At 45.1% G+C, this 52,134-nt stretch overlaps 2 protein-coding genes across 2 annotated transcripts; both read right to left on the bottom strand.

The window, feature by feature from the left end:
- Positions 1-14,139: 14,139 nt before the first annotated feature.
- On the bottom strand, positions 14,140-17,486 carry LOC100463576 (ferritin light chain-like). Its single transcript, XM_034657272.1, is given in 3 exon segments — positions 14,140-14,875; positions 14,878-15,120; positions 17,429-17,486. Coding segments are annotated over 3 exon segments (723 nt in total). The 3' UTR covers positions 14,140-14,453.
- A 1,784-nt stretch (positions 17,487-19,270) lies between these two features.
- On the bottom strand, positions 19,271-47,357 carry B3GNT2 (UDP-GlcNAc:betaGal beta-1,3-N-acetylglucosaminyltransferase 2). Its single transcript, XM_034659202.1, is given in 3 exon segments — positions 19,271-20,853; positions 20,856-21,776; positions 47,296-47,357. Coding segments are annotated over 2 exon segments (1,194 nt in total). The 5' UTR covers positions 21,768-21,776; positions 47,296-47,357; the 3' UTR covers positions 19,271-20,571.
- Positions 47,358-52,134: the final 4,777 nt, after the last annotated feature.

Here is a 52,134-nt window from a genome sequence, read left to right as displayed (position 1 = left end):
GAGTGAGGAGAAAGCAAGGGTGGATAGGAGGGATAGGAGGAGCCTGGTAAGGGCCAGCAGGCTGCAAGAGGAGGCTAGAGAGAAAAAAGAGATACATGCCGTAGTCACTACAGAGAGGAGAAGAATTTGGGGAAAGAGTGGGATATTTGGAGAGGATTTTTCAAAGTTCAGGCACACAAAGTATAACTTACTCCTTCATAGGTCCAAGAAAGCCCCAATATAGACTCTGCCATATTTCATCTAATCTAAGACACCACTGCCTAGAAGACACAATCAACGGTGGGTACATCATTATTTTATGTGCCAGCAAAAAGGCAAGAAAGGAAGGAAGGAAGGAAGGAAGGAAGGAAGGAAGGAAGGAAGGAAGGAAGGAAGGAAAGAAAGAAAGAAAGGAAGAAAGAAAGAAAGAAAAAAGAAAGGGAGGAAGGGAGGGAGGGAGAAACTATAAGTCTGCATCATTTGAAAACATGTCAAAAACACTAATTCAAAAAGATATATGCACCCCTATGTGTATTGAAGCATTACTTATAATAGTCAAGATATGGAACCAGCCCGAGTGTCCATCTATAGATGAATGGATAAAGAAGAGGTATATACATACAGTGGAATATTACTCACCTGTAAAAAAGAATGAAATCTTGCCATGTACAACAATAGGGATGGATCTAGATGGTATAATGCTGTGAAATAAGTCAATCAGAGACAGACAAACACCATATGATTTCACTCATGGGATTTAAGAAACAAAACAAACAAAAACAGACTCTTAAATACAGAGAACAAACCAGTGGTTGCCAGAGGGGGACAGGTGGGAGGATGAGTCAAATAGGTGAAAGGAATTAAAAACACACTTGTGATGACCACTGAGTAATCTATAGAAGTGTTCAATCATTATATTGTACACCTAAAACTAACATAACACTGTATGTTAATTATACTTGAATAAAAAAAGAAATGTGTCTTGCTCTTGTTGGGTGGAATGTTTTAAGTCAAGTTCATTGATAATGTTCAAATCTTCCAAATCCTTAAGGATGTTCTATCTTCATGTCCTATCACTTGTGGAAGGAAGGGTAATGAGATCTTCAACCACACTTGTGAATTTGTTTTTCCTCCTTGCTTTAGTCTTTGCTTTATGTGTTTTGAAGATCTGTTAGGCACATACACACTTATGATCTTTATATCTTCTTGATGAATTGACCCCGTTGTCATTATAAAATGACTTCATCTCTATGAAATCAATTTTGTCTGATATTAATATAGCTGCCCCAGCTTTCTTCTGACTAGAATTTACATGTATATCTTTTTCCATTCTTTTACTTTTACCCTAAGTAAATTTATTTATTAATTTAGTTTTTAAAAGCCTTGGGTATTTTTTTTTAAGATTTTATTTATTTATTTGAGAGAGAGAGAGAGAGCACAAGCAGGGGGAACGGCAGAGAGGAGGGAGAAGCCGGGAGCCCAAGGTGGGCTTGATCCCAGGATCCTGAGATCATGACCCCAGCCGAGGCAGATTCTTAACCAACTGAGCCACCAGGCACTTCCCCAAGTAACTTTATATTTAAGTGTGTTTCATGTAGAGAGCATATTGTTTGGTTTGGTTTTGAAAACTAATCTGACATTCTTTATCTTTTTCTTTCTTTCTTTTTTTTTTTTTTTTGAGAAAGAGAGCGTGCATGTGGTGGGGAGGGGTGGGGGAGGGAGAGGGAGAGAATCCTCAGCAGGCTCCAAGCACAGCGGGACTTAATTTCATGACCCTAAGATCATGACCTGAGCCAAAATCAAGAGTCAGACGCTTTACCAACTGAGCCACCCAGGCGTCCCAACATAATTAGGTTTTAAGTCTATCATCCGGCTATTTGTTTTCTATTGGTCCTATTTGTCCTTTGTTTTCTTTTTCTGCCTACTTGTAGATTAATTGAGCATACTTTTTGATTCTATTTTATCTCCTTTACTGGCTTATTAGCTATAATTCTCTGTTCCTTTATTTTAATGCTTGCTTAAGGTTTATTGCGTATGTCTTTCACTTATCACAATCTACCTTCAAGTGATGCTACACGATTTCACATATCATATAAGAACCTTCCATTAGTATACTTTCATTTCTCCCCTCCCAGCCTTTATGCTATGTTTTCATGCATTTTACTTTTACATGTGTTATAAACTCCGGAATACATTGTTATTATTTTTGTTTAAACAGTCGATTATCTTCTGAGATGTTAAGGAATACAGCCCTGCTGTGAGAGAGGCTTTCTCAGCCTGTGATCAGCAATCTACTTGGGACTGAAAGTCAGAAAATGCCTGGGGCCCCAAGTCCTTCTCAAGAGATTCCTATTAGTATTTCTCAGCCAGCATTAAGAAGCATGAGAGCCAGCATATTGACAAAAATCAGATTAAGGACACTGCCTTCCTCTTAAACCTACTGTTCTTTTCTAAGATTTTATTTATTTATTTGACAGAGAGAGAGAGAGAGCCCGTGAGTGCACAAGCAGGGGGAGTCGGAGAGGGAGAAGCAGGCTCCCCGCTGAGCAGGGAGCCCACCACAGGGCTCGATCCCAGAACCCTGATAATGACCTAAGCTGAAGGCAGACAACTGACTGAGCCACCCAGGCGCCCCTTAAACCTACTGTTCTGATGGCCTCAAGTAGCTGTCCTGCTGTCAGGGAAGAAAGAACTGCCACATAGGGCAACCAGTAAATAACTGAAATTTCAGAATACTGAACTGTTTAAATGAGATTTTATGAAATATTTGGCTGTGGTTACCTGGTCATATAGCTGGCAGGAAGCCAATAGCTGGAAAGCCTCCTAAGTGCCAGCAGGACTTGTAATGTCAACAAGACCTCAATTCAGGCCTGTAAGCTGGTCTTGAACCTCAGGATTCCCCATCTGGTTGCCCCAGAGTCTGACATTTGACTTTGCTCCTTTCAGCACAATCCCCTCCTCCAGGCCGGCCTTCTGTTTTACCTGGAACCTCCTATCTGTCATGGTGACCAAGTTGGACCAGTAGCCTTCTCCACATTTCCCACACCAGATACCCCTCTGCGACTCCTTACAAGGTCTCCCTGACACTATTCAAGGGCCAGTGGTCTGCCTGCTGGACCAGACTTATGCTAGGGTCTGCCCCCAACTCTCCGCCCTGCCCCACTGGCAAGTCCAATCTCCAGGTACCATATCCTCTAGTTGGGCCTGAACCACTGCCATCACCACTCAGGTGTTGAAAGAGGAGACTTCAAATGAAACCCACCTGCCTGCCCAGGCAGGGTCTTCGATATATGGTCAACTATTAGTGTTTCTCTAAATTAATTGAAGTGTCTCTGAATATAACTTCCACCCGAGCTTCTAATACTGAGATCTTCTCAATTTACACATTTTTCCCTATTTTCCCCTCCAACCAAGCACCCTTCAGACATCTTTGATCATGTGTCCCTTTTGCCTTCTCTCCTCAAAACCAAACGTTTTCAGTTGAATGAAACTTAGAAAAAAGTTATTGAGCCCTACTAAGGATACGTAAGATACAGGGGACTCAGAGGTGGAAACATAGGAAGACGGAATTCTGATCTCGGCATCACAGAATTTTTTTCTACTTGATGGGAAGCTGAGTAGATCCAGGCTCAGTGGACCCTGAAGCTTAATGCAATTTTGTGGTCTTCTAAGAGAAAAAATACAAAACTCCAAATACACACACATTTTTTTTCTTAAAATAAGGAAGAAAATCACAACAAATTAAAAACTACATCAACTTTAGAAATACAAGGGTCATGAAACCCAGAAAAATTACATATTATCGTAAACTGTCTCACATATCCCTTTAACACTTTTTCCCTACATTTTTTGGTCCATGCACTCCTGGTTGTTCATCATATAACAATAAATTTGTGAAATAGCTCTTCATAGAAAAAACAGAAGGATTTAGTCTTTCCTCTACCATGTTTGATCAAAACTTGCTTTTCATTGACGGTTTAGAAAAGTCTCTTTCAACTTCTCAAGCTCAGCTTCACAATTCATTATTTGTAATATCATGTATATTGTTGAATTTTTTCCCAAACTTGGGGAAAACTCAAGTTCATTTCATATAGGAGCTATATATAATTTCAGGGACTTTCAAGTTTTTCTGTTCAGTGACTCATCTTATTCTTTGAATTGACTACACTCACTATCCAGTTTGCCACCAATATTTTCAGAGTGGCTTATGATGAGTTATATATCCTTTTATGTTATGTCAAATTTTTTTTAAGATTTTATTTATTTATTTGACAGAGATAGAGACAGCCAGCGAGAGAGGGAACACAAGCAGGGGGAGTGGGAGAGGAAGAAGCAGGCTCCCAGCAGAGGAGCCTGATGTGGGGCTCGATCCCATAACGCCGGGATCACGCCCTGAGCCGAAGGCAGACGCTTAACCGCTGTGCCACCCAGGTGCCCCTATGTTATGTCAATGTTTTATATCAGGACAGCAAAAACTTAGTAAGAATCTATAGAGATGGGCTTGGGAGATGCCATTTCAGGCTGGAGAGCAGTCTGAGCACAAGCAGGCCTAGAAAAGATGAGTTCCATGGATGAAGCAAAGGGTACATGGATAGTGGCTACGGGTGATTACACTAGGGCGTTAGACTAGGCCGAAAAGTGGAAAATAGTGTCAAACAAAGCAAATATCTGAGGACAGACTCTCATGCCTTTAAGTATAGGAATCAAAGCCTCTGATGGATCACTGAGAATAAGAAAGCCAACCTACTCTAGTGTTAAGTCCATGAGATGAACCTTGGGAGGAATCCTAACTGGCCAAGTACCAGCCTGTGAAACTTTGCTAGCAACGACGTGACTTTACACAGAAATGACTTAAGTCAGGTGAATGTATGCCCCTAAATCCCACTAACGGTACCTCCAATCAACCTTCTCTTAGCCATCTCCTCAAAATATCCCAGCCATTCCCACATCACCAGACTCAAGAGGAAGTATGACTTAACTGACTGCAGTTAAAATGTTTTCTATAAATTTTAGAAAAACACGTGGCCACATGAACACATTGCTAGGGACTCTCCCAGGGCCATTCAAGGGGCTTATACAAGTGAGGAGCCCAGAAATTTAAGTTTCTCTAGTTCTCTAGTTTCATAGTACCTTCACCTCTTAGGGGAGAGCATAAAACAAAAACAAAAACCACATATACACTATGTTAATTATGTTAATTATCTCCTGTTGAGTAACAAATTATAGCAAAACTTAGTGCTTTCAAACCACATACATTTATTATCTCAGTTTCTGAGGGTCAAGAATCCAGGCACAGCTTCCTGGGTCCTCTGCTTCATGGTCTCTCACAAGCCTGCAGTCAAGGTGCTGACCTAGGCTCTGCAGTCTCATCTGAAGACTCGACTGGGGAAAGAGTGGCTTCTAAGCTCATTCATGTGGTTGTTGGCAGGATTCACTTCCTTGAGGACTCTTAGACTAATGGCCTCATTTCCTAGTTGGCAGATGGCCAGAGACTACCCTCAGTTCCTTGCCACATAGGCCTTTGCAAGTGGCAGCTTGCTTCAAGAGAGAGTTTGCCAACAAGACAGGAGTCACAATCATTTAATGACATGGAAGTGACATCTCATTATCTTTGCTGCAGTCTATGGGTTACAAGCAAGTCCCGAAATTTAGACACTTGGAGGCTCCATGAAGTAAGCTACTCTTTAGAATAATTTTTGGTCTCCCTCCACTGGCAGTGATACTAGACACAAGCTGGCTGGTTGGCCTACAGGGTGTGGAGGAAGTGGGAGTGTCTCTTACACACTGTGGACACAGAAAGTGGTGGAGATAGAGTGCCAGGCTCCAGTCCAAATGGCCCATGCTGAGATTCAGATCTCAAAATGAGTCATTAAATGCAAGACTGGGGCAGATATCAAAGCCAAGAACTGAGGCACATGGGAGTTGGGTGAGAAGTAATTCAGGTAGTCCTTTAGGTACGTGGCCAGCACCTGTGGCAGGGTGTTTACCTATTTTCAGGTTATCTCTGCATAGGCAGTTGGTCCATTAAGAGGCTGGGATATGGCAGAGAGAAAGAACATAATAAACAGCTGGGAACTATGTGGAACAAACCCTTCCCTGCTTTTTCTTCCTCCCCTCTCTGGAGACCTGTTTAATGCCACTCTTTTTTTTTAAATTTATTTATTTGAGAGAGAGAGCATGAGCACAAGCGGGGGCAGAGGAGCAAAGAAGGAGAAGTAGACTCCCCACTGAGCAGGGAGCCCGACATGGGGCCCAATCCCAGGACTCCAGGATCACGACCCAAGCTGAAGGCAGACGCCCAACTGAGCCATCCAGGCGCCCCTTGAGTGCCACTCTAACTTTCCCTCTTTCAATGAATATTACCTTGTTCATCTATTCATTCAGCCAATAACTCTCTACTGAGCTCCTATTATGGAAAGATATAGAGGTGAACACAACAGATACCTGCCCTGAAAGAACTTTTAATCTACTTTCCCATGAAAACTGAGTGGAAAAAAATCAAAGATTTAATTCAAATTAAATCAGCCAATCTGGTTAGTACAACACCTGAGGAAAAACACTTTGGAAATCTGAAACTGTTGCCTATTCACTCGCATACTTCTCCCTTAAATATTCTATGCATTTATTCATTCATTCAACAACTACTTCTTGAGCTCCTATCATGGGTAAGATACAGAGGCGAACAGGACACTCTTCTGCCCTATTAGAACTTTTACTTCAGTTGGTGGGAGACAATATGCAAGCAAAGAAGCCAGTGCTTGGAAGAAAAAGGGAGTAACAGGACAGCAGGCACTAGGAGTTCCAGACGGACAAGACAGAATTGGCCTCTACCCTGTGTGACCACCTAGTCTAACGGGTGACAGATGGCAGGGCAGCAAAGTGACTGTGCCCAGTGAACTACAACCCTTTGCCCAGTATGCATCCCTGATTCCACATAACTAGCCGACAGACAGGCAGGGGTCTCACGGCATCATGGGATCAGAATTATGGAATTTCAGCGCTAGGAGAGGCCTTAAGCCTTTATTTTTTCACCAGCACCGGGAAGGAGTAAACGGACAATCCGGGGACAGCCCCCAGCCTGCAGGGGAAAGCACTAAAAGGACACTTCTAGTGGGCAGGATATCCAGTGTAGCCTAATGTGAAGGTCTTGTCGTTTACTGGTATTGGGGAGCTCAGAATTGATTGATTTGGTCTGGTTTTTTTGCAAGAATTGGAAGTGAGTCCCTGCCTTACCTTTTTTCCCCCTTAAATTCAATGGAATTTTATTTTTAAATGTTTCTTGAGATATAACTTACACACCATATAATTCACCTATATAAAGTATACAAAGTCAATGGTTTTTAGTATATCCACAGAGTTGTGCAACAATTATCACAATGAATTTTAGATCATTTTCATCATTCCCAAAAGAAATCCCACACTCCTCAGTAGTCATGCCCCATTTCCCTCCACCAGCACCTCCAAGCCCTAGGCATTCACTATCCTGCTTTACCTTTCACTGCCTATCTGAAATTAAAAGGCCCATGCTCTATGGGTCTCAGTTGTCTCACCAAGTAACACGTCTTCTGCTGGCCACAAACCTTCGACAAACAGGTAAGTCAGTGAGTGGAACAGTAAGTGCAGAGTGAGTCACCAGGGCGGGGCGGGGATCAGACTTAGGGATGACAAAGCCTCAGTCAAGCAGCTGACGGAGGCAAAAATCCCTGGACAGCAGGATCAAAGGCCAAAGAGCAAGTACAAGCTCGTGGCTGGGGACTGGCAGAAATGCCATAGCACCAGTGGCACTTTACTGGATCATGATAGCCTCCCAAATCATCTTCTGGAAGGCCCAGGGGGACAGTCCCACAGTGAAATAAAGCTCTTGGGCTTTAGAGTCAGAGACCCCCCCATATAATTGCTGGCTCTCCACTTGCTAGCTGTGTGAACTTGGGCTGACATAAATTCTCAAGCCTCACCTTCCTCATTGGTAAACTGGTGGAAGAAACTGGGACTGGGATCGGTGGACTGCAGTATTCAGGCAACCAGAACAATCCCCTCTGCGGCTGAGGGCTGAACAGCTGGACTCCCCCCATCACTTCCCCCAGTGAGCCACGGAGGTTCCTCTCCATGTCTGCCAACACCAAGCACATTTTTAAAAGAATGATCACATGATTATGAAAGCTGGGAATTGTCCTTTGGCTGTTCCAACCTTTGCAGCTGTGCTGCTGGGCCCCAGCTTGCTCAGGCCCAGGAGAATCCCGGGCAGCTTGGAGCACAGAACTTTCTAATGAGCCTCCATCCACAGCTGGGCCAGGCTCTTCACTACCCCACTATGGAGGAGCCAGGGTCTGGACTCAGGCTCTCCTTCCCTTGACCATAGGACCCCACAGAGGGGACCCACACCCCACACTCAGGATGCGTGGGTAGCTAAGCCCCTCCCCTCCCCAATCTTTTCCCACACCACCAGTATCTTCTCCCAAGGAATGGGATTCTGCCCACGCAAACACACACAGACACACCTCTCTACCTTTTGTTGTTGTTGGCTCTTCATATGTCACCAGAGCAAATGCACACAGAGCCTATTAACCTGAACCTGAAAGAGAAGCTGTAAACTGTCTTGTCTGGGGATCTCAGACCGACACTGAATACCCCCTGGGAGAAAGGGAGGACTACCCTGCTTCCTGAGTCTGTCTTTCTTTTCTTTCTTTTCTTTCTTTCTTTTTCTTTCTTTCTTTCTTTCTTTCTTTCTTTCAAGATTGTATTTATTTGACAGAGAGACAAATCGAGAGAGGGAACACAAGCAGGGGGAGTGGGAGAGGGAGAAGCACGCTCCCACTGAGCAGGGAGCCCGATGTGGGGCCCGATCCCAGGACCCTGGGATCATGACCTGAGCCAAAGGCAGATGCCTAATGACTGAGCCACCTAGGCGCCCCTTCCTGAGTTTTTCTACACAAATTCTTTATCCTAAGACAATTATCGACTCCCATCCCCAGCTGCCTACCCTGTGTTTCAGGGTAGGAATCTGGAGACACTCGTGGCTGTCCTCAACCTAAAACTCAGGGAAGGAGCGAGGCTTTGTGGTATCAGCCAAAAAAGACCAAGAAACACAACTCCAGCAAACCTAAGCAAAAAAGGGGATGTGCTGGCTCATGTGGCCAGTGAGGCAGGGGTAGCTTTAGATCCAGGGGTCCATGGCCCCCCGTGTCACCTCTGCTCTTTACTCCCCCCTTTCTGCTTCCGCACACGTTCCCTTATTTTTTTGCCAAAGGGAAACTTTGTGCAGATAGTCAGGGAGCTGGCAGGGTAACTCCATCAGCCCCATTTAGCAACCCCAAGAAAGAGCAGCTCCCCTCTCCTACCCCAGAGGACTCCAGCAGGCCCTGCTTGGTCACATGCCCAGCCCTCCAGTCCTGGGGCTCAGTCCATCTCCAGGAGGAGGAAGACAGAGGAAAGTATTCTGGGCAGGCAAAAATAGTAGCTACAACAGTCCTCTACATGGCAGCTGTTTTCAAACATGGGAAACTTCTAAGTAAAAATAGAGCATAAATGCTCTAAAGAAGAGGAAGAGTCTGGATGGCCAAGAGAGCTGCCGAGAACAGCCATTCTGTAAATAAAGCACTGTGTGCTAGAGTGAGACAAGGACCCTCCTGCAAAGCACCTGGTAACAGGCTGTCCTTGAGCACCCTGGCATCTCCTGACCATGCTCACATACAGGGAACAAGGTGACTTTAACTTGGGCATCCTTGCCCAGCATGAGAAGAAAGGACAGGGCTCTCCCACATCAGACTTTGGTGCTGTCTCCACCCCTGACGTGACTCTCCTCGTCTGGTGTGACCCCTAAAGGTTGCCCAGTGCTGCACCCCACCCCCTCATTGGAGAAAACTCCCCCGCCTTCTACAGGAGGAGGTCCACCTCTGGCCCATTCCAGGTCCACGAGGAGAGTGACTGTGGTCCTCAGGTTCTGGTCCAGACTCCCACCACAAGGGATATGGGACAGCTTCCCCCTGTAACCATGGTTACCTCAGAAGTAAACACATTTTTGGGCACCTGGGTGTCACAGTCGGTTAAGCGTCTGACTCTGGGTTTTGGCTCAGGTTGTGATCTCAGGGTTGTGAGATCGAGCCCCGTGGCGGGCTCTGCTGCTTGAAATACTCTCTTCCTCTTCCTCCGCCCCTCCTGCTCCTGCTCCCTCTCTCTCTCAAATAAATAAATCTTAAAAACAAAAAACAAAAAAAAAACACCAAAGTAAACACATTCTTCAAAGACAGACGAACCCTTCCTCCTGTCAGCACACCCTACCCTGAAGTAATGGTAGGCTCTCACCCCACCTGGTCCCCACGTGCTCAGGAGCATTCAGCCCGCTGTACCCTTCTTAAAGCTTCAGATACTTTTTAAAAATATTTCTTTCTTTCTTTTAGAGAGACAGAGCACGAGTGGAAGGGGCAGAGGAGAGAGAGAATCAGACTCCGCGCTGAGCACAGAGCCCGAAGCCGGGCTCGATCTCACAACCCTGAGATCCCAATCTGAGCCAAAACCAAGAGTCAGACACTTAACTGACTGAGCCCCCCCCCCAAGCACCCCAAAGCTTCAGATATTTTGAATGAGAGTACCAAGCACACCGTGAGGAAGTGACCAACGAGGGTGCATCAGCATGGGATGAAGAGGATAATGAAGGAACAGTAAAAGTAGCCACACCAGAGGAGGAAAACCAGAGAAAGAACAGGGACAGAGGGAGCAACACTGATGAGGAAAAAAGCAACAGCCACCATTCACTGAGCACTGGCTACATGCCAGGCTCTAGCACTTCACATGTGTGAACTCAGTTCATTATTTCTACATTTTAAATGTACAAACTTTTCAATGTACAAATGTTCCCCAAGATATTTTTTAACTACAAAGAGAAAGATAGTACCTTACGGAGGAGAAACCCAGTGACCACATGAAAAATTACCAAGAACAGAACATTACTGGCACCATAGACCCCAACACGATGCACTGAGGACAAAACATCACTTCGGTGGTATTCTTGCCCAGAACACACAACTTCGTTCTAATCATGAAAAAACGAACACAAACTGAAGGACATTCAACTCTTTAAAAGTACTCTTCAAAAGTACTAAAGTCATAAAAGGCTAGGAAATGTGAAGAAACTGCAACAGATTGGAGGTGTCCAAGTCAAAATAACTCCTTGCATGTGGGACCTTGAACAGGATCCTGGAACAGAAAATAGCGTAGGCAATAGAATGTTGACTTCCTGTTGTTCGTCCGTCCAGGGCCGACTGTGACCATTGCAACACCGTCAGGGAAAGCTGGCTGGGGTCGAGCAGTACTCTCTGTACTACAACTTGGCTGTGAGTCAAAAATTAATTCAAAATTAAAAAAATTTGTTTTAAAGATTGTATTTATTTATTTGACAGAAAGACACTGCCAGCGAGAGAGGGAACACAGGCAGGGGGAGTGGGAGAGGAAAAAGCAGGCTCCCAGCAGAGGAGCCTGATGTGGGGCTCGATCCCAGAACTCCGGGATCACGCCCTGAGCTGAAGGAAGACGCTTAATGACTGCGCCACCCAGGTGCCCCACGAAATTTAAAATTTTTAATTATTTTTGAACTTAAAGTTTTCTAAGTGCAAGATTTTTCCAAACAAATCAATCCACCTCCAAAGGGTAACTGAGTGGATTGGTCTACCAGCAGTGAAAAATGCCCCGACCCTGGATAAGGCAAGGAGTATTTCTGTCCCCCGTATTGTTATAAATTCACCACAGCTGAGTCTCTACTGCTCTAATGGCCCTTATTTGTTAAGCGGGTTCTCAGCAGGGACTGGACCAGCACCCATTTCAATAAGTGCTTCTGCATTTTCTGGAGGCGTGACTGCAAGACGTGACTGCAAGACGGGCTGCCCGGAAATGCTCCTCCCCAGCCTCGTGCCCCAGTGGGCTCACAATGAGGTTGTTCTGCGTCTTGTCTCATGCTCCAACCCAGCAGGACTCAGGCAGTGAGAAAGTTCTCAGCTTTCTTGACAGCGCATCACAGCCCCACCCCCCCCTTCTTCATTCCTTCCATGGTGACTCACTTTTGGAGGCTTTCACAATCAAATAAATAAAGGCACTTCCCACCAACTTTAAGCCCAACAACTTCATCCCTCAATGTCCACCACTCCTTTCTCACATCCCGCAGAGCAAAAACCAGTGTGACATGATTGCTGTCTAAGCGGCTGGGGTTTGCCTACTTTCGATTATCTTCTTTATCTTTCTTTGTGCGTCTCTGGGTTTCTCCCATCTCACCAACCGGGAGGGCAACAGCAGATCGGAGGCTGCTGCCGAGAATCCAGAGCCCTGGCCTCCGGGCTGACTGCAGCTCCAGGAGCAGGCACATTGGTCCTCATGCTTCCAATGAGCCAAGCAGGCTGGACTTGTACCTTGTCACTGTGAAGCACCTTGGCACCTGTCATCTGGCTCCTGGGTCTCTGCCCAGTTAGGTCTCCTACTAGGCTCCTGCAAGCCTGCCCCTTGGCTGTTTTGGTGTTGAGCCAGCAAAGTTCTGTTTTCATTCCCTTCTGTCCACCTCACACAGACTGGAAACAAATTATCCAATGATTAGTAAACACCTCATCGTTATGTCACATTTTGCAAGGAGGTGGGACAAGTAGAAAAAGGAATTCTGACCCCAGTGCCTTGAATCCTAGAAGGGGAGGCAGAGCCCAGGGGGCTACTGATTCAAAGGAGGCAAGGGCTGAGCCTTCCTCTAGTGTCCGAGGCCATTTCGGGTGGGGCCAAGGGAGGCTGGGAGGGCTGGATCACTTCCCACTCACCCAGGAATTTCTGGCAGCTGAAGGGGTGCGGCCCGGGCAGGGTCGGCTGTCTGTGAATGAAACCCAGAGCCCCCTTCCAAGGTCACGTCCCTGGCTACTGAGCTTTGCACAGAGGGCTACATGGAGACTAAGGCAGAGGCCCTTCCAGGCCCGTTCCACTTGTCACCACAAGCAGATTAACAAACAGGGAGGACAAGGGGCGCCATGTCTCCCAGCACAGAGCGGAGAGTGTCGAGGGGAGCAGGTCAATGTGGTGAAATGCTACAGAGGTCAGGAATGATGAGAAACCAGGCTGGGGCCTCCTGCCCCAGTTCAGGAGAGTGGGCAGTCAGAAGTGCTGGCCTCCGCCCCTCCTAAAATCACCTTGAAATGACAATAAAGGGTAAAAATGAAGAAACCCAAGGCAGCACTGGCAACAAGGATGCTACCATCAACAGAAAGATGGGAAATATACGCAATTGTATTACTGGACAAACCAGATAAGGGGAGGACAGCCCGGAACATCGACAAGAGAACACTGCAGGGATATGGGGTTGGCCTTCCCAGGGGAGCCCCACAAAGGCTCCCAGCTTGGAGGCAGTGGGGGTGACTTACTAGGGGTCTGGCTGCATAACAGCTGGACCAACCCCTCCAAACATATGTACACACACACACACACAGAGTTGGGTGATTATGAGCTCAGATGCCTACATGCCAAGAAATGTTCCTTAAACTGAGCAGAGATACAGTGTTCAGGTTGGGAGGAGAAGCTGAGTAGAACACCCTGAAACAGACCAAAAGCTAAAGGAGAAATGGCAGCTCCAGCACCTGGGGCCGTCTCCCTGCTCAACCCCTGAAAGGATATGGGCCTGTACCAGGACGGGACTCACACAGACCCTCACTCAGCCTTCCAATGCGGGGAAGTAGCCTCTGGGGCCAACAGCCTTGAAAAGAAGCTCTTCCCAGGAACTTAAACGTCAGTTCAGTACATTCATTCACATAAATGGCCAAGGATCACTTAGTTTTCTCTTCCATGAAAATTAAGGTGAAAAACAGGCTTGCCTGGTGGCTCAGCAAGTTAAGCATCTGCCCTGGGCTCAGGTCATGATGGGATTGAGCCCAAGGTCAGGCTCCCTGCTCCTCGGGGCGGGGGGGGGGGGGGCTGCCCCTTCCCCCNATTAAGGTGAAAAACAACATAACTAAGGCCTGATATACTTCATTAAGATTTATCAAAACAGGGGCGCCTGGGTGGCACAGCGGTTAAGCGTCTGCCTTCGGCTCAGGGCGTGATCCCGGCGTTATGGGATCGAGCCCCACGTCAGGCTCCTCTGCTGTGAGCCTGCTTCTTCCTCTCCCACTCCCCCTGCTTGTGTTCCCTCTCTCGCTGGCTGTCTCTGTCTCTGTCAAATAAATAAATAAAATCTTTAAAAAAAAAAAAAAAAAAGATTTATCAAAACAGAACAGCACTAACTCATCTAAGTCACTATAGCCACAAAGGACAGGCTGCTATGGAAAGAAGAGTAATAAAAGAACAAGATATTGTTTGGGAAATTAAAAAAGAAAAAAGATGGCCAAAATTTAAAAATTTCTATAGAGGGCTAAGCAAAAGAATCGTTTTAAGACTAGAAACAAATTTTTCTTTCTGTCTGCTGCAAAAAGCTTTATTATTTCCATTTGGTCCAGGCTTGGGAGAGGGCTCCAGGGTGGTTAAAAAGCTGCCTCGTGGCTGCAGGGAGAGGCTCGGGCATAAGCGGTGGCACCTGGGTGGGAGGGACCCCAAAGGGCCCCCTCAAACGCTGCTGGGCTCCTCGTGTTCGTGTGAGCCTCTCGCTCAGCCCAGCCTGGGGGCCAGCCGGCCGGCCTGTGGAGGCAAGTTAGGTGGCGGCCCATCTTCTCGATCACCTTCTCATCATGGTTCTCCAGCAAGTCACAGAGATGGGGTCCTGTGTGCGCAGAGCCCAGGGCGTGCAGATCCAGACAGGCCTGGTCCTGGTTCCTCTCCAGAACCCGGGCGGGGACAGAACCCTTTTGAGACCGCTTCCGCCCATCCTGGGAGAGGGCACGGCCTCTTCGCTGACTTCGCATCTTCAAGAGACACTCAGCACCCTCGTGCTTCTCCTCGGCCAAAGGCGGAAGAAGCGGCCCACGCGCTCCAGAGCCACATCATCAAGGTCAACATAGGAACCCGGAGAGAAGCAGGTGTAGGAGGCCTGCAGATGCATGCTGACCATGCGGTTGACGGCGGCCTCCACCTCAGTGAAATAATTCTGAGGAATCTGGGAGCTCACCGTTGATGGGTAATAAGGAACTAAGCTCAAAATAGCATGTTGGCTGGTCCCAGAGGATGGCCGAGAAGATGGCTCCAAAGTTGTCACTGGAAAAAAGGTTGGAAAGTGGTGGGAGGCTGATAGAAAGGGAGTTTCTGGGTCTGTTCCGTCCAAACACTGTTGAAGCAAGAGATTCGCAGGACCTGGGGGCACACTGCCAGAAACCAAATTATTTTTCTATTGGATTGCAGTACAAGTTACAGCACATCCTTATCTAATTGACTAAAAATCATCGTGTATACTCAGAATGGGTCACTATCTTGGTAGGAAAATTATACCTCAATAAAGCAGTTATAAACAATAGCCCAGCCCCCTCAGCCTTAAGAGGCATCATTCTGGGGCATTGTTTTCCACACTATTCTCCAGAGATGTCCCATGGGCTGAGCTCCAGTTCCGTGGTAGCAGCTGGTTTAATACACACTCCTTGTTGGTTGCCTTCCTCCCCAACATCACCTCTTCACCAAACCGTGTACCTGAAAAACTACTTGGGGTAGAATCTTTCTCTTAAGGTGTATTTCTGGAAGCCCCAAACCAAGGGCAGAATATTTTTTTTCATTTTGCTGCAAGTTAAAGAAGAGGTGGTCAAGTTGGTGCCAGGATCAGGGTTACTGATGACATTTCAGTAGAACGGTCACGGAAGCCAACCTGGGAAGGGCTTGGTGATGAACAGGAAGGGAACGTGAGCTGAAGACAGGCCAGGAAAAGGTATGCCACCAATGGTAGGTTACCAGAGCAATGAGAGGCCCTCGCTAATACTCAGGATGCGAATTCTTCACGTGGCCTACTGCTTGAGTAGAACAAGGACGACAGCATTCCCCTGCTGCGGGGCAGCTGTCGGGAAGCCATAAGCACTTTGCTCAACAGCCAGACCTCTGACTGAGAAATAAGCCCTTGGGTGACAATCAAATTAAAAACTCTTATTTTTGGGGCGCCTGGGTGGCACGGCGGTTAAGCGTCTGCCTTCGGCTCAGGGCGTGATCCCGGCGTTATGGGATCGAGTCCCACATCAGGCTCCTCTGCTGTGAGCCTGCTTCTTCCTCTCCCACTCCCCCTGCTTGTGTTCCCTCTCTCGCTGGCTGTCTCTATCTCTGTCGAATAAATAAATAAAATCTTTAAAAAAAAAAAAATTAAAAAAAAAAAAAACAACTCTTATTTTTGCTGCTTCGGTGCAATCAAATCCCCCCTTTCACAACGCACACTAGGCAGGAAGAGAGCAACCACCAAAGCTCAAAAGCCACCATGGTTTCTTGGGTGGAAATTGCTAAACCAGGAAAAGTCACACAAAAACGTGAGAGAAGCAGGAAATATTCCTCAACAGGACTCCATTTCTTCAATTTAAGAGTTTTTAAATTTTATATATATGTATGTAACACACACACTAATGTTGTATTTCAATTATTCTAAGATGTAATATTTCACATTTTAATATCTCTGCAATTCAGGCATATCATACAATAGAAATCATATTGAACTGACTTTTAATGGTAAATAAAATAGTACATCTTAAAATTAATAATTCATATTCAATGTGACAATATTTTTTTGGCTCCTTAAATATAAAAAATGCCTCATTCTTGGCCTCTACCTTTCCAAAGCATTACTTTAAGACCTGAATAAATCAGGACAAATACTTCAATTTTTCAGATTTACTGTTAACTCTAACAAGGTGAAGTTCAGCTTCAAGATTACCTGGCAGATGTTCCTAGCATTTAAAAAATATAACCAATATACAATCAACATTAAGGAAAAGCAGAATTTATCCAATAATCACAGCCCAGAGGATGAAAAATGTTTTCAACTGTTCTAAACAAGAATTTTTACTTCATCTGACATTTTTCATAAAAAGGCAAATCACATTGAATTAACATTTGGCCCAAGTAAAGGCTTCATTCATTTCAGTTTTCCTGGAAGCAAGAATAAGTCATCCTTTGCCTTAATAAATGCATTTTCCCCTTTCTGCATCTGAGGGGACTAAGATAACCCAGAACACCAAATATTCTAGACCACTTTCAATCAGGGGTAGTAGGAGATGGTCACGCTTAGGGAGGCCTTTAAATTTGGATTCAACTTCCAAGGAATGCAAAGTATTCCCTCAAAGTCTTGTCCTTCTTTTCCATTCTCCCTTGACAAAATCCAGAAAGGAAACCGAGGTCAAGGATGTCTCCTTCATCCTTTTCCTCTTAACACCTGCCTGGGTTTACAAAAACTTAAAACCAGGCAATGCTCATTCGGCTGTGACCTTCAAATTTAAAATCAACATGATTTGGGAGTAGCCAAGAAAAAAGGTCCAAACGTGTTTCTGCTGAAGCCTCAATTGAGCAGTTCTCAAAGAATGAATTAGACTGTGATGCTTACATCCATGAGATGGAGGCTCAGGGGAGAATCCATCTTGTAAGCACCAAGAGGGCTTCATGGCCTTAAAGATCAGTTGGTAACAATAATGGAGCCCAATGCACATATGTAAAGCTCTAAAACCCAGCATATGCCATTGCTGAAAAGGACATAAACCCCCAAATGGACATGGATTAGGATAATACGGTCTTTAAGATGCTCCTTTAGAGGCAAGAATATACAATGGGGAAAAGCCTCTTCAACAAACGGTGTTGGGAAAACTGGACAGCTACATGCAACAGAATGAAATTGGACCACTTCCTTACACTATACACACAAATAAACTCAAAATGGATTAAAGACCTAAATTTGAGACCTGAAGTCATAAAAATCCTGGAAGAAAACACTGGCAGTAATTTCTCTGACATGTACTGTAGCAACATTTTTCTAATAGGTCTCCTGAGGCAAGGAGAAAAAAAGCAAAAACAAACTATAGGGACTACACCAAAATAAGAAGCTTCTGCACAGCAAAGGAAACCATCAACAGAACAAAAAAAGGCAACCTAATGAAGAGGGGAAAATATTTGCATGATATATCCAATAAGGGGTTGGTACCCAAAATCTATAAAGAACTGCTACAACACCAAAAAACAAAAAACCCCAAAAAAATCCAATTGAAAAATGGGGAGAAGACATGAACTGACATTTTTCCAAAGACGACCTACTGATGGCCAACAGACATATGAAAAGAGGCTCAACATCACTAATCATCAGGGAAATGCAAATCAAAACTACAAGAGATCACCTCACACCCACCAGAATGGCTAGGATCAAAATGACAAGAAATTACAAGTGTTGGCAAGGATGCAGAGAAAAGGAAACTTCATGCACCACTGATGGGAATGCAAACTGGTACAGCCACTGTGAAAAACAGTATGGAGTTTCCTTGAAAAATTACAAATACAAAATACCATATGATCCAGTAAACCCAATTTACCCACAGAAAACAAAAACATTAATTTGAAAAGATCTATGTACCTCTGTGTTTACTGCAGTATTATTTACAATAGCCAAGATATGGAAGTAACTCAAGAGTCAGTGCATAGATGAATGGGTAAAGATGTGGTCTACACACCCAATGGAGTATTGCCCAACTGTAAAACAGAATGAGATCTTGCCATTTGTGACAACATGGATGGACCTAGAGAGTATTATGGAAAGCGAAATAAGTCAAAGACAAATACCATATGATTTCACTTATATGTACAATCTAAAAAACAAATGAATACACAAAATGCAGAAACAGACCCATTAACACAGAGAACAAACGGATGGTTGTTGGAGGGAAGAAGATGGGAGGATGGGCAAGATGCGGGAAGGGGAGGAGATACAGGTTTCCAATTATGGAATGAATAAAATTCACAGAAATAAAAGGTATAGCACAGGGAATATAGTCAATGACATAATAATAGCGTTGTACGGTTGACAGAAACTATACTTGTGATGAGCACAGCATAATGTATGGAGTTTAATCACTATCTTGTACACCTGAAACTTACGTAACATTGTATGTCAACTATACTCAAAAAAATTTAAAAAGGTGCTGCATTATTTCCAATTACATTTTTTACTCACCACAAATGGAAGCATAAATAAATATTTATATTCCTCTTTCAAGACTCTAGATGGGAAAGTACTTCTAAGAATTTTAAATGCAAAGACAGAAAACGCATTGAGACAGAGAAAAAGTTATAGGTCAATACTAGTATAATTGTTTCTGGGGGGAAAATGGTCTCTTTTGGGGCAATGTAATCAAATACAGGAAACAAAAAGAGATCACAGATTATTACACATTACACACAACAATTAAAAATACAGTGACTTTATTTCCATCTTCTTACAGTCCCCAGTATCACATGTGGTAAAAAGCATCATCTCTATAAACACAAAAATATTTCAAGAAAGCATGTTACCAGAGAGTATATGTAAGCACAGTTTGGCAGAATTTTATCAACTCTAGTAGTTCTTAGCCCCCCTCCCCCACAAAAAAGCCAAGTTTTAAAATTCAAAAATAACAGTTAGCTTTATTTAACATATGTTACACCTTAACACTTAAAATACCATGCTCTAGTTAAATATTTCATCAACAACACTGTATACAAATAAAATATTACACAAAATATATTTAAGAAAATGTTTTGGTCTTTGATCTGAACAATAAATAAAAACACAGGCACTTCTACACTGAGACAGGGAAGCAGTCACTACTCAGAATAATTTTATATAAGCGGCATGTGAAAATATGGCAAGAACAGAATCCTGGAGTTTTAAACTGACAATGCACTCGTGAGAAGGTCTGCAGTTTCAGTCTTTTCACTTAAAGTTCAGAAATGACATATGCTTTCCTGGGTCAATTCAATTTTCAGTTGACCATTACAGAATCATACTAATTACTGTCAAATACTAAAACTTGAGAACGATCATGATACCACCCAGCAAACCAAATACAAGAACAGTTAAGCTTTCTCCTTATTACAGCCCTGAGACCATAACAAGGTAAACAGGATAAATATCACACAGTGATTCTCATTTCGCAAAATTAGCTGACCTGATTAACACAAGAAAATACTGTTGGGGTGGTGGGAAACTTTGACAGAATTTTTCCAGACAATTTAAAAAAATTCATCCGAATTTCATGACAATAAACGGAATTCCATTCAACAAAAACCACTGGATCACATAGAACAAAGTCTTTGTAGCCAATGAGTTCATAAACACCTAAATTGCAGATAATTCACTCATTATAATGGAAAGTCTGAATATGATCAAGAGGGCAAAACACAAATAACCTAAAACGGTCAAATTCCAGAAACTTATGATTTCAGGTGAGAAGGGAGGCAAATTAGAAAATAATGGCCATTAGCCATAGGAAGGATCAGAATGAATCGTCCCACTACATCCTCCATAAAAAAAAAAAAATTATAATCGTCTGCTTTCCCTCTTCAGAAAGTACCACATTGGAGAGTTTAGGGGCCCTCAAATGGATACTACTACTAATAAAGGCAATTTTGATGGTTTAACATAGAAGTTACCCCTAATGTGAAAGAACACAACATGGGAACTATTCAAGGTAGGTCTTTCTATGCAAAACTTAGTTTGTATATATTTCAGCAATTTAAATGAGCATTTTGCAACCGAGACCAAATAGCAATCATCTCTTGAGGTTTTCTACTATGTACTAACATCAAATCTACATAGGAACAAATGTTATTCTTGTTTTTCTCTTCTATATCAAATGTCTTGAAGCCTTTATGCTTCTCTGGAACGAGGCCGAGCTTCTGAAGGCACATTCCAGTATAAACATCATCAATGGGGTAGAGAAGGACCTGGTCAGTTATGTTGTACAGCCTCAGGGCCAGGTGGCCAGAGTAGAGGAATCCACCTCCCCCCCCGCATAAGGCGGATAGACGCCAGTGTAAACAACTTCTGGGATGTAGTACTTCAGTTTCTTATCCCGATGAGGTCCAGCATTGTGGATCACATCGCCTATAAACAAATCTTTGGCTTTGTTCTTGGGTAAGCTATTCAAGTAATTCAGGATGTGATGGGTGTTCACAAAAACATCGTCATCGCCCTTGAAAACGAACTCGGCATTTGGGCAAGAAGTGCTCACCCACCTGAGAAAGAGCACTTCTTTTAGGGACAAGTTGAAGAAAGTGTCTCTGTAGTTCCACATAAGAATGTCCTGGTGCTTCTCACTCTCAAATTTCAGCATATCGGACAGGTCCGGGTGGTTGTCCTCGGGCGGGGTCTGCCCCAGTAAGAAGACTCTCACTACCGTTTGGTTCCCCACATTGGTTTCTCTGCCCCAAGATTCCCGAATTGCTTGCCTTCTAGCAAAATGTGGGATGAGGGACTTTATCGCCAGTAATAAGAAGGGTTTCTTTGCACATTTATCTGGCTGATCTATAAGTAGTGAATAATTTCGACATCTCAAATACAGCAGAAAGTCTTTAAATCTGTCTGGCAAATTGCTGAAACCTGAAACTACTGACATGACCCTCAGGTCAGGTTCACAAAAATTTAGATGGCTTATGTTGGAAAACCCGTATACGTCCCCCGTCTGGTTGGCCAACATGTTCAAGATAGGATTGTACCGCCTGTTCAGCTTTTCTTGTTCTCTGTTCCAGTACGCCACAGGGGGGTCAGAGATCTTCCAGAACTTTTCTTTGGGTATTATTACTTCCCCCTTTCCATTTTTTTCTTGGCTGCTACTTTTGGAGACTTCCATGATCAAATAAATGAAGACATTAACCATCATCAGGATACCCAACAATTTTATTCTTCGACGTCCAACACTCATTTCTCATATCTGGAATAAAAAGGAGGAGCACTGTATTAATTAGATAATTATTAATTTGCATTTGCTGACATATGTCACTTGCCTCTTTGTCTTTATCTTCTCTGGAATAGTGGTTTAGAACACAGATTGTAGACTTGTACTGGCTAAGTTCAAATCATGGCCCTACCACTCTAGCTCTGTGACTGTGGGCAAGTTGTGCAACTGATGTCTCATTTTCTCCATCTATAAAATGGGAACAATAACCCACTTCGTAGGATGGTTGCAAGGGCTCTATGATTTTATATGTAAAGCTTTGGAAACAGAGGCTGGTCCACAGCAAGCAGTACGTAAATGACTATTAATAATGTGGTTGTCTTAGATACCTGAGGGCAAAGATATGCATTTACTAAATAACCTCACAGGTGTTCAACTTCTTTGCTTATAAGGACACTCATACAAATCAGTGTGTTGTAAACTGATTCGCTCACAATTCATAGCAAATACATTTTATATTGTGACCCAGTACACACATGTAACTGTATTTATATGTGCCTTAGAATGTGTGAGTTGCCATGTAATTCACAAAATTCTCCATTTTCTTCTATTTCATTTTTTAGAAAATGGTGGTCCCAACTCTGAATTGTTTCTCAACTCAACATCTGACAGATGAAGAAACCAAAGCAAGGGAGAGAGATTAAGATGCTTGCCCAGGGTTGCACGGCTAGGAGGCGGAGGAGACACTAACCATACCGAATATTCAGAAAATGGAAAGACTCATACCAGCTTTGAGCAACTGGCCCAAAACTGAGAATGATCCAAATACCATCAACAGAAGAATGGATTGTCAAATTGTGGTATATTCATACAATGGAATAACCCTCAGCAATAAAAAGGAAATGACTTCTACTAGCAGCAATACTACATTGTGCATGAGAGGCAGACCTCAGGAGCACCTGGCTGGCTCAGTCAGAAAAGAGTACATGATTCTTGATCTTGGGGTCCTGAGTTTGAGCCCCAAGTAGGATGTAGGGATTACTTCAAACAAAGAAACAAAGAAGTGTTTATTTAAAAAGAGAAGAAGAAGAAGACAATGATGATGACGAACTTGGGGCACCTGAGTGGCTCAGTCCATTAAGCCTCTGCCTTCGGCTCAGGTCTAATCCCAGGGTCTTGGAACTGAGCCCCACATCAGGCTCCCTGCTCAGTGGGGCCTCTGCCACTCTCTCACCCTCCCCCCGCCACCATGCTCATGCTTTCTCTTTCAAAAAATTTTTTAAAAGAAGACGACGACGACCTGAAATTCCATTTATGTCAGGTTCAAGAAGGCAAGATTAATCTAGGACCTAGAAATCTGAAAATGATAGGGATCCATGTTTTGACTTGAAAGGGGAAGGAGGGAACTTTCTAGGGCATAGAAATGTGCTGTATATGTCTTGGCCTAGATGAGGGTTTCATGGATGTATATATTTGTCAAAACTCAAACTGCATACTTAAGAGCTCTGCTGTTTATAGCAAAATGAAAAAGGGAAATGGAAATGACATTTTCGTGAAATATCAAAGGCCAAGAATAGATTTCGGGCTGTGGGCAACAGAAGAAAAGAAGAAAGAGCAATAAAATAGTTTGCTGGGGATAGAACTCCAGAATTCCGGCACTACTGAGATAGATGACCCACCACAAGAATAACCAGTTAGATAAGCTTGCCATTAAAAGACAATCCAAAAAAGTGGACCAGCAATGCACTGTAAGGAATTTTCTTATCAGGTTAATTCTACAACTGAGAATCTACACTTAGAATTCCTAAGAACTATTGCATTCCAAGCACGATGTAGTATCCTCCTTATACAGTGATTCTATGAAGTAGGTGTTGCTACTTTTATTCCCATTTTATACCTGAGGAAACAGATTTAAAGAAATAGCTGTTAAGGGCAGAGCTGGGTTCCACGGCCACCAAGTCAATGAGGTTCCAAGGCCACCAAGTCATGTGGTAGCCACTCTCCTCTAACTTCTAGAAACAAAGCTGGGTGCCCATTTTAACCAAGGGTAGTGTTTATTTATTTATTTTTTTAATATAAGAGGATTTTCAAGTTTACTGGGTTCTAACAAATAGTCCCAAGGTAGAAATATTTGTCATGCTGAGAATGCTGTGAAGCTATCACATGCTGGATAGCCCAGATTAGATGGGTTGGAATTCACAAGTTCTTTTGTGTCTCTTAAAATCTGTCTAGTAGATCCCTATCTGGTTGCTTGTGTTTACCGCTGCTAAATAGCTTTGGTTAGAGACACAGCAGTAAAAGGTGCTTTAAAAAAAAAAAAAAAAGCCCCTATACCATACCCCCACACCCCTAAAGTTTTTGCATATCTAGAAAACACGGCAGATGACAAAGTTATATGGGTGCCCTCAGCTCACCCAGTAAACATCCCCCTTTCACCACCCCATTTCTCCCCTCACTTCTCAACCACTACCCACCTCCACCCCTCAAGAACCCCACCACTGAGCCACCAAGAAAGGGACATTTTTAAAAAGATTTTATTTAATTATTTATTTATTTATTTAGAGACTGAGCAAGCAGGGGCAGGGGGTGGAGGGAGAGAAGGGGATGGAGAGGGAGAATCCCAAGCAGACTCCCAAGGCAGGGCTCAATCTCATGACCCTGAGATCATGACCTGAGCCGAAATCAAGAGTAGGACACTTAACCGACTGAGCCACCCAGGTGCCCCAAGAAAGGGATTTTTTTTTTTTAAAGATTTTATTTATTTATTTATTTGACAGAGAGAGAGAGACAGCCAGCGAGAGAGGGAACACAAGCAGGGGGAGTGGGAGAGGAAGAAGCAGGCTCCCAGAGGAGAAGCCCGATGCAGGGCTCGATCCCAGGACTCCGGGATCATGCCCTGAGCTGAAGGCAGATGCTTAATGACTGAGCCACCCAGGTGCCCCAAGAAAGGGCTTTCTTAAACTTCCTAAGGCAGTTAAAACAAACCCCAACACATTTCTTTACTCCTTAATTCTAGTTCGAAAGGGTCCCAAGGCGCACACAACCTGAATAATTCAAACACCCATACCCAAGTCTAGGGTCCACACCCTCCTTAGGTCAGCTCCTTTCAAATGAGCTTTTGGGCAAATATAAGGAGCAAACTGAAGGTCTCAGTCCAATACATCTTTGGCAACTTAAACCTCTTTGCTCTGGGCCTTACTTGCAAGAAGAGAACTCAAATGGACACTCAGAATGTACTTGCATGGGTACCTCATACAGGTGAAGAAATAGCCATCTTTTAAGAAAGTAAGTCGTATTTTAAGTTTTGGGATTTTTTTTTTGGCCTCTAGATGAGACAAAATGGTTTTCAAAAACAAGTGATTCTCTCTAAATTGGGATAACTCTCCTAAAGCTACTGTAGCACTTGGCCCCGTATCTCAGATCTCTATGTCTTGGGTGCTTCATGTAAACAGCCTGAAGGAAGGACAATAAGGAAAAGTATGAGGATGAATGGAGAAAGCCCACAATGAGGAAAAAGATTTGGAAGGTACTCAGGAAAAAACAGTGCATACTATGAACAGCTAACTACTGAAATTTTCAACTCAGAAAAGGAATATGGGTATCAGGAGACTATTTCTGAAGTTTCTAGAGTAAGAGAGGTCAGCTTAAGGAGAAAAAAGAGAAGCATAGGACTCTACATAACAGGCTGTGAACCTCTGAGTTAATTTTCCTAGGGAAAGATTCCGGGTAAATAATATGTGAGATGATTCCAGATAAATGAGCTGGTTGTACATCCAGATAATGGGGCAGGGCTATGGCTATGTGGAATCCAGCCATAACTGTCTGAAGTGATGGCCTGAAGTTTCTGTCATGGAAAGCACCATAACTTCTTTTGGGACTACTCTGAGGAAAACACGAGGCTTGCCACCCCTGGCCAAGACTTCCAACTTCATCCACTGCAATTCAGGCTTTTATTTCCATGATCAAGACCCAGCCAGGACTTCCCATCACCTCAGCCAAGACGGGGCTCTGTGGCTCTCAAAGGGACACCATCCCCACCTTCTATCTGCTCAAGGATTCCAGTCTGCAGAGCACTTTCTTGTGCATTTCTCATTTGCACCCCCTCAGGGAAGCTGAAAGGATAGCCCCCGTTTTAAGTGAGAAAAATGGAGGCTCGGAGACAGTTAATTGAGCTGCCTAAATATTACACAAGAGTTAAGTGACAAGGGTGACAGGATGCAGCTTTCTGGTTCCTAACCCAGGGCTCTTTGGATTTCCTTTTTCTACAAGGCACTGGCCACATTCTTGTAACCTGACCCAGGTTGGTCAACAGCAAAGTCTCAAGGGCTGGCTCAAGACTAAAAACCCCCAAAGCACAGGAAAACTCTATTTGTTAGCTCAAATGTACCTAAGATACATTTGATCATTACCAAGCCTCTCCGAAGAAAAGGAAATGGGAATGCCTAGCAGCTCCCAGCCCCCCTTCTGAGAATGGGCCAGGCTTCCCAGTCCAAATTCCCAAACACGCACCTCAGGCTCTTACCACTACTTGCTAAAGGGCATTTCTTCCAACCTGAGAAGGAAGGACGGAAAACCAAGATTCTCAATTATACATCAAGCTTAAACGTCATCTTTCATTTGTGACCTGGGCACGGTTCCTCGCATGAGAACTCAGCTTTTGGCAGACTCTTTCAACAAACCAAAGTTCACGGAAAGGAGGATAAAACAGTGACCCCCATAAAAATATCTGTGGGAAAAAGCTCTCTGAATATCTGACTAAATATTCCCATTGCAGACATAAAACCAATACATGTTCTTTTCTGAGCAGGAAGTTACATCGCTTAAAAAGAATTTGAGTACGAAAACTTACCCCAAAGCTGGGGAAGATGTTATACAACGCTTACTATGAAACACAGAATTTTTATGGTGAATAACAGAAATAGGAGAAAATCCCATATGCAAACAAAGAATAACCTTAGCTTTTCACCTTGTGCCTCGGGGTAGAGCCTTCCCCCCACTCCCAACAAGGACTGAACAGTTTTGAAATTTCTAAAACACTTCAGTTAGTTCTGTTTAGTGGAAAAGAACTTCCTTCTTTATTTTGTAATTAAAATATTTGGAAAAGCAAGGTAGAAGCAGGAAAAATATACTTGTTAGCTGAAAATGGATTATAAAACAGCACATGCTTAAACTATGTGAAAATCGAGATAAAATAACCACACAAAACCAAAACTGGTTTAATTGGGATGGTAGGATTGTAGGTTACTTGAACATTCTTTAGTGCCGCCACACCATGTCTGTCTTTGGACAGCGTCTCCTGCGCACATCTACCAGCTGGGATGGGGGTGGGGAGCGTATCTCACACAATTCCTGAGGCTGACTTCCCTCCCATCTTTATGACGCCAAGTCGATAGCCTGTGTCATGGCCTCAGTACCACAGTCACTCCACCACTGTCCTAGACCCCCTGTGACAACATCCATCCCCAGCCCACCTGACAGCTTTCCTTGGGCCTGTGCTATTTATCTGAAGCCATCTATTAGAAAGGACTATGAATACCTATGCCCTGTTTTAATAAATACTTAGGTACCTGCCAAGCACCAGCAATCGTGATTTAACCCGCCCAAGGTCACACAGCTGATCAACGGCAGAGCCAGGATTCAAACCCAAGCAGCTCAGCTCTGAGTCTGAGTTTTAAACCATGATACAAGCGAACAGTGCCACACAAGGTTATGACTAATGGGACATTAGTCTTATTTTCCATGGTTAATCTCCTTAAAAATTGTTAAATATCTTAAAGCTTTACATTTATACATTTGAACCTACAAAACTACCATGAGTCAAAGCCAGATATGGGAGGCAGGGTGATAAATAAGTAAACTTGATTAATGATTACTATATAAGCCAAATTCTGGGCAAAACTCACATGCCTCATTTTGTTTCCCAGTATGCAGTCCCATGCATCCCAGTATTTCATTCAGGGACACTAGAGTGGGAACCACTGAAGGGGCTTATCCTAAAATGTTTACTCCAGTTCTGAAAGCCCTAGAAACACTGAAACAAAATGCTGGCCAGAAAACATTCTAATGTAGCCATCAACAGGCAGGAGGACTCATTCTCAAAACTCCAACTCAGGGATATTCTCTCTCTCTCTCTCCCTCTCTCTCTCTCTCTCTCTCTCACACACACACACACAGCCAAGGAGCTCAGGCAAGTTAGAGAGGTGGCTACCAACGGCTAGTCAGGGACAGAGCCAGCAATCACACCCAGGCCTGACCCGAAACCTGTGCTTGGCACTGCCCTACAGTATTACCAAGGTTATAAAGGAAGGCAGGACCTTCTTATAACCATTACATAAAATGAGCAGCCACCCCTGTCCAGTCAGGCTGAGGCAAGGAAGCTGGAAATCCAAGTTCTTAACCACAGTATGGGCTGGCAGCCTTCGCGTCCAGGAGGTCCTGCTTCCTGCTCACTCTCTTGCACAAACCAGACACAAAAGTCCGCCAGGGGGAGAGAGCCCAAGCCCACTGCCCTATCACGAGAACGGGGGAAGCACAGACAGGCTTTGGAGACCTGGCACATCACTCTGCTGGCCCGCTGCTCTCCCCCACCCTCGAGGGGCCTGGAGAGAGTGGCTTTCCTAAGTCCTTAGCTCCCAGGCTGCTCCCAGCTGTTGCCTGGTCCTTGCCAGCCCTTTCCAGGCTCTGCCCCAATAAACAGAGACAGGGACAGTTTGCAGCTAAGTGGTTCTGGGGGAGAGAACAGCTCCCACCACTCGGCATACAGTGGGGTGATCAGGGTGTGAGTGAAGCAGCTCAGGGGACCAGAAGAGCTGGGCCATACCCAGAACCTCCCTTAAGAGCAGCAAGAAGCCCGGGTTCTTGCCAGGCCTGGCGTAGGAAGGCCAGGACTTTCCCCATAACCTCACCTAGAAGCTGGCACCAAGAGAGAACACATATGTGTCTCTGACTTTGCCTTCTAATCTCTAAGTCTTAGAGCAGCTACCAGCTACATGCAAGGGATCTGGCTGATAGTCATCAGTACGAGTATTAGTACTTCACATTTGAAATTAAAAGGAAAAAGAACATATAATGAATCCACTCACCCACACATCCCCACAGGCAACATTACACACAAAAATGTCTGGAAGGACATGTTCTCGTCCCTAACTGATTATAGTTCCTCAAAGCCCAGCATGGCTGATGTTCTCAAGGGGTATTTATCATTTAAGATAAAATTATCACCAAGAACTTTCAGAAAAGGGGGAAGAAGAAAATTTAGCAAATGATGACAGAAATTAATCTTCCCACAGGCCATCTTGACCCTGCCTTTAATAAAACTGACAACAGTTTTAGCTGTTTAGTGTAAAAGATTATGTAGTTATAAAACAAGGCTGGTATATGTTTGAGGATAGAAATGTCCCCAATCCATTTTCACTTTGAAGGTCAGCCTGGCATCCGGAGTCAGCCCAGAATTAAATTCTGGTTATGCTACCTACTAGCTGTGTGACCTTGGGCAAGTTACTTGACCTCTCTGAGTCTGTTTCCTCATTTGTAAAAGGGGGAAGATATAACCTACCATTCCAGTTTGTTGTCTACCACTCAATGGGCATTCAATAGTTCTCGTTCAAGGATACTGATCCCTCCAACACTAAGCACATTACTCAAGTTTTGTCGTTCATTGCCCCTTTTATAAATTCTCCCTCTCTAGAAACCCATGTAACCACTACCTTAAACATCACCTCCAAAAGGAAGACCACAGGTTGACCCAGTTAATTCCAGATACTAGCTTCTAAATGCTTTGTAGGGTCCCTCTTCCCACGTCCACTATTTGTAATGGGTCAATTTCACAGGCACCTGGATGTACATCCCAGAATTACCTTGAATTGCTGCTTCTTCATGCTCTCCCCGTCCAACCAGGAACCGGGTCTCATGTTCCCACAATGTGACTTGCACACCTCCCCGTCACCTCTCTTCTATTCTATTCAGGCTCTGCCACTGACTACTGTGACAGCCTCCTGCCTTACTTCCCACCATGCTCCCAGACAGGCCGTCTTCCCCAACTACTCAGTCTTTAGTCCCCTGTACATACATACTCTTCCTGCTCATGCTGTTCCCCCAGTTTGGTCAGACAACCACCAGCAGGCTCCTGCTCCCTCAAAGCACTACCTACCCGTGCTGTCTTCTAAAGCTCCCCTCTTCTCCACTCCCAGAGCATGAGCTCAGAGCCTCATGGCCTCTTCCCTTCTTCTCCAGGATCTCCTGCCCAGTGATATGCCCCAGCCTCAACACCAGCCCCAGTCTTCTCACTCGCATGCCCTTCTGGTCCTAGCCCGGGCACTTCATAATGACTCGTGCTTCCTCCACCGTCTCCAGCCAATATCCCTCATCTCCATGCCATCCACACTTGAACATTCAAACACAGCAAAAACATTTCTCTTCCAGAAAATCTCAGCTTCACTCTGCCATCTGCAGAGTGCCGTCCCTTTGCTATGCCTTCCTGGAGAGCTTCTATTCCTTCCAAATAAATTAGTTCCAGTGTCACCTCCTGGGTGGAGCACCGACCTCCCAGGAGTTAGGGCACCCTCTCCTGATCATGTTGGCCTACACCTGGCATATTCCATACTCAAGCTCTTCACACTATACCACATTACCCCAGCACGTGGCACCTGAGTCATTCCACATTTGCTAAATGGACAGATATTTTGGTCATCTGCTCAAGTTCAATGAATACAGTGAGATAGTCAGTAGAAACTAGATTAAACATATATACCTTTTCTCCAAAGAGGTGACACAGGAAAATCACTGACTTATGAGCTGGTAAATGACACACACACGTATGTATACAAATCTGTCTCTTTTCAAAGTACTAAAGTACAACAGAAAAACATTATTATTTTTTTTGTCTGTATTAATGTCTGTAGTCAATCTAGGAGTTCGGGGACAAGATCTGAAGAGATAAACGGGGATGGACACTGTCACCCAACCCCTCATTTCCCACAGTCAGCCCCAGACCCACCAAAGGCAACATACTTGGGTGTGCTTTGACTGGGCGTGCCCTGTGCACAGGGGATGCACGTGCACGAGATTCAGCAGTGCTTCCAGGGGAGCGCTCCAACCCTTCTCCTGCGGCAGACCCCATCCTCCGTCCTATCTCCAAATAGGGGAGCCTCCACACCTTCTTTCTGGCAATGGGAGGACCCTGAGCAACTGTCACCCCCATCAAGACCATGACAGTGGAGGCCCAGGGTGAACACGCCTCAAGGAAGGAAGGCCCTTGGTACAGACTTAAAATTCCCTAAAGCGGGAAATCATCTTAGAAAACAAAGGCTGAAAGGCAGGCAGTTGCTTCCTGTGGAGACTTTTTTTGAGAGAGAGAGAATCTTAAGCAGGCTCTTCACCCAGCACAGAGCCCTATGCGGGGCTCAATCTCATGACCCTGAGATCATGATCTGAGCCAAAATCAAGAGTCGGACACTTAACTGACTGAGCCGCCCAGGCGCCCCATTCCTGTGGAGCTTAATGTGTGCTGGAGGCCTTGTTAAGAGCTATACATGGCTATGCCTTCGTAAGTGTTTCCACTCTGAGCTCCAGGAGCTAGGTACAAACGGCACAGTCTGGCAGGCTCTCAACAGGCCCTCAGAGAAATCCCTTGATTTCTCTCCGATCCATCCTTCTGTTTGCTTAGTTGGGTTACATGGGATGGGCATTTCAGTCTGGGTCCAACCAGGAGGCAGAAACCACACAGTAATTTATGCACAAGTTTTAGAATCTGGTAACTGAGTAACTATAAAGATGGAATAGAATTCTAAGAGCAGCCTTTGGCAAAAGAAAAGTACCAGAAAAAGGACAAAGGTGGAGGAGAGGTTCAGAGCTTATTTGAGAAGGTAAGGATGGCAGAAAAGTTCCCAGGTTCCCAGGCCAGAGATGGTCCAGTCCCCAGGAAAGCAGGAACCACGCCCGGGGGTGCAGGCACAAAGCCTGGAACACACAGGGTCCCCATAAGGAGAATAAGTGAAAACAAGCCTTGGAGCCTGCTGGGTGGGGCATGCAAAGAGAACAAGGGTGCAGAGGGAATCACCACACACAGGGAGTCGAGGGTGCTGCTGGAACCAGGAAGTGGGGAGACCCCCTTCTAGGGCAGGTTAGCATGTCAATGTATGCCTTAGACAGGAGCAGCTCGTGGCCAGAGCCTGGGACAAAGATTAGGTGGCCAGGATCATGGGGCTCCAGTATGAATATACGTGGGGCTAACCAGCCAGGGCAGGGAAGCAGTGACCCGGGGTGAGCCCAGACTCCCCGATCCTACCACTGCTGCTGGAGCTGGAAAAAGCCATGCCCTCGTGGGCACCGAGGAGTGCAGGCAAAACAGCAGCTTTTACAGGAGCCTGGTTCTAGACCCTGGGAACCAAGAAGGAAAATCCCCTTCTTCTGCAACATCTTCTTCAGAGCCTCAACTTACAGAAGGCAAAGGTAAAATATTTGAAGGCCCTGATCCATTTTCACGTATCAGGCAACACAGGGTGAATGTGGAGCTGAGATTCAACAGTCACAAACTGGCACAAGTTCTACATCTCTAAATCACCAACCCAACTTCATCTCCAAGCATACTTTCATTTGAGTCTGAAGTCAGGAGGACAGGTTTATTATAAAACACGGGTCCTATACAATGAATTGAGAGATAGCCAACACATAGGTGACCACCCATTCGTGGACAGCAGAGGTCAAGGCAGGACCTGAGTGAGGCACAGGGTGTCTGCAGGCAGAGGTAACACAGCCAGTCTGTGGGCTCTGAGGCCACACTGGGAAGAGGAAGTAAGTGCTGGCGGGCCCAGGGCCTCTCCCCAGAAGGGGACCCACATCTGCATCTCACGGAACAAGTGCTGTCACTGGAGAGGCTGTTGGAATGTGTTCTTTCACAGGCCTTCGATTTAAAAAAAATAAAGAAAAGAAAATGCAGTCAATCATACAGGAATATGAAATAAGGGAAAATGAAGAACACCAAATTGATGTCCATGTCGACAATAAATAGAGTTGGCTTCTGCATTCACTGAGATTTTTATTTTTAGTTTGGGGGGGGGGAGAATCTGAGCAGGCTCCACACCCAGCGCAGAGCCTGATTCGGGGCTGAATCTCATGATCCTGAGATCATGACCTGAGCCGAAAGCCAAAATCGAGTCGGATGCACAAGGAACTGAGCCACCCAGGTGCCCCACTGAGATTTAATTTCTGGAAAGCAGATTCAGCTCACAGGGGAGAGAGCGCAGTCTGAGTAGTCGGTCTCCTATCAGCAGAGCTCTCATGCATCTCTGATGCAACACAGGAATTTTTCTGGCTTACAAATCACTACCAATGAGTTGTTTGTGATTTTCCGCAAAATCAAAAAAATGTTGATGTACAACTTCATAAATGCCATCTTTTTTGTCTTATTATTTCCTTTGGAAAAACTAGAGAGAGAAAATAAACAATCAAATTATTCTCCTCTCCTTCCCTTCCATCCCCCAAACTGGTTTATCTTCCCTGCACACCCAAGAACATAGAGCTATCCATGTTGACCGTGGACATTGTCCTTCTTTTTAATCTTTACAAAGAAAGGACATCTCCCTGTTTTAATTTATACTATTCTTTTCACATACTTCCTTCCTGATTTTCCGACTCCTCGTGCCCTTTCCCATTTTTTCTATGTCGGTGGTTCTCCCCTCATTTAATTTTTGCAAGCTCAAAAATGTGAAGCAATTAGTCTGAGGTTATGGAGCTAATCCCGGTGGAGCCAGCATGTGGAGCCAGCATGTGGACCCTGGACCCTGACCCCAAGACTAAGCTCTCACTCTTTCTACCACACAATGTTGTTGTTCAAGAAGATTTCAAGAATCCCCAAATAAATCTGGACTTAAAATAATTAAGAATGAAAATCTCAATCAGCATGAGAAAGGAATCCTGTAGACAAAAATCACCCGTTGGGAACTGTTCATGGTTTAAGGTACCAGAGGTCCTGGTCTGGTAACGCAGGCACCTTCCCAACCAGGGCTGGAGTCCCTGCAGACATGTGTTAGGTAAACTAAAGAATGAGAGACTGGCAGGGGCTTAAACTGGCCTACTCACAAACTCAAACCCTTTTGTGAGAGCTGTTTACAGAGAAAATGCTGCCTTTTCATTCCCCTTGCCTCCAGCAGCACAGCCTGAAGGGAGGGGATCCCAGCACAGCCCTGCACCCTGCTACAGGTCAGTGCAGAGCTGGCCCACAAGTCAGCTCCCCCAGACAGGAGAGGAAGGGACCCCAGCCCGTGTCAGAAAAGATGACCAAAGAATCAATGTTGGCCACAAACCCTACCATCTCACCCTTTTACTGATTTTCTCCATCACAAGCACACACATTCCACACGCACAGATCACAGACCAAGTTTGTTACCAGAAAGAACCCGTAAGAATTTCCTCTCCAGGGCTTGAGAGCTCATCAACTCCAATCACCTCATTTACAGATGAGGAAACCAAGGTACCAGGAGGCCCAGAATCTCAGCCGACGCCCCGCCTCGGGCAGAGAGTCAGGCTGGCATGTCCCAGCAGTGAGAGTTACTGTGAGTGACAAAGGCTTTTCCTCACAGTCTGCAGCTCCCGCTCTAGGCCTTCAACAGAAATAAGCAAAAGGCAAAAAGGCCAAGCCCACCAGCGCTGCCGGAGTGGCGCCATCCCGAGCCCCTCTCCCGGGTGTGTCTGTATTACTTCCCTTTGCTGCTGGAACACTGAACACACACATTTATCTGACTTATCCACACTTGTTGTTAACAAGTCTGACACACCCACAGGATGTGGGGGGCCCCAAGGACAGAGGCTGGGCCAAATCCACATTCATTCCTTTATCTCTCGTGCCCGCTCAGGCAATACATTGATACTTCAGGCAATGAATCTGAGGACAAGAAGGACCAGTAAAGGAACAAGGACAACGGGAGCCTGCTTCTCCCTCTGCCTGCAGCTTCCCCTGCTTGTGCGCACTAGCTTGCTGTCTCTGACAAATAAATACATAAAATCTTAAAAAAAAAAAAAAAGGGAAACAAAGGCTAACTAAAATTTTTATTTTTTTGATCTTTTTGATCAAGAGTCAGCATTACTCTAAACAGGTCGTTGTTGAATAATTTCACACAGACCCCGTCTCCAGCTCTCCCCGGAGTCCCATACCTGGTCCCTGGCTATTTGTCAGTCCAGGCCACTCCTCTTCCTAAGGGCCCTAAGCCTTTTCCAATTCCAGTGCTTTCCCCCTTGATGCCTTACCCCTCAGTCATCACATCACAGAAGCATTAACAGGTGTCATCTCAATGCACCACATAACCTAAAAACATCTCAGGAAGCAGTCTAATATGATTAAATAAATCTATAAACAAACATAGGCGCAAGGGTTGGAAGGCAATTACAAATTAATAAAAATGAACAAACATAAATTACAGTACTGGACTAGAAAAGAATCCCATTATATAAACTAAGTTATCAAACTGACCTTGCATAAATGCTTCTGGAAATAAGCAGGCTGTCAGCATGGCTTGGCAATCTTGCTGTAAAGAGATGGGGGGAGTAATTTGGTGCCTGCTCTGTGGCCTCCTTTTGTCTACAGAGACTTATAAAGAAAAGCTAATGAAATCAGTAAGAGACAATATTTTTGTAGAAGTATTAGGAAAGAGATTACTGCCATTTTTACATAGTAAAAATACATGAAAATTTCACCTCAAGACTAACTTTTAACAAAATTAAAAGTTGACGCTCGTCAAAGTTTTAAAATAGATTTTCAAAATTAAGTCATTCCCCACCACTTAATTCCATGGGTTGTGATAACTGACCACAAACAGAAGAACTTTTTTATTTTATTTATTAAAAAAAAGATTTTATTTATTTATTTGACAGAGACAGCCAGCGAGAGGGGGAACACAAGCAAGGGGAGTGGGAGAGGAAGAACCAGGCCTCCCGCGGAGGAGCCTGATGTGGGGCTCGATCCCAGAACCTCGGGATCACGCCCCAAGCCGAAGGCAGACGCCTAATGACTGAGCCACCCAGGCGCTCCAGAACTTTATTTTAAAACAATCCTTTAATGTTAAGCACCTGGACAGTCAAATCCAATTTTTCATTTTCTCTGGCACAGAGATTTATCTATGTCACTTCCACAAGCTCCACAGACAAACTTTCGACCACTGCCCTTCCCAATTTTATTAAATTTGGCAATTCTGGACCCTATAAAATGTAGAATTTGAGATCATGTCCATCAATTTCCTGTAAAATAAAAGTTTCCATTTGTCTTCCTTCTAAAATAAAAATATAACCTCCCCAAATCAAAAAAACATTGTTTCAACATGCTGCAAACTGAGACTGCATATAGCATATTAGACTTCTTTTGTAACTTTAATATTTAAATCAACAGCAATGACATTCATTGTGTTTATCTTTTTTTTTTTAGATTTATTTGACAGAAAGACACAGCGAGAGAGAAGGAACACAAGCAGGGGGAGTGGGGGAGGGAGAAGCAGGCTTCCCACCGAGCAGGGAGCCCGATGTGGGGCTGGATCCCAGGACTCTGGGATCATGACCTGAGCTGAAGGCACCCCATTCATTGTGTTTATCTTAAGTAATTTAATAAATGGCCTTCAAAGACTCAATTTCTTGACTGTCAGAATGAAGGTTCCCAGTGACACATTTTTGTAAAGAGCACCTGCCCTTAGTTACAATGAAGGTGACAGCAAGGAGCATGAGGTACCATGCCTCAGCCTCCAGGACTCCTGTCATACTCATTCAGAGTCCCTTACAGCAGCAGCCTTGAGTTAACTGCCTGACGCACTGTTCTAAAAACATGCACGAAAATCATAGAAAGTTGTGCAGATTTGGCATGTGCCGAGATTTAAATAATGTTGTATTAAAATATAAGGACTCAACAGAGCTAATACATTGTGCGGGGAGGGGAGACAAGAAATGAAGGAATGGGATGGAGGTACCAGAGACACTCCTTGTAACAAGACTAACGAGTGCATACCAGCCCCTACCCATTCACGGAGGGCTCATCCACATGCCAGGAAGCATGCCAAGGGCCCAACTGGGTACTCAGTCCTGTGAAATGGTTCTTGAGGTATCCTCATTTTGCAGAAATGTCAACTGCTTCCAAAACTAGCCTAAGGTTCCCAAAATGGACAGTGAAGGGAAGGAGACTGGCAGGAACTGGGAAGCCAGATGGGTTCACACCCCCACTGCTTCCAAACTTGAAGACAAGCATTGGAGCTGCATGGTTCGCACGGTCAGGTACAGGGGAGGTAGGCACCCCCATCCTCATTAAGCACTCTCACAAAGACCTGACCCTAGAGCCAAGTATGCTACCCTCAAAATCCGCTCCCAGAGAACTCCTGGGCACCTGTACCCCATAAGTACAACTCCTGCCCTCCCCTCCCACACCTCTGCTCATGCTAGCTTCCCTCAGCCTGAAATGTCCATTCTCCTCCTTCTCAATCCTAGCCTTGAAGACCCAGGTTCAAATGCCACCGCCTCCTCCATGAGGACACCCTCTATTCCCTCAGTGCCCTGTACTTAATCTTCCCTCCCAGCACTTGGGATTCCCCCCAAACTGGAACCTCCCAAAAGGAATACCAAGCGCTAGTTACCCAGAACCCACCCCTCACCCCCAGCAATGCTTCCCAGCCCAAACGGTTCCAGATGAGCCAAGATCCCACTCTCCTCAACCCTGAGGGAGGCGGGAGCAAGGCACCCCCACCGTGTGCTGAAACCACGAGATGAAAGCACCCCAACCACTGAGTGCCAGCCACCGCTCCTCACACATACTGAGTATCCAATGAAACTGGGCTTCCCCTGGGATGCCACCTCTCCTCCAGAGTCAAGGCCCATCCTCATCCCAGAAGACAACCTTTCTAGTGACGAGTGACCCTAGGGTGGCAACTTCAGAATAGGGTACCAAACAAGCAAAGTGCTCCCCGCCCCCCGCCAGTTCCCTTCTCCTAGATTCCTTTCCCTTTCCTGCCTCTTTTCCCTTCCTCAAACAGCAAATTTCAAGAAGTTACTAAAAGAAGCTTAAGGATTGTTTTTAAGTTGCTTTTTCAAATATCAAAATAAATTGTACAGATTGAAAATACATATCCTCAAAACTGACATTCTGGCCTTTTACCCAAACGTTCTATTAAAAGGGGGCTGTTCAACCAAGACTTATGTCCACATATTTAAAGAGATGAAATGGTAACACTTCTTTCTTTGGCCACCTGCCAAGGAAAATTTATGTTGCCAAAATAAAAGAGATTATGTTTGCTCAATATATGAGCACAGGACGAGCAGCTTAGAAACGGGGCCTCTTTTACCAAGCAGCTTAAATCATCTAATTTTACGTATGTCTGTGAATGTCACCTTCACATGTCATAGGCTATCACCTACTTGGAAATATCAGGGACTATAGCAATCTGTGTGTCCTCTGGTGTTCACCCTCTGCTCACTTCTCCCTCCCCATGGGGGGGGTCCCCAAACACTCCCATAGTTTCTACTTCTCCAACTGGTGACCTGGAGGTCCAGCAGGACCTGCCCTGCCATCCGGGATGATGCCCACACAGCCTCCTACTCATGCGTTGGGTAAGGACGAAAACAGAGAGGCCATCAGGCTGAAACCAGTGACAGCCACCTGACGCTTCATTCTATCACTCTCTGCCTGTACAGGTTTCAAAATTTCCATGATAAAGAGGATTTTTTTTTAAAGGATCCATCAGAACCTTAAGGGAAAAAAATTCAAAAGAGAGAAACATTCAGTTAAAAATAGGAGTATTCATGAGAGATATTTTAAGTTCATTTGAAGAAAATAATTCCTTATGTGGTGAAAAGAAGAAGAAATAAAATGGATGCATTTCATTTACTTTAAGAATAAAAGCTATATAAATTCCTTATAAACAAACATCAAATTCAGCCATAAAATAATGAATGTAAAATATATTTCTTTAGTTTCAAATGTTAAATATTTAGAAAAGATGGTATTTGTAACAAACCCAATTAGACCATTTCAATGCTAAACAAACATATTTGATTCTGAAAACACCACTAGGCATCCCAATGAATAATCTAAAGCCAGACTTGAAGGCTTTATTTTGTTCTGTTTTGTTTTTTTAACACAATTGTGTTACTCTCTGATCAAGACTCAAAAGAAGCACTTCAGAGAAGCATTTGGATGTTAAGTGCTTTTCAAAGAAAATAAACAACATAATTCTGAAGCACAAATTAAAAACCTTAGCAAGTTTATGGTCCATAGAAACAACCTTACTGGAGGGTTAACGCTTTCATATTCATGACTGCACTGGATTTAAACAATCAACATGTGAGGTTGGCTGTGCAGGTTTTTTCCTATTTTGTGGGGGTGGGGGAGGCAAAAGAAGCTAAGTGGGTTGCCATGGTTTCAAAGGGGTTTTTTTTTTTTTTTTGGTTTTGTTTTGTTTTGTTTTGTTTTTTTGTTTTTTGTTAAAGTCAGCTCTTCCAGCCAAAATTTACTTCAAGTTCTCCACATGGAGCACTCTCACCATAACAGCAAGTCACTTGCCAGGCCTCCTAAGATCACTGTCCTCTGTGACAGTGCTAGATGCCCCCCTGGGGTCCCGTAACAAGGGCAGATCTCCATTCTCCTTCACCCTCCCAGTGGATCCAGGCACAAGGCCCTCTTTCCCTTCTCTGTCAACATCCTGAAAAGGTTCTGCTCCTTGTTGTGCCCGGACCTTCCCAATTCCCTTCATCCTCTAGAATTTTCATAGTCCTTGGCCTCTCCTGACTTCCTAGGGCACCTAACACTGCCCCCGTCCCAAATTCAAGACCACTGAACCCGGATTCTCTTCCTCATTCTGCATCTTCGCAGCTTTGCTCCTGGCCTCATGCCCCAAAATAGGTGCTCTCCACAATTCTGGGCTCAAGCTTGTTACTGGGTCTTCCCTTGCTCCAACCCCTGGACCCTCTGAGACACCACGACAGCCGCCAATGTCCTGAATGTTAAATGGAGATCCCCAATGTACCTGTACCTGCAGATCTCCCCCTTCACACTTTCCTGCACTGATCTCCAAATCCCATCCCACCAACTTGAGTCTTTTTATCTCTCACTCTCTTTCAAATAAATCACATATATACACTTTAATCCTGTACCGTCCCTGGCCTGGTTTGGGCACTGAGCTTTCCTCCAGAAAGACTGATGAAGTGACCAGATTCAACAAGTATGAAGCACTACGCTTAACTGAGCAGTGTTTAAAACAGACAACCGAGAATAAGGTTATGGCCGATCATCGTAACGTTGGTAAGAACTCAGACAAAATAAAAAGGACAGTACAGATGATAAGGGTAAGAACAGTCAGACAAAACCTCTCTTCTCAGAAAGAAGATGGCAGGAGCAGGGCAGGAAGAGGGAACGGCCATTGCAACATGCCATTGCTCTCCAGAGGCAGGAGAGCGCAGAGACCAGTGTGGTGACAGTAAACTGAACCAAGAGCCTGGGAGGTGACAGAAGAACCCTGGCTTTAGTCTGACTTTAGTCTGAGAGTAGGAGCTACTAAAGGTTTCTGAGTAGAGAAGTATATAATTTCAGTTTTTAAATATTCCTCCACCTTCTTTCAGAGAATAGACTATTGAGGGGCAAACGGGAAACAGTTCTCCGTCAGAAGGCTGTAAAATGACCCAGGCCCACGATCACACCTGCCTTGCATCTACCTGTCAGGCTCAAGCTCATCTTCCTAAATGCAAGCCTGACCCGGACACGTCACCACATCCCCTCTGCAGGAACTTTCCATGGCTCCCCGACCTCCATAACTATCCAGTGCCACTTCTCTGCATGGTCACTGGGGTTTCACTGTGTCCTATTACCCCTTCTGAAACACCCTGACCTCCCAACCCGCGGGATCATCTGCTATTTCCCTGACACACTGCCACAAGCCTGCAGTACCTGCCTCTGCCCTCCAAAAAGTTATTAACTCATCCGTTAAGGCTAAGCCCAAACACTACTTCCTCAGGAAGCCTTTCTTGGCTGCCCCCCAAACTGCACATTATCTGCACCTCTATGAGAGCACGCTTCCATCAGTTCTAGGTTAGGGTTTCCACAGACTGGTAACTCGAGGGCAGAACTGGGCCTGACCCATCTAGGAATACACATGGGACCAAGCACAGTGCCAGGCATAGAGTAAGTGCTCAATTAATGCACACTGGCTAAGGGGATAAAATGCTCCTCTGATTATACACCATCTTGAAGTCCTAGGGAGAGGAGGTCTCAAGGACAGGTTTTCTCTCTCAGCTACTGTAATCTGGAAGACAGGGATCCTGATGGGAATGTTGGGGGACTGCATGCCCAGCACTCCTGACAATGGTACAGCCACAAGCAGGGGCCAGAGTGGCGATGGATTGGAATCCAAGCCTTCAAAGCCTCATGCCCTCTCAGCCAGGTATATCTCTAGGCAGGCCATACAATCCATTTTAAATTTGCCTAAAGTATAGGCAATGTGTTTTTCCTAAGCCCATTCTAGAGATGTACGGATGAAGAGAAAAGGACCCAAACCAAGTTAAGAGTAGCTACAGTGTCAGGAGATGGTGAAATCAATTTTATTTTCCTTTACCTTACCTTGATTTTTTTCCCCTAAATAAACATCATGAGAAAAAAGTCTCTTAGAAAGAATGCCACAGTGCCACCTGAGTTATAGTTAAAGAATGGCTCCAAAAATAGAAAGTATCCAAAAAGCCCACCAGAACACTGGGAACATGAGACCACAGAACATATACTACTACTTACAGAGGAAGATCATAGTAGTTGCATATGTTTGAAAAGGTTTGTCAGAGCACGCAATGGTCTGAGCCTAACAACTGGCCCTGCGCTTTCACTTCTGAAATAACTATTTCCCAAAACATAAAGCAGTGAACATTGTTCTGGATACCCCAGACACTGACCATTCCCTCTTACCTAAATTCTTCCATAGATTTCATAATCAAGTGTAAACTGTCACCACTGCACCCTAGCTTATACCATATAGGTGACAGCAAGTGACTGATTGGCTCTAAATGGGACATATTTCAATGACTGTCATTTCATGACTTATAGAGAAAATGTCAATTAAAAATAACAGGAGGGGTGCCTGTGTGGCCCAGTCCGTTAAGCATCCGACTCTCAATTTCAGCTCAGGTCATGGGGAATCTGCTTGAGATTCTCTCCCTCTCCCTCTTCCTCTGCCCCTCCCCCCACCACGCACAAGTGCACCTTCTCTCTTTCTCCCCCCCCTCGCTCTCCAAAACAAATAAAATAAATTTTTGAAAAAATAATAGGAGATCAGTTATCAAGACATAATATGTCTGATTTAAGCTGAAAGCTACATCAACAAAATGTTGAATCAACAAAGACTCGGCTTCTAACTTTCAGTAAAAGACCAACATAACTTTTATAGTGAAATAGCATGTTAACACAAGGAAGATATAATTGTTTTAATTACCACTTTTTTTTTAAAGATTTATTTATGTATTCTGAGAGAGAGACAATACACGTGTGAGTTGGAGGAGGGAGCAGAGGGAGAGAATTTCAAGCAGACTCCCTGCTGAGTGTGGCTCAATCCCACAACCCATGAGATTATGACCTGAGCTTGAAACCAAGAGTTGGACACTAAACCAACTGAGCCACCCAGGTGCCCCTTTAGTTATCACCTTTTTAAAGAAATAAAAGGGGAACAAGGAAACCGCATGTCAAGCACAGTGCTAGATATTTTAGGTATATGACCACATTAATCTTCTTAGTAAATGTGAGATGGAGTTTCATCTCCCTCATTTCACAAATGAAGAAACTGAGGCTCAGAGAGGTTAAGTAACTTAGTCACAATAACCACAGTCACACAGTGGCAAAAACCAACTCAAAACCAGCTGTTTCACAAAAGACTATACACAGTATGATTCTGTAATTCCACTTCTATTAGGTTCAAGAACAGGCAAAACCAATCTACATGAAAGGAGTCACATCTAAGATGATATGAAAGTTCACTCTAGAGGGTAGATACTGACTAGAAAGGGGCACAGGCACCTTCTGGGGTACTAAAAATGTTTACTTCTTGAGTGGGATGCTGGATATACATTCAGGAGCTGCACACAATACTAGGACACTTCACACTTTACTGCATGCTATACCTCAAGTTAAAAAAAAAAATTCCTCATTTGATTGACTCCAAGTTCATACTCTTAACCACTAAACCACCACTCTGACAGAATCTGGCCACACTCTAGAATTGATTCCCTCGGATAATCATTTTTTTCAAGTATTCTGGTAAGCAACGTACATCCTAATCACATCAGAGTGAAAACACTGGAACAATAAACCTGTTTTTAAATGCCACAGAATGAAAAGTAGAAAGTATCAATTTCCTGGCTACTGGGAATTTCCCCTCTGTAGCCACATCAGAATACAATTTTAAACCCTGCTTTAAGGGAATGTTCACAGATGTACAAAAAATAATTTGTAACAAAGTTATCTATGGAAATACCTACAGCTAAAATTACACAAAATATTTCAAGACATGCTATAACTTTATCAACAATGCTAACACTCAAAAGAATTTGAATTTTGGGGGCACCTAGCTGGCTCAGTCAGTAGAGCGTGAGACTCTTGATCTCAGGATTGTGAGTTCGAGCCCCATTCTGGGCATAGAGCCTACTTTTTTAAAAAAAGGAAATTTGAATTTTGTTACAAAAATTAAGAAAGGCAAGGAGACAAAGCTGATGGGCAAAGAACATAAAGTTCCAGTAGTGGCAACGCACAGTAAGTGCAAAATCTCAGCTCTGGGTTCTAGCATATAGAAAACTGGTACAATTAACTTTTTCCAGCAGTAAAGTAATTGTACCACATATGTCCTAATAACAAATTCTCCATCAAGTACAAGTTCTTCCCACCGAAGTTCTGTTCAGACTAGCAAAGCCTCATCACCAGGTGATGATGAAATCATTACATCAATTCTCTTAAAGTCTTATACCACACACATATACCTCTTATTCAAACGGTAATTGCCTCTCCAGAGAGAGAGGAATGTATTTATCCTACAATTTGGAGACATCTTTGGCAAGCACCTAGTTAACAGCTATCCCCCCTTTGGGGGGGGGGGCGGGGGGGCGGGGAACAACACACGACACGACACACACACAGCTGTACCTACACACCTGTTGGTTATATGTGCTGTGGTCCTTACTGGGTGCTTTTGATTAGGTCAGCCAGGAAATCCAACTTTCAAATCGTCAGAGCCCAGTTTAATTCGTGTTTTAACGTTCTCTATACACTAAAATTGCCAGGCAATTGACTGAAATGATTTTAGTTACCTCTGAGCATTTGCATATAAGACCAAAAGGCCTTTATGAGAATTTTCCAGTATTTGTAACTTGTACACAATTGGGCATGTTGCAATAGATTATATAACCAAATATTATCCCAGGTGCAAGAATCTTAATGTTTATAAAAGTAACCGTTGGCATTTGTTAATTGTTAAAGTCTTTAACAAACTGCTCAATAAAACTGTCAAAAAAAAAAAACACTAAAGTCAAATATTGTGGCTATTAAGCAAGTCAGAAAGAATTAAAAGCACTGACCCAGTATGTTAAGAACAGAGTACACTTCAGGCACATTCACAGCACCGGGTCAGGATCCCTAAATTATGGTTTAAAAAGAAACAACACAAAAAAACAGCATTACCAGAAAACATTAAAACTTAAAGTTTCAAAGTTTCTTTAAGAAACAGTGGACTCATCTTTTCTCTTATCCTGCATCAGCTGAAAAGCCTCATGCATTTCTACCCAGAACATCTTAGCTTTGTACCAACAATGCATCACATAAAGCAGAATGATCCTTTTTTTTTTTTTTTAGATTTCTTTATTTCCTAACAGAAATCCTTTTTTCCAATGTACCTCTAAAAAAGGCACACTTTTGGGGGCACCTGGGCGGCTATGTCAGTTAAACGTCTACCTTTGGCTCAAGTCATGATCCCAAGATCCAGGGATGGAGTCCCTCCTCTGGCAGACAGTCAGTCCACTGGTTCACAAACTGGCAGGCTGCCTGCTCAGCAGGGAGTCTGATCATCTCCCTCTCCCTCTGCCTCCCCGTGCTTGTGCTTTCTCATTCTCTCTCCAATAAAAAAAAAATTTTAAATAATTAAAAATTTAAAAATTTAAAAAATTAAAAAGGCACACATCTGAACAAATTGTATAGTGAAAAATCAACCATGAATTATCAGTTCCACTTTCCTATTTTAGCAAAACTGTAGTATCTCAGAACTGGAGAAATCTAAATTGTGTTTTTTTAGACAAGGAACACTTCAAAACTACAAGCCATTACTCAGCTATCCATCAGAAACCCAGAAAGAAAAATCATAACTTTTACAAGCATATTATGTTCATTTTCATCAACAGATTACTTCATTTCTTGGATTTTAAAAACTTTATCTGCCTCTGCCAAATCCGGCAGATTTCAGTCTCAGACCAATCTAAATGGTTCCCAGTTACTGTATTTGGTAAGGGGAAGTTGATGCCTAGAGGAACTTCTGTACGGATTACACAATGACCACCACTCATTAAGCGCTTCTTATTTCCCATGATGCAGAGCCAGGAGTTTGACAAACATTATCCTATCTGTCCTCAAAAACAATCTCGTAGACCAGGAGCTGCCGTCCCCAAAACCCGGTATGGAAAGTTAGGCTGGGATGATCAACAACCTGCCAGAGGTCACTGAACAGTATGTGGCAGATTCAAGACCAGTGAACAGCGAGGGTGGGAACTCGAACTTGAATGGAGAATTAGGCCTTTCATCAACAGTCATGAAATGAAGAGTCGTGAGCCCCTGAGGTTGGGAGATGGCCAACGGGAAAAGCAATACTTCAAACTGAAAATGTAATTTCAAAACATTAGATCCAAAGATACAGACATTTGCAAAGCTGGGCGGGGGGGGGGGGCAGGTTTACTCATGTAGAGAATTCTATAGGGATCTGCACTTCCCTCGTCTTAAAATCTAATCTGATTTAGGAGCACAGGGACTGTGTGTGTAACACTCTCCCAAATTCCAGGCTTAATAACCTCTGTTCAAAAGAGAGAAGTGAGAACTAGGGCAGTGGGAAGAAGTGACCGCCCAAGCCCGTCCTCCCACCAGGGTAAACTGTCAGATCCGTCAGAGCGCAACCAGGAGACAGCTCCGCTAGAGAGCCCTCAGACTGGGTTAGGCTCGGATCCCCCCGCCTTCCTAGTCCCGATCCTGACTCTGCTGGCCACCTCCCGAGGCAAAATACACCGGAAGAATTTGTTGTAACAAGTAGACGCCCATATTCACCAACTGGTTTAGCAATCTGTGCAATCTACAGCAAGGCTCCAACAAGGGAGGGGCAGGAGAACATGGCATAATCGTTCTAAACTATCTTTCTACGAAATTGGGAAGGTTCACGAGACCATGGGGGATAGGGGAGCAAAGACAAACACACCATCCCTGAGTTTTAAGCAGGAGATAGAGCCTCCTCGCCAACCCAGGCTTAAAAGAGTATTAATTTCAGAGATAGGCTTTCACGCCCCGACACTTGTAGGGAGATAAAGGGTTCTGGGGCTCCCCGGTCCTAAGCGCAAAACACCGTGGCCTGGATATTAAGGTGACTTGATTTTTATTACCTCCAGAAGGGTCCGCCTGCCGTGCCGGGACTACCTCCTGGATCTCCGCCGGCGGGGTCCCACCGAGCGTCCCCACGCCCACCCTTCTAGCGAGGTGTTTTGCAAAGGCCTGTCTTACGCGCTCCGGGCAGCACCCACCCATCCCCCTCCCCAGGTCTCAGACAAGTAGCCTGGTTAATCATTCAACGCCGGCGGCGTGGAACAATTTTTTAGAGGTCAAAGCGAAAGGTTCTCCCTAAGTTTCACAGAAACCAGCCTTTGGGGACTCGCAGGTGGCAGTGGCAAGCAGATGGGGGTGGGGAGCGGCGGCTGGTGGCTCCTTGGCTCACAAAACACCTGATCTCCCCATGCGGCAACCGAGACCAGCGCAGTGCGAGGGTGGGGTGAAGGAGTGAGAGTGAAAATTCACGCATGGCCCCCTACTCAAAACGCCGGTGGAAGCCAGGTGAGGACGCCGGCCCCAGACGCCCCTTCCCAATGCCTGCATCACCCCCGCGCGGGCTCCCCCGGAAGTTGGGGTGCAACGAGGAGGGGGGATGTCCCAGGGCCCCGTGGGGGTGGGGGTGGAATAGGGCAAGAGAGTAAAAAGACATGCTGCTGTGCTGGTTTTGTTATCCTCTTCCTCTAGGGTAAGGAAGCTGGAGGGAAGGGGGGACGCCTAAATGCGGCGGGAGCCTCCCAGGAACGGTTTCCTCCTGTGGCGCGCCGGTACGAAGCCGGAACCGGCGAGGAACGGGACTGCGAGGGACAGGAGTCGGTGCGGAGCAGCGGCGAGCGGCAAGCAGAGATAGAAAGGAGGTGGAGAGGGCTGGGGGAGACGGTGAGGNTTTTCTTGGCTGCTACTTTTGGAGACTTCCACGATCAAATAAATGAAGACATTAACCATCATCAGGATACCCCACAATTTTATTCTTCGACGTCCAACACTCATTTCTCATATCTTGTCCGGGAGCCGCTCCTGCTCAGCGGGGCGGGGGCGGGAGATCCCGGCCGCATCCACGTCCCGGCCGCTCGACGCGGCTCAGCCCGGCGAGCGCCGCCGCTCCCGCTCCATACGGTGCCGCGAGGGGCGGCCGGGTGGTGTCGGCGGCGGGGAAGTCACCGGCACGGCTCGTCTCCTGCACTTGTTGCCGCCAGCGCTACTGCGCCTCTCACTCCCAGCTCCAGCTCCCGGCGCCGCCGCCGCCTCTGGGCGCCCGGGTCCGGCCCCGCCTTCGCCCCCGCCTGGCGCGCCAATCAGGCCCGGCACCACCCCTCACGTCACCGCCCAGCGGGGCCCGCAGCCCGGCGCCCCAAGTTTGGGGAAGGCCGAGCTCCAGCCTGTCTGCCAGTTGGCGCCTAAGATTCGCCCAGGCTAGTGCTCCTCCTAGCTTCCAGAGACCCGCCGGGGGCCCCAAGTCCACACGTGGAAAGTAAAGGGTTAAACTGGAGGACGGGGACCCCAGGAAGTAGACCCCCTCGGAAGAACAGAACAGTTCGACCATATTCCAACCCCGGTCTAACCTAAATCTCTCCAACTGCAGGTCGCCCCTCTTGCGGTGCGCCTAATGTTGGGGGACTAAGCACAGAGCCTGGGTAGAACTCCAGTGACCTTTTCTGGCCAGAACCAGTTTGTGACTGGGCCTAGACCGTCTGGCCGGCGTGCCAGTGTTTGGGTGCGTGCGCCCCTGCAAAACCCAGAGTTCCACTGGGGAAGGGGGAACCAGGGCCAAAGTGGGATGTGACCATTGCTCTCTGCCCACCCGTTACTTGCCGCCACCTCTTAGATCCCCAAATAACGCCCTAAAGCCTAAGGCCTACAGTGGTGCCCTACTTGGCACTGCCACCCAATCTTCGAATTTATAAAGCCGCCCAGGAACTGGTGAGGGGGAAGTTTTAGCTCTCCTCCTTGTGGTGTCTTGCAGAGAATTTCCTCGAGGTCCCACGCGCGTCTTGGAAGCCAGAAATGCAAGGTGTCCAGACGCTGCGCCTCCAACCCGCGCCGCTGCCCAAAGGGGCAGGGCGGACACCTAGGAGCAGCCTAAATGGCTGAACTCTGACACACATACCTCCGGCTCCCCGCTACGACGCCCACCGGCCGAAACACCTGGAACCACAGACGCACCCTTCTTAGCCTAGCGCCCCCGCTGGCTCGCCAGAGCACTGCATTCTAAGGTGAGTCCCAGCCTCTGGGCCCAACTTTGGGGGCCCCAGGTAAGCCTAGCGCAACCGGATGGGGAGGTTGCGCAGGACTGAAAGGCCCAGAGCAGCCAGCTCGTCACGCGCGTGCTCCGTGGGGAGGCAAGCCTGGCCAGAGGCCCATCAGAAAGCACCTCCCTCGCTAGGTCCTTATCTCTTCAGGAAGAAAGAGATCCCCTTTACACAACCAGACCCAGCAATTAAGGACACTCCACCCTCAAATATTTGCATTTTTCAGAAGGCTTTTTGAGGCGGAATTAGCCGAAGGGGAAGGAAATGCAAATGTAGGGATTTCAGGCACCTAGGAGTTCAGCCCTCTGGACTGTGGGCCCTTACTCTTATCCCCGCTCCAACCAAAAGAATACTTTGCTGCTTGATGCACTGAGCCACGTGGGTGCACTCTTTTAGAAACAGACATTCAGGGTCATCTGGGAAAGTTTTGATTTTCAGCCTGCAGACCTTTTTGCTTTTATGTTGATCACATGATTCTCCTAAGACTGAAACATAAAAGTCTAAGAAACAAGTTGGATTTTGTATATTCACAGAAAAACAAAAAGGATGCACACTGACTGCTAACCACCGTTATCCCAAATGTGGGATTGGAGTGTGGGAAGGAGGGAAATGAATTTTATACCCTTATACTGACTCTGAATTTTGTATTTTTCCAGTTGTATTAACTGTCATAATTTAGAAAGCTAATAAAACATTTTTAAAGAAATATAGAATTTAGAAATTCTTGAAGAACTCTAGAGAAAGTATAAATTAATAAAAAAGAAAGCCTATGCTTTCATTCTGCATAAAAATAATCCTGAGTCCGTGTTCCTTGGGTTAAATAAAGATATCTCTAGGCTGCTGTTGTGATTAAATGCTGTGGTGGGACAAGACTGACATCTGAAGATTTTTCTGGGCCGTCAGATTGACAGATTGTTTCTATGCACGTGTGTCTTCCCTTTAAGTAGACGCCCAGTAGCCACAGACATACTTTCAGGGACTGCCTGCCAAGGAGTTTTTAGTAAAGAAACTGCTGCAGCGTAAGTTGGGATCCAACAAGGAAATTAAGAGTGTGTCCTTTGTAGCTGCTCAGGCCCTGAAATTTAAAAATAAGGGCATTCTCTCCATCCTGCCATTAATTAATGCAGCTGGGAGTGTATCTATAATAGCTAACACTGTTCCTTTGGGGGAATTACTCAACGCTAAGTTCCACACCGACTTGGCTGTAGTCTTCACTCTTGGGTTGGGGCCTGGGTCCATCATCAGTAGGTAAAGATGTATTATTTATTTATTTAACAAATATGTATTGACACTGGAGTGGTAAACATAACAGACAAACTCTTCTCTCTTGGAGCTCCCAGTTTAGCTGGAGAGAGACAGCTTCACAATTCAATGCACTGTCAATTATATAATGACAATTGCAGAAGTACAAGGTGGTGGGACCATTTGGGGAAGTCCAAGAGGGGGTGACATTTGAGTTGAGCTCTGAAGTGTGAGCAGGATTTACTCAGGCAAAGAAAAGGATGGAACAGAGTTCTGGCTGGTTTATACTACAAAGAGGATGTGGTTGAGGAAGAAGTTGGAGAGGTAGGCAGGGGCTACGTTCTGCAGGGTCTAGAATACCATTTTCAGTAAGATCACTCTGACCACAATGTGAAGAAGGAATAGGGAAAAGGGAGAAAGGGGGATGAGAGATAGTTAGGCCAAGTATATATATTGCCAAATATATATATGCCAAATATATATATTGCCAAATATATACTGCCAAATATAAATGACAGGGCTCTTGCCAAAATATAAATGAAAGGGCTGTTTATCCAAGTGGTAAAGCAAATGGAGAGAAGAATACCAACAAGACTTGGTGATTGCTTAACTAGGGAGGAATCGAGGAAAACTCCCAGTTCTCTGCTTCTTCAACCAGATGGACGGTGGTGCCATTTTCTCAGTTGGGGCACCCTCAGGGAAGAGAATTAAGAAAACCTTCCCAAGGTTCACATTTGGTCAAGGTGGGTCTGCAGTGGGTCTGCAGTGCCTGTGAGATGTCCAAGTGGAGATGTTGAATCGGACGTTGGTTGTAGGGTCTGGTGCTCTGAGGAGAGGCTGAAACTGAAGTAGTAAGTAGAGGTGGTAATAAAGCCAGGAGAATAAGGTGGTCTCCTAGGAGAGTATAGAGCTGGATCAGAAAACTATCTGCAGATGAAGTGGAGGAGATGCCAGAGAGGCAGGAAGAAAACTAGGAGCTTGGGGACATAGGGGTGTCCCAGGGAAAGAACATGTCTTAAGGAGGCAGTAGTCAACAGCACTCAAAATGGCTGAGAGACCCAAGGGAAATGAGGACTAAATAACGTCCACTGGATTGACTGACCTTGGTGTCATTGGGAGTTTCACGGAGCAGTGACTGGTATAGTGAAGGGTGAAGAGATAGACTGGAGTGGATTGAGGAGTGAGTGAGACATGAAGAAATGAAGAAAGGTACTTCATGCAGACAGAAAGGTTTGAAGGGTCAGAGAGAGAAACAGCTGCAGAGGAATGTTATGTCAGCAGTGGTTTTGGGATAGAATTACTTGAGTGTGTTTAAGTGCAGATGGGGAGGATCCTATAGAGAAGAGGAAGATGAAGGTAAAGCAGTGAAAGGACAATGGACAATAAAGGTTCCTGTGACCATGGGAGACGATGGAACCAGAGTATAGGTGGAAAATCTAACCTCATGCCAGAGGCTACCTCCTCTGTTATAACAGGAGGGAGGAAGTTGGAGGAGGACTGAACCAGGCAGGTTTGGTATAGGACATTGAATCCTTCCACAGGATGACTTTATCTTGCTCTGTGACATACAGGAGGCTAGGGTTGGGGCAGGGAGAGATGACAGATTTGAAGAAAGTGGAGAAGGTGTGACAGAGTTATTGCAGAAAGTGGGAAGGTTGAGAAATGGCCAGATGATAAGTCAGCATGGCAACCTACTTGAGGTTGGTGGTGTGAACTTTTAAGGTACCCTTTGGCCCCCCTGTGTGATTTCCTCCAGCAGAGCTCAGGTGTCTGCTCTGGTGCAGGCTCAGGTGAGGGAATTCCTAGGGCAGAGGAGCAAATTCCTTTTGCTAAGGAATTAAGAACCTTGGCAAAAGTGAGGTTGACATGATGAATGATACAAGAGAAAGGACAGAAGTCAATGGGCTGGAGGTGTCAAAGGAGTCAATGTTTAATCATGTTGGAAGAAGAGGAGGTTGCTGACTTGGGTCAGCAATCTGGATGCTTAAGTTAGTGGTTTGGGAGGTGGACAGGTTTAAGATCATGACAAAGCCAGGATATGATAGGGGAGAGTAGAGGAGAAAGTCACTGGGGAATATGAGGCCAAGGGACTGAGAGGCAGGGTACTGGATAGGTCATCCATGTGGGCAGTGAAGCCACCCAGGAAGATATGGGCAGGAATCGAAGTCAAGGTCATGGTGTGAAAGTCATGGAGCTGGGAGCTGAAGTCTTAAGAAAGTGAGGAAGAAGGAGTGACCAGGAGGTCAGAAGATGGGAACCACCAGAAGGGAAGAGGGAATATGGCTAGGCAGCAACCTCAAGAGTGGAGGAACAAGAATGTTTACAAGAGGTGGAGGAGAAATGATCA

The sequence above is a fragment of the Ailuropoda melanoleuca genome, chromosome 4 (genome assembly GCF_002007445.2).
Source record: "Ailuropoda melanoleuca isolate Jingjing chromosome 4, ASM200744v2, whole genome shotgun sequence".
In the NCBI taxonomy this organism is placed as follows: domain Eukaryota; kingdom Metazoa; phylum Chordata; class Mammalia; order Carnivora; family Ursidae; genus Ailuropoda; species Ailuropoda melanoleuca.
Note: the sequence above shows the minus strand (reverse complement) of the source record. Positions and strands in the feature narration are given on the sequence as shown.